The sequence below is a fragment of the Hemibagrus wyckioides genome, linkage group LG14 (assembly GCF_019097595.1).
Source record: "Hemibagrus wyckioides isolate EC202008001 linkage group LG14, SWU_Hwy_1.0, whole genome shotgun sequence".
In the NCBI taxonomy this organism is placed as follows: domain Eukaryota; kingdom Metazoa; phylum Chordata; class Actinopteri; order Siluriformes; family Bagridae; genus Hemibagrus; species Hemibagrus wyckioides.
Genome location: NC_080723.1, coordinates 20662839 through 20734927, shown reverse-complemented (window position 1 = coordinate 20734927; position 72089 = coordinate 20662839). Strand labels below are relative to the sequence as shown.

The following is a 72089-nucleotide window of genomic DNA, read 5'->3' as shown; positions in this document are numbered from 1 at the left end:
TGTTTAATCAACTGTTCTTGGCTTTTAATAGACTCAGGTTTGTCTTCTGCTCAGTTGGATTGATAACCAGCACCCACATTGGCCTTTTGTGGATGAGAGTCGACACACCGTCTCTAGCAGCATTTTTGATTCTGGCTGAGCTTGTTAAACTCTATATCTCCTCAGTGTTCTGAAATTTAACAGTGTTGAAGTTGATGCATTTTTAATTCTGGCTGAAGTTGTTACACTCTTGTTCAGTTTGTATAATGCTTTTAACATTGGACTAAATAGATTTAGAGAAATCTATAATTCTCTAGCAGCATTTTTAATTCTGGCTGAAGTTTTTACACTCTTGTGCTTATTAATTCACTTCAGTTCAAGTCAGTTTGTATCACACTGGACAATGTAGCTTAGAGAAATCTATAAAATTCCTTGAATTAGTACGTCACTGCCTGCACAGAAAGCTTCAGAATCTTAACAGGGGGCATCATATCATAGACAGCTAAAGATAAATGATTCAAATATTGAACAAGTCCAAACAGTAGGAAAAAATATAGAAACATTAGACAATCCATTCAGTATATTTTAACACTGAGCATGTGGCAATTACAGTAAGTGACCTTGCTTGTGACATTTGGTACAGGAATGCATGACGTGCGTATGTGTTTCAGTTGTAATTTTCAGAATAGGAACCCGGTCCAGAAAGGACACACAAAAAATAAAGGGCAGTGAACACATTTATGTGGGTTAACACAAACTCCTCAACTAGAATGACAGCTTTGGACAGTACATCAATCTTTCATTCAGACACACCACTAACATGTCGGGGAGGACAAGATTTAAATTCTTCTGATAAAATCCACTTTTTAAGTTGTTCAAAACTATTTGCCCCGTTTCCGGAGTACAATTTGTCAAGCAAAGTCCACACCCAAAAGCTCTTCCTGCTCAAGTAAGACCACTAGTGTGTCATAAAGTGCTTTAACCACATTCTTGAGCAATCTCAATAGGAAAGAAGCCCGCTATTAATAGCAGATCCTATTTTTCACACTTCTTAGGTGATCAGCCAAACACATATTCCCAAATTCACAAATAGCAGCCAGCTAATAATATAATCGCATCAAAGGAAATGAGCGCTCAATCCAGCTGTACATACATAGAAAGTAATTGGCACACCCAGTCTAGCTCTGAGCTGCACAGCTCCTCAATAACCTTCCCTGTGTCATCTATATAAAAGTGAAGAAATTAAATTAAATTTCTAAAAGACTTTTCTGTGAAAAACATTTGATTAAAAAAAATTAACTGGAAAATGGTTATGATTTGTCTTTTTTATTTATTATTGAACAGGGTCTCCAGACAGAGACACGGTGTGTGAACGTTGTCAGGAAGGATATTATGCAGATGGACATTCAGGAAATGCATCGTGTGTTCCACATTCAGAGTGCAAATCAGAGGAGAAGCTTCTGTTTCACGGCACCATTTATATGGATAACGTGTGTATTACCTGCAAGAGTATCGCACATGATGGTATGCTTTATTGAAAATCACAAGGTTTTAGTTTAATGAGGAGCAAAAGCAGCTGGAACTTTCATTACACTGTCATATCATAGAATTATAAAGAGTTTTGGAAAGGCTTCTTTACTTGGTAAATAAAAAGTAACCATTAAATAAACTGTAAGCATGGTCACATAGACCTTCACATGCTAGCCAACTGTACTCTTACTGCTGTTAGGTACCAGGATGAAATCCTTAGAGCCATTGTCAGACACACTAGTGCATTGGGCCCTGCAGTTCCTCCTGGTGCATGGCCTTGTGGCAGTGTGTAGGCAGTTTCTGGATGATTAAGGCATTGATGCCAATGACTGGCCCTCAGATTCTCACAAGGCCCAGACCTGAATCCAATTGAGAACCTCTTGGATGTAATGTACCTTATATGTCAGCTGTGGTAGCCCAGTGATTAAGGTGTTGGACTACTGAACGGAAGGTTGTGAGTTGGTATTTCAACACCACCAAGCTGCCCCTGCTAGGCTCTTGTGCAAGGACCTTATTCCTCAGTTTATAAATGTAAGATAAGGGTGTCTGCCAAATGCCATCTGCAGACAGTGTCCATGATATCCTGATCATCCCTGACCTGACCATCTCATTAAGAGCATGTCCAGATTTTGTTGTTAAATATATATAAACTTATATTGCTATAATTATATCATTAAATAATTCATGTATATTGATCATTTGTCTTGCAATTCATTTCCAACCAATTAGATTTGAGAATTAATAGCTGAGTACATTAGAGTAGTAATTCAATTTTATGCCCAATCATTGTCTGACAATGTAGGATTAAATAATTAGCACTAAACCATTTTCCTTATTCTTATACTGTGCCTGAATGGTTGGTTTCTTCATCCTAATAAATTGTACAAAAGCTTCGTTTTTATCTCTGAAATGGGACTGATGTTAAATAATTCTCTCTTTCACACTCACAGTGACTGCTCTCCCTGTTTCTGTTTTCAGATTGGGTAAAATTCGTCATCCAACCCTTTACTGCAATCTTCAAGCATCACAGTACATGGAAGTTACAACGCTTTATTGGGCACTTAATTTCAAAAGACAGTCGCATATTCCGGTTTATTGCAGATAAGAATTTCTGTTTCCAGCAGTTGGAAGAGTGGTTCAGTAAGGCTACAGAGCAGCAGGTCAACAACCTTCCCAAATTACTCCAGAAGGCTAGTATGAGTGACCTGGCCGAAAACATCAAGCAGAGAATTAAGAAGCTCCGGAATGAAGTCCGTCTGTGCAGAATGAATGTGCCCGCTCGCAAGTGATTCCTCCGTTCCTTCATCCTCATATTTTACTTCATTGCACTTATATTTAAGGATAAACTAACTAACTAACTAACCAACTAACTAACTAACTAACTAACTTAATTTAGAACAACCAAAGGTCATCCTACTGTAGTCTACACCTGCCTACAGTTATATAGATCACTTTTAGGCCCCAGTGTCAAGTCAGCAAGCACTTTATCAAAACACTTATTTACAAGGAAGTATTTTGCATTATATTGTTCTAAAACTTTGCCAAGAGAGTCGGTGTAGAGTGAGAAAAGGAGAGACCCAAGTACTGAGCCTTGTGGGACACCAGTAGAGAGTCTGCATGGAGCAGATGTCAATCCCTTCCATGTTACCTGATACGAGTAACCATCCAGGTAGGAAGCAAACCATTCCCATGCTGTTCAACAAATTGCAAGACTCCTGAGCATGGACAAGAGAGTCTTGTGGTTATTAGGAAAGTGGGCTCTGTAATGGGAGTGGAGCTGGGGTCTTTGGTTGAGGCATCTGAGAGGAGAACACTGAGGAATCGTCTCAGCATCCTTGAGTCCTACCAGAGCATGTTCAGTCATAGACCACCAAAGACAACCATAGAATGGCACAGGAGGATGTATTGGATGTATTGTCAAACCTTTCTGTATCTCATCCTACTGTTTAGCTTTTTTAAATATTTGAATCATTTGTTTCTTCTAATCTTGTTTCATTAGGTGTCTGTGTTATGATGCCTCCTGTTAAGACATTGAAGCTTTATCTGTAGGCAGTGACGTACTCATTCAAGGCATTGAATTTATAGATTTCTCTAAGCTACATTGTCCAGTGTGATACAAACTGAATTGAACTGAAGTGAATTAATAAGCACAAAAGTGTAACAACTTCAGCAAGAATTAAAAATGCTGTTAGAGAAGGGGTGTGCAATCTCATCCACAAATGGCCGTTAACTCCATATATCTCCTCCCCTTTCAGTAGGAAGCAAAGCAATGTACATTGAAAGTATTACTGTTATTATATGCAATATCCCAATTCACAATATTTACAATATGTATGTTAATAGAAAAATGTGCAGTATGGTCTTAATTATCAGTAATTTGTTTGTTAAATTATATTATATATTATTGTTGCAGCTTCCAAGTTGAATGCATCTGCCATGTGTTTTCTTTATTCTTTGTCCAATGTGTGTTAATAAATTTAAGTTTATATAACGCTTCTGTGTACAGTCTTGGTGCTAGTTGTGTGTGAACATCACACATCCATGAATTTTATTGGGATGAAATTTAAACAGGTTTATTGAGTTCATTCATTTTTATCAATTTTGTACAGATTCTATGAAGGCAAACTACACAGAAGTGGGTCACAAATGACACGTTGGAGACCCCTGTTCTAGAAGAATCTGTTCAAGTTTGTTGTGTACTTGGGAAACATGCTCTATTAACCAAGTAATTGAGTAATTAATTAAGTAAGTGTAATAGGTTCAATGAGTGTATGTTTCTGCCCTTACTAAGGAAAGCATCATTGCTAATTGATTAGAGAAGGAGTGGGAGGAGTTTTTATCCATTTAGACCAAGATTAAGAGGGAAAAGTTTTCAGTTTGTTGTTGTTCGTCGTGCGAGAAGGAAGGCACTCAGTTTGAGACAGAATGGAGAAAGAATTTTTTAGTTGCTGCATTTGTTGTCTATAATTTTATTCTGGATAAGAGCTTCATTGTTTCCCGCTGAAGTTGAGTGTGAGAAAGAAAATTGGTTCTGTTTCAGAGTTTCGGATTTGAGTTTGGACACAGGGTTTCATCCCAGGGTTGGCCCCAATGCAGTTTGCCAAAAGTCAACCAGACCAATTCCAGAAACAGACCGAAAGTTACAAAACTTTAGGGTGTCACCAGAAATCAGCCAGAACTGGTCCACAACAATGCCGGAATCCACCGATGTCAGCCAGAAAAGAGCCAAAATGCCATCACCTTTACCCTAGAACTCAGTGAAAACTTATCGAGAAGCTCCAGAAAACAGCCATAACTGGACCAGTATTATGACAGAATCCCCAAAACTGAACCAGAAATTACCCTTATATAATATTCATATATTGTGCAAGGTATAATAAAAGAATGAAACTAAGCAAATGTGTAGTACAAAAAAAATCTTAGCCAGATAGCAGAAAATAAAAACAATCTAAAAATGATAAGATAAACCAATAAAACAAGACCAACAAACAAACAGTCAAAAATAAACATAATGATAACAAAAATACAATAGAATCCAAGCATTAAATTCAATTGTTATATGCATTGTTCTTTTGCTACCACCCTCATGGTCACCAGCCAGATGAAACCACAGTTTAATACATTTTTTGACCTCCAGCTCAGTGGTCTATACACAAATGGGAATTTTTTTTACAGCCTCTAGAATAGGAGCACACCTCAGGGAGTCAGTCCTCTGACTGGAGATCGGTCTGTATGCTTCACTATAATTATCTATGGAAGACAGAATTCAAAAGTCAAATCAAACAAAAAGTTATTTACCATTTAACCTTTTAAACTGAGCATTTTATACAGTAAGGATTTATACATTCTTGCAGTGTACATAATTTTAATTTTATTTGCAGACCAAGACTCCTGGGGTTGCTGCAAACACTTAGTTGCCTTCTGAATTCCAACACCCTTGTATGGAGGCCATAAACACACACCATTCTTCACCCAGATTGCAGTTGTGAATGTCGTTTGTGAAAGACCCGATTTATTTTTAGCGAACGAGAAGAGATGAATCACGTCGGGGAGAGCTCAATCTTCATTGGCTCCTGCTCAGCTCAAGCGAGCTTGCCATCCACTGACCCTGGAAAAGAGTCCTGATTTGAGCCAAGTACTTGAGCCAAGTATCTACTGTATCCACTGTCTTGCTGAAAACTGCAGGTATACAACATCCTTCTGCAAGTCATACCAAAACAAATGACCCCAGCCAAATGGATAAGTGTTGAAATGTTAAAGTGATAGCCAGTGACTTTCAGCCATTTTCCATTGTTAAGGACTTTTCTGTTACAGTAATTATCTAAGTTAACAATAATTAAGGAATAAATGTTCAGGCTGACCTGTCCAGGGTGTACCCCTGCCTTTCGCTCTATGTGTGCTGGGATAGGCTCCAGCAGACCCCCGTGACCCTAATTAGGAATAAGCAGGTATAGACGATGGATGGATGGATGTTTAGGCTGTAGTTTGTATCCCCCTGCTGGCTGCTCTGAGAATAACGCTGTCATATTCATGTGACTGATCAGATGACTAACAAGGACATTAGCCTTACATGCTGCTGTTCTATTCCTGAGTAAGAAAGCAGTGAATCAATATACATCTGCATTCATCCTTGGCCTTTGGTAGCTTTGTCGGTATGTTTTATTGTTATTGTTCATACTAGATGTAATTCTCATTGGACCATATGAGAACCATTGATACTGTAAAGTGATCATCGTTATTTGCCTGATATTTCATTTTCATGTTATTGGATAAGTAAAAAAGTTAGATCTAGGTCAAGAGTGTCTATAGTATAGTGTGAGTGTCAATTTATATTGTTTGTTTTCTTCTCATTTCATAGTTTTACTCTGCCCTTATTAAAGTATGAAAAAGGACATTCCGTGTCTGTGAAATTAGTGAGGGAGAGTTTAACTTGCTGGAGAACAGGATAAGGACAAAGGATTTAAATCTTTTGTCCATGCCTTAAATCCCATGTATGTTCTCGCCAGTAGAAAGACCTTGTCCCAAATAATTGTCCCAAAATTAGTCCCAAATTGTTGTCCCAAACAGTTTATGTAACACAGACCATGCATTGTGGAAAGATAGGGTCAAAAAAGCTTCAGCTTCAGTTTGCCTGAAAACTGAATGCTGGACATAAGAATGACATGCTCAGTCACTTGTCACTTTATTGAAAACTTTAGGATGACATCCTACCTTCTTGGCTGTTTTGAGTTTGTCATACAAATTTTGCAGTGGACCCACCACACATGTCTTGCACACACAAGAAACCTGATGGTTAAACATGCGCTGAGGGTGGTGAAACCGACTGTGGACAAGGTCAAGGCTATTTGTAGAGTTTTTCCATGAAATTACGGTTTCCACAGAGAAGCTGAAGTCCATGCAATGCCCAAACAGTACAAGGTGGAACTCAACATTTTATATGTTGGAATGCATACTCGGTGTCAAAAGATGCCATCATTCCCATCCTGGCTGTCATCAATGCTCCTGTTGATACTCTAAGTCGCGAGGAATGCGAGACAGTGAAAGAGGTCTGCACCGGTCTGACACCCATTGAGAAGGTGCCTGTGGATATAAGTGTAGAAAGGTACTGTAGTGGAAGTCTTGAGAACCCCTCATCCAAATAGCTGAAGACCCCCTGAACTGGTGGGAGCCATTCGGGAGCTCTTCTGAAAGAACCGAGCCAAATGAGCCGAATCTTTGATCACTAGATTGCAGGCACAACCTCCACTTCTTCAGTGTCAAAAAAGCTGATGTGCATTATTTCTGTGATCGAAACACAAACATGGATAAACAACGTGTTTTAAAAGATAATATAAAGGCAAATACAGAAAATTAATTAGGACACATAGGTGTCATACTTATGTGTGTAAATTGTGTCTAAACCTAGCATAAAAAACCTAGCATAAAATCTCTACTTACAATTCTTTAAAACACACACACACACACACACACACACACACACACTTCATTTTAAATATAGAAGGGGAAAAGCTGAACCTTTACCTTACGCGGTGTCACGCCATCCACCATATTTGGGGAGCTGTGGATTTTTTAAATTTAATTTGTCTAATTATGTAATTTATCCAATTACCGACATTAAAATCGGCAATTATCAAATCAACAAAGACGTCAAAAAACATTACAGAGGAGACACAGCTCATTCAGTAACGGTTCTACGGGAGAGTGATTTTCTGAAAACCAACTAAACATCGCCATCTAGTGGTTACTAATGAAACGAACGTTCATTGATTCACAAAAAAGTTTATAGTGTAGTTTGCAAAATTAACAAAATTTATACGCTGTTAATGGCTAAATAAAAACAAAAACCTACTCTTCTTGCTGTGAAGCAGGTTTTATCCTCTGTTATGTCAACAATTTTAAGTGACCACTAGGTGGCAGCATTGTGGTACATAAGATGTACTATGTACCTACATACCATACTATATAGCCGTTTTATATACACCGCTCAGCCATAACATTATGAAGACCTGCCTAATATCATGTTGGTCCCCCATTTGCTGTCAAAACAGCCCTGATTGAGGAATGGACTCCATGAGATCCCTGAAGGTGTGCTGTGGTATCTGGCACCAAAATGTTAGCAGCAGTTTCTTTAAGTCCTCCAGCTTATGTGCCAATTGTTGGCTCTTTCGGCAGTGCACAGGGGTCAACATGGGCACCCTGACTGGTCTGTGGCTATGCAGCTTCATAACAAACTGTGATGCACTGTGTATTCTGACACCTTTCTATCAGAACCAGCATTAAGTTCTTCAGCTATTTGAGCAACAGTAACTCGTCTGTTGGATCGAACCACAAAGGCCAGCCTTCGCTCCCCACGTGCATCAGTGAGCCTTGGCCACCCGTGATCCTTGTCGTAAAGCCTTATGCTTGCTCATTTTTCCTGCTTTGAGCATCACATCACAACTTTGAGGACAAAATATTCACTTGCTGCCTAGTATATCCCACCAACTGACAGGTACCATAATGAGAAGATAATCAGTGTTATTCATTTCACCTGTCAAAACATCACCATACCAACAATTACACTCTTTTAATCAGTTTATACCGAGAGTCTATCATACAAGCCTCTGTTAAGTTGTTACTATAGGAACAATAATCTATTTGAACAAGTGCATTAATATCAGTGTGATTTGTCTTGATTTTTGCCTTGCTGCAACAAAACTCCAGTATAAAGGTGTAGCAGTGACTGTGAAACATTTGAGTGATGAATTTAATAACAGGGCCTGTGGGACAAACACAAACTTCCATTCATTCAGTGCACTGGAGTCAGTGCTGGAAAATGATGTGCCTTGTGACAAACTCACTTTCTCGCACTTTGCCTCACACTTTTCAGTGAGTGGTGCAGAGATGAGCCACTAATGACAGGCAAATAGATGGTCATTACACAGGCTGCTATTAAGAAAATACAAACACACACACACACACACATACATATATATATATATCTGAGGGTGGGCGTCACATCTGCTCAAAGACACACACACACCACATAGCATGTCGCTTTACAGGCACCAATTTTTCCAACCAATTTCCCTTTACACTGACCCACTAATCGCCTCGATTAAGTTCCTACATCTGCTTTCTCTCTCTCTCTCTCTCTCTCTCTCTGCTGGACCTTTTGTCCACCAGATAAGACTTGCTTTATGTCTGATGCTGGCTTCTTTAGTTTTGAGGTTAATGTAGCTAACAAGAAATGGAGGTCTGGTTCACCCAAAATCTTTATACAAAAATAAGTAAAACATCTTCCTCCAACCACAGTGATGTCACACAGACTACCTGTAGTTTAGGACACAATAGTATTTTATGTCTACATCTATAAACACGAACAACCATCTAGCCAAGCAACGGAAGGTAACAGGGTGGCTGTAACGGATAAGCTTAAAAATGTGATTTGATCATTTACACCCGGTTTTGGAATTAATAGTATTAGTGAAAAAGGTTTTTAGTTAAATGTTTATGTAACTTGTTCATTTGCACAATTTCTACTATTTGCACTTCTGTTAGATGCTAAACAGCATTTCGTTGATACCTACCTGTACTTTGCAATATCAATAAAGTTCTATCTATCTATCTATCTATCTATCTATCTATCTATCTATCTATCTATCTATCTATCTATCTATCTATCTATCTATCTATCTAACTGTTAGCTAGATTAGCTTCAAAACTGCAGCGCAAAACCAATGAAACAAACTTCAGACAGTACACAAGAGGCAAACACTTTAAAGTTTAGTTTAGTAAGTAACTTTCTAATATCAATGTGAAGCTAACAGTTAGCATGGTATTTCCTGAACATTCCACACAAATGTTCTCACAGGAATGTTTCAATAATGTTCTTGAGTACAATGAGAACTCAAAGGTAAAATAAAGGCATGATATTAAACTTTTTTTCTTTAGTTTTGAGCATTATGGGTTTTTTTTTCTGTTAGCTGTTTTTAACTTGAAGACACCCTGAACTCATATGTGTGTATTATTGTTGTCTTTTTTTTTGCTGAGCTAAATTAAAATTAATCAAATTACACTCTTTTAGTTCCAAATCTTCCCCTGTTAACACTGGAGTCCCGCAAGGTTCTGTCCTTGGACCTCTTCTTTTCATCATCTACCTTCTTCCTCTTGGCAATATCTTTCGAAAATACAGTATTCTATTCCACTGTTACGCGGATGACACCCAACTCTATTACTCCAGCAAACCTAATGCTACCCTCCCTCCTTGCTCTCTTCTTGACTGCTTTAATGAACTCAAATCCCGGTTCTCGTCCAACTTCCTCAAATTAAATAGTGAGAAAACTGAATTTCTTTTAATTGGTACTAAATCAACTTTATCTAAAATAAATAGCTTCTCCCTCTCTATTGACAATTCTATTGTTTCCCCTTCTACTCAGGTTAAGAGTTTGGGTGTCCTCCTGGACAGTACACTCTCATTTCAATCACATATTAATAACATCACTGGCTTCCGGTCAAGCTTTGCATAGACTTCAAGATTCTTCTTCTCACTTTTAAAGCTATTCACAATCTTGCCCCTTCTTACTTGTCTGATCTTCTCCATATTCATGTTCCATCTCTTTCTCTTAGATCTGCCTCTTCTCTTCATCTTTCTGTGCCTTCTGCTCGTCTCGCCACCATGGGGCAGAGGGCTTTCTGTTGCTCTGCTCCCCGGCTCTGGAACTCTTTACCTCCAGACATCCGTAACCTTGACTCTCTATCTTTAAATCTAGACTCAATTCTCACCTGTTTAAGCTTGCTTACTCTTCCTAAATCCTACTTGCCCTCTCACGCAGTCTCAGTCTTCTGTATTTGTTTTTTGTTATTGTTGCTTGTTTTTTTGTCGTATTGTTTCTATGTGCTGTTTTGTAACTTATTGTTCGGTGTCCTTGGGTGTTGAGAAAGGCGCCTATAAATAAAATGTATTATTATTAAAAGACAGTACACCCTTTTCTGCGTTACACAAATTCACATTTATCTATTTATCGGCACAGAAATACAGAAATACACATCTTATTCAAGAGATTTTTTTAAAAGGATACAACAACAACATGATTACATAACATTAATTTTCAAGTTAAGGTTTAATCCAGTGGCGTCATGCACCTTCTTTTTTCTAAGGGGGCACAGTGAGCACAATTGTAGGGATGCTGCACTGGCAGCCAACTTAACTGTGTTAGGCTTATGCATTAAAACCAGTGTAAAATCTCCAGAAAGTGACGAGGATGCAGCACGGATCTGCTAATAAAATCCACCTAACTCAACAGTTGTGCCCCCTCAGTTTGAATGGGCATGATGCCTCTGGTTTAAATAAGCATGGAATGCAGTGTTTAGTCCTTAGTTATTGCTTGCATTAAATTGACTGTATTAGCATTTGCAGGTAGTCTGTGAGTGTGTTTGTGTGTAGGACAAGAGTCCCTCTGTGTGCTTCAGGGACCGAGCTTCAGCCCCAGACACAGTGCTAGTTCATTCTTCTGGATCTTTCCATCCCTGTTGATGTCGCAGTGGCTAAGCAGAGCTTGTTTGAACCTGTCCAAGTCTGTGCCAGTCAGGTTGGGCTGAGGGATAGCCATGTGTGTGGTGGTGGTGGTTGGTGACGGGAGGGGCATGGAACAGTAAACATGAGTAATGTTAAAATAAACAGCATGTGAATTAACAAGAATAACCCCTTAAAGGATAAACATTAACTTTATACAATAGTTTTGCAAAGTACCAGAATAAATCTTTCAATGGATATACTTCAATATATGAAAAATGCAATATATCAAATTAAACTAAATTCATGGTATTCATGGTATTATTATTAAAATTACTTCTAAAGTACCATCCTCCCTTCAAACTTTAGCTCGTGCCTCAACCAAGAGTCTAACTCTAACTATGTGCCAAGGAGAAAATAAACTAGCTAACCAGCTTAAGCTAACCCCAGAGGGAAAGTGGATACAAGACAGAAATTTCCAGAATAACAACATTTACCTCAGGAATGAGGGTAAACAAATGAAGTCAAACTTAGTGACTCAGCTGTAAAGTCTTTAATAGAAACAGTGTGAAGGTAGAGGGACCAAAACTAAACCATCTGGAATATAACTTTGCTTTTGGGTATTTTAATAAATTACAAAAAAAAATTCATGAAATTGAAATGACATGAAATTGAAATGCTAACTCATTAATATTTGATGCAATGAAAAAAGACCTCTACCTTGACCAACTCCATCATGTCTTTAACAAATCCATCCACCTCTGGTCCTTCCAGGGCTCCTGTTTTACTCTATTGAGCAAACACAGTTAGTTATGAAACAGCATTAAAGATGAACCTCATATGAACGTTTCCTGTATTGTACACACAAACCTACCACATCATAGTGGGCAAAGATTTTCTCGAAATCTCTCGCTCTGTCCTTTTGACTGCAGGCCTGGACATTAACAAAACACCACACACTCGTTTATTTCAACAGAGAACACGAAACACATGAAAAAATAAAGCATGACTTTTCTGAATTAGATGCGAGTAGATTGCAACTAGATGTTTCTGCGAGTTCCCTTTTGAGGGAACTTGATGCTGCATCATGACTGACTTAATGGGAATGGTTCTATATAGAAGTTATGTTTGAAGCTCGGGAAGGTGTGCTCCGAATTGTATGCTGAAACATACAAGTTCGCGATGTTAACACTCAAGGTCATTGTGTCACTGATTTGTGACTATAATACTGAAGGCTGCTCTGGAATCATTGAACCCCAGGCATCTTGGCTCAGTTGAGGGAAGTGGCAGCCAGGAATCGAGATGCCATGCTTGCCTATATGATGTCCCTAGGCCTCAATGTGTGTGCTTTCTCCTGCTCTGAGAGCCACCTACTTGGGGATAGTTTGGGAGTCAGCCATTATGCGGGCACATCTGTCTCCCACTCATCTTATGTGACCCTGGTTTCTCACCTTGTGTCCCGCTTATAGGGCGTGTCATTGTCGCAAGACTCTTACTCTTACCCTCTCAGGTTGGGGAGCTGTCCTAAACAGCCACCCTGCCCATGGCATTTAGGAGGGCTCCTGTCTCTCATGGGACACAGATTGCCTGAAGATAGGGGCTGTATTTCTAGTGCTGAAACACTTTCTCCTGAAACACAAAGGGCGGTTTGTGTTTGTGCCCTCTGGTCAGGTTGGTGCACCAGATATGGCCCTAGTTAGAGACGATATTTCTCTCACTGAGAGTGATTTACCCTCCAGGGCACATGATCAGGAAGCAGATTTCCTGCTGAGGCAGGGGGCTGAGGCAAGGGGAATGGCATCTCCACCCATAGGCGGTGGAATGCAAATGGCAATTTTTGGCTGGGCAGAAGTGGCTATGTTCACCTCTGAGGAGTTGGCCCACTGTCCCCTGTGGCTTTCTCTTTTCCTTCTGGACGGTGCTCCTTGGGAGATTCCCATCAGGATGGCCCTCCTCTCTCAGGTGTAGATCTACCCAGAGATCTGGAACCTTTGGGTCTGGCCCCTGAGGGTGACCAGCTCCCAATCTCCATTATCCCAATGAAGGTTGTGGAGACTATGTTTGGTTCATTGTCCTGTTAGTACAATGCTGCAGACACGCCTCTTTGAGGGCCTATCACCCTTTACATTGAGGTATACATGGCAGCCATACGTGTTCTCTGGTCTCTCGCGTTCTACATAGGGGCCAGGTGGCTGAGGTTTTCCTGCAGACCACGTCTTCCCTCCTGGGACCTCTCAGTCAATGGGACCTTTGCTTTGTTCCCAGCTCATTGGTGCCCTTTCACGACCTCATGGACAGACATTTCCTGGCGTGTGGCGGCGTAATGTGACATAGATGCTTTTTTGTTGTCTTGCTGTCACGCTCCGCTTTCTCACATGACCTAACTGAGCCGATAAATTGATTTCACATAGAGCCTCAGACATAACTTCCACATAGAAGCATTCCCATAGCTTCAGCCATAACACAGCATCCCGTTCCCTTCTCAGGGAACTAGGTTACGTATGTAACCTGGTGTAGTTTTCTGAAGCTACTCACATCCATCTCAAACTTCAGCAGGAAGTTCTCCTTTAAGGACAGAATTCTGGAGAAGCAGATAAAGGAGTAGTTAATAATACACTCTTAACATACAATAGAAAAATATAATGAAATATCTTGTGATAAATTTCTAAATATACAGAAGTACAGACTGTTCATTTTAATAATACCTTGCCATATCATTTAAATCCAGGTGCCCATCTTGGTTTTTGTCAAACATTTTCATCTGGGAAAAAAAAAATAGGCATACAAATGTGCCAATATCATTCATGCTCTCATGTAGCTACTAGTAAGTAACTAAGCCTAGCCTAATAAATAACAAAAGCAACTATTAAAACTAACCTAATAAATCACCAGTAAATGTTGAAATTAATAAACTACACATCATACTTTTTATTCATTTGTAGTTAACCCATTGAAATTCAAGCTTGGAATTGTCCAGTAAGAGGAATGACTTCTTCCAGCTGTTTCCACACTGAATAGTTGCTCATACTGCACAATTTTAATACTGATATCCCCTAGGCATATTTGCACATGTATGTATGTATTGAGTTAAAACTTTATTAAAAAATATTACATTCTTTTTAATAACTGTTTAGTATTAGATGTAGATTATGTGTAGTGTTTCTGTTGTCTCTGTTGCTATTCAGAATGCGACCATACAATGGTGTTGGTGTACAGCTCCAGTTTGTCCGGTGTGATGCTCTTGTTGTGCTGCTCAAACAGATCTTCAAGGAAACTCTGGAGACGAGGCACAGAGAAGAACAGAGAAGAAGATGAGTTGTCAAGGACACACACACACATACACAAACACATATGTAAAAATGAAATATATAAGTTACATAAATCACAAATCTGAAACAAAAAACACAATCTGTTTAATCATGCTGTTTAATATATACTTTGATAAATCCATTGCTGTATGGAAAATTCCATTGGCTTCCATGGAGGAAACTGAATGCTGTTGTTAGACAAATGGAAACCATAAACACTGACCATAAGCTAGTTAATAAGGATAATGATTTAACTAGCAAGCACATAGACATAAATGGTGTACCAAATAACATAGTACGAATTTAAACTATGCACTATAGTGTCTAGTGTACGCTTTTTAGAAGGATAGTATTGTCTCATGCAATAATCAGATGTATAAACCATTTCCTGGTTGACTAAGCCAAATAAGTGGTTAAATCTAGCAGCTCTAATTAGTACATTAGAGTAAAAATTTCAAGGAGTTGTGCAACTTGCATAAAGAATCCAAATATTTTTTTAAGATACTTAACACGTGTTACTGGTGCTGAATATATATAGGAGCAGACTTCCACAGTAAGTATAAGGAGCTTCATAAAAGTATGTGGATATGAATTTATTTCATGTTCAAAAAACACAGTGTTCAAAATATCTGGTTATGGGTTACACAAATCTCAAAAATTCACATAACAGTAATGTAAATGTTTGTAAATTAGGACAAAAGTCAAGTCAATTTAGGCAGTCAACAAAGTACTCAAATATCTAGTTTTCTTAATGCTTAGCATAACCATTCTAGCGATTTAGGCAATGATAATGTTAATGATAATGACTATGCTAGCAACTAATAGTAGCCAAAGTTAGCTGCTTAATAGGAATTTAGCTATTTCAGTAGAACTACAGATAACTTATATACTACATATATATTTTGAAGATAAAGATAAGCAGTAATTTTTAACATACAGATAAAATGGCTAAAAATGTATTAAACACACAATACAATAAAAAAAGATTTAATATGATATGTGTATATACTTCAAATATATAAAATTCATATTCAAATACATTTGTAAGCTTGAATGGTACCTTGAGTTCCACAGCTGATATGAATCCACTGCTGTCAGCATCGTAGCGTCTCCAGATCTGCAGAGACATAAAACAGCTCAGGATTAAGATACGTCAATCTTGTACCAGTACAACTCGTAGACTACAACTGGGACATAGAGACTATGAGTTAGCATCTGATAAACTACGTGAAACTACATGAAATTCTAAACTATTATAAGCTTAAACTTATTGGGTTATTTTAATGTCAAATCAGGGGAAGTTTTATGCTAAATGTGGAATCTGTTTATCAACATTTTGGAAATATTAATATAACAGAATGGTTAGTTTAGCTATTCATTGCTTGCTAATACTGTGCTTAATGCTTTTTAATAAACTAGCTCCTTTTTCTCAGGTAAACACAAATTAAAATTCAGGATCTGAATTCATATTTTTATCACAATATCCTCAATCAACAAAGCCAAAATATGTCAAAATGACCATAATTATCAACATTAAGATTAGCTACGTACCTAGCAGTTTTACTTGCTAAAAGTTGACTGTTACCATGTCACATGCACTAATAGTTAACATGGCTAATGCAGAAAAACTTGCATAATTACAGGTTTCATACTTTATTTAACCTGTTATTTAACAAGTTATTCTTAAAAAAAATACAGTTATAAAGCAATGTTGGTTCTGGAGTCCACATAAAGCACATGATAAAAAAATAAAAATAATAAAATGGCTAAGGTAGGTGAAATTAAGGAAGCAGATTAGAAGGGGAAAAAAACAACCAGTCTGACCCTCATGAACTCCACACTGTTGTCCAGTGGTGTCTCTCTGCGAAACAACAACAGGAAGTTCTCCTCCTCTGGCAGGAAGATGTTGGCCACCTGTAGTCATGTGTTAAATAGAAATAGTCTGCAAACAGAGAATTCAATTCTTTCTGAAGTTTATTATCAGGGCTACAGTTCACCTGATGGATTTGCAGACGTCCGTTTGCACTCGCGTCTCTAAGTCGCTGCAGTCTGTCCTCAATCAGGTCATCCTTTACAAAAACAAATAAAACTCACTTATCCTTCTTCATGTTTTTCAAGGTCTCTGACATGTGGCTGAAACTAAAAACCTTTAGAAACCATGATAATTCCGTTTAGTTACTGAGGATATGGCTACAGTTAGATCAGTAGATTAGATAGATCAGTAATTAGGATGGAACTGTATTGAGGATCTCAGCTGTGAAGTGTGGACTTTCTGATGAACTGACCCCAAGTAGTAAGAATTGGTAATAGTTACTCCACCACTCTGACTCTGAGCACAGGTACTCCACAGGGTTGTGTTCTCAGCCCCCTCCTGTACTCCATGTTCCTTCATTGTCTTTTAGTTTACTGATGATACTTCCATCTTGGGCCTCATCACTAACGGAGATGAGACAGCCCACAGAGATGAGATGGTTGTGGACTTTAGGAGGGTGCAGGATGATAGCCATGCAACTTTACATATCAACAGGGACACTGTAGAAAGACTTAGGAGCAAGACTTAGGTGTAAGTGCTACCGGGCGATAGTCATTAAGGCATGTGGGTTTGGAATGTTTAGACACTCCATTGTGCCAGTGCCTAAACATTCCAAACCAACGTGCCTTAATGACTATCACCCGGTAGCACTTACACCCATAATCATGAAGTGCTTTGAGCGGTTAGTCCTAGCACATATTAAGACAAGCCTACCACCTTCACTGGACCCTCATCAGTTTGCCTACCGTGAGAATAGGAGCATCAAGGATGCTGTCTCTCTAACATTACACACTGTACTGTCTCACCTGGACAACAAGAACACCTATACAAGAATGCTGTTTGTTGATTTCAGCTCGGCATTCAACACAGTCATCCTCTCCAGGCTGATTAGGAAACTTGCTGATCTTGGTATCAACACCTTTCTATGCAGCTGGATACTGGATTTTCTGACCAACAGGCCACAGAATGTAAAATCCAATAACACTCTCTCCTCAACCATCATACTGAACACTGGCGTTCCACAAGGCTGTGTACTGAGCCCCTTCCTGTTTTCACTGTACACACATGACTGCAGCCCTGTGCATGGTTCTAATACCATAATAAAGTTTGCAGATGATACAACAGTGATTGGACTCATCAGTGACAACGATGAGACAAACTACAGGGAAGAGGTAAAGCACTTGGCCGAGTGGTGTGCAGACAATAACCTGCTCCTGAACACCAGTAAAACCAAGGAGCTCATTGTGGACTTTAGGAGGAGAAGGGGTAACACACACTCCCCTGTGTACATCAATGGGACGATGGTTGAAAGTGTTACCAGCTTCAAGTTCCTGGGGGTCCACATCTCTGAGGACTTAACTTGGTTCTCCAACACCTCCAGTCTGCTCAAGAAAGCATCCCAGCGTCTCTTCTTCCTGAGATTACTGAGGAAGAATCACCTCTCTACGGACATAATGAACAATTTCTACCGTTGTGCAGTAGAGAGCATCCTAACCTGTAACCTGTATTACAGTCTGGTATGGGAACTGCTCTGTCTCGGACCGTAAATCGATTCAAAGGGTGGTGAAAACCGCCCAACGCATCATTGGGACTCCACTCCCTGCCGTTGAGGACGTCTATAAGAAACAATGTCTGCGTAAGGCTCGCAGCATCGTGAAGGACTCCTCTCACCCTGCACATAAACTGTTTTCTCTCCTTCCCTCTGGAAAAAGGTTCAGATGCCTAAAAGCCAAAAGCAGCAGGCTAAGGAACAGTTTTTATCCCACAGTGGTTACCTTAGTGAACTCAGCTTCACTACCCTCCTTACAGGGACAGTAACTTCCCCCCACACACTGATAAACCCAGTAGTGATGTAATATATCTCTGTAAATACTCTCTGTACATTCGTTTGTATAGTCTGCACATAGATATGTATATTCATATAGGTATATAGGTGTGTGTGTATATGTATACTCCCTGCATATCCATCCAGCTGTAAAGTTATTCATATTTATTCATATGTATATTTCATACTATTGCATACACTGTAAATTCATCTATATATAATTTCTGTATATTTCTTATTCCGCACATTCATATATATCTGTAAATTTACAATTATTCTGTACATTAATTTATATATTCTATGCACAATATCCATCCTTGCTCACTTTATACTGTATATATATATATATATATATATATATATATATATATATATATATATATATATATATATATTTATATATATATATTTGTAAATCCAATTTATATATAGCTTTTATTTATATATATCTGTATATATGTTCATATTGCACTGCTAACTTACACTTCTGGTTAGATGCTAACTGCATTTCGTTGCCTTGTAACTATGTGCAATGACAAAGTTGAATCTAATCTAATCTAATCTAATCAAATTCCTTGGTATGCTCCTCTCTGATGACTTCCTGATGTCCTGGTCTCTGCACACCACATGAGTAATCAAAGCAGCTCTGCTTCGACTTCCTGGAGGCTCAACTTCTACAGATGCACCCTTGCGTGCGTTATAACCGGGTATCTGACTGTCTGGTATGGCAGCTGCTCAGAACTAGATTTAAAAACCCTCCAGAGAGTCATGAGAGCAGCTGAACTCACCATTGGAAATAAACTTCCAGCCTTACAGGACATGCTATGTCTGAGGAAGGCTCACAAAATCACAGTTGACCCCAGTCACCCAGTGCATTCTTCCATAAAGCAAACCGGAGAATTCAATCCACAACCAGCAGGCTGAAAAACAGTTCCTACCTGCAGGCTATCAGAATCCTAATAAAGACTTACTGCAAACCACAACTGCATAATGACTTTATACATAACATAATGTTGCATGCTGAGACTACACTATTATCAGTAATATTTTGCACCTTACTTGCACACCATCCGTTAACCTACAGGGACTGCACAATTGAAACTCAGTACTATTTGCACCTCACTTGCACACACTGTATATATGGCACACTTTTCACTTACAACGAGAACCTCCATATAACTACCTCAACACAGCATGCTATTATATAACTAGATTTGCGCATACTTTTTTAGATTTAGAGCATAAACAGCTAACTTTCTAAGTTTCTAACTTCATTAATCTAAACACGTGCAGAAATAACGGATTCTATGTACATGGACTGACTATTTGAGCAAGAAAATTATCCCTCAATTTTCTAACCAACCACTAATTAAAACCCTTCAAAGGGCAATAATCATAGGTTTTGATGCACTAAACATAGTAAGAGAGCTACAGTACATTTTAATGCATGGATTCAGAGAAAAGAGAGAGAGAGAGAGAGAGAGACGCACTGGTACAAGCGGTAAATATTATTCACGTTATTATAATTATACATTATTTAATCCTATTTAATCGACGTTTCCGACTGATTGAAGCTGTGTGCGTGTTTTTGTTTTGTTGTCATTGTTGTTGTTGTCGTTATTGTTTTCCTGCAAGAGTGGTGACGTATGCATTAGAAAGAGGCAGGAGATCCTCCGCCTTGACATCAGCCTTGAGGAGCGCCACGCGCGCACTGTAACTCAGCTATGGAAACACGCGAGGTAAGTGACCCCGCGCTCTCGAGCTTCACGTAGCGCTCGAGCTCGAGCACGGAGGCTTTCTTTAGCATAGTTTATTTCTGTTCTTTTTTTTTTCATTTAACTTATTTTCTGTGCGTTAACACACGCAATTCCTGGCCAGAGAGAGAACTAGAGCCGTGCTGTGACGGTTTTGTGTGTTTGTTGGGGTTGTTTTCGGTATGGAGACGAAGAAACGTTCAGGTTTGAAACTGTCATGTGAAGACAGACTTAGTGAGAGAGAGAGAGAGAGAGAGAGAGGTCTTAACCTGGTGAAATGTTCTGTGTGACATCTTTACACTCTATAATGTGAGGTATGTTACTTTCCTTTTCCACCTGAAAAGTTATTCCTCCTTCAAGAGCTCGTTTTGAAGCTGCTACTTTCACACCTAAAGATGGAGCCACATCAGTGACAAGGCTTCAAGCTACAAGTGTTTCAGGATGTGTGCTGTTTTTGAAATGATTTAGAATTGCTCTCTCTAAAGTGCATGTGTATGTAATATATATATTCAGTTGTCTTTGTTTTGGTGCCAAAATGACCCCAAGGTTTTTGACAGTGCATGACAGAATGCTAGATCCTTTTACTGACAGATAAAACCTAGGTAGTAAAGGAAAGGGTGTTGTTATGGCTCCTGTTTTGTTGAAGCGATTAATCAGTCTGGAATTTAGTGCATCAGCTTCCTAAGCTGACCTGCAGAATAATGGTGTGTGTGTGTGTGACAGGAATGTCTAAGTGTTTTGGAGCCATGTGGCTGAAGGAAAAACCTTTGCAAAACCACAGAAATTCCTTTTGGGTACTGAGGCTGAGATTTGTGTTAGGTTTATTACAGTAATATCCTGACATTATTTTGTGTGTGTGTGTGATTGTTTCTGCAGCTTATTCTCACAGTGTTGGTGCTCTACAGCAGCACAGTATCATTAATACTCGCTCAAAATGAGACCACGTATCTGCGAGAGCTTCCCACTGGCCAGAAACTGTTGTGTAACCGCTGCCCTCCAGGTTACCGTCTGCAGAAGCACTGCACTGCGACACATCAAACCATCTGCAAGCCCTGTGATGCAGGATTATACACCGAGGTCTGGAACTACATTTACGAGTGTCTACCATGCAGATGGTGTCGGCCAGATCAGGTGGAGGTACAGAAGTGCACGAATTCCACTAACCGTGTGTGTGGGTGCAAGGAAGGCTTTTATCTCGACTCGGACATCTGCCGGCCACATTCGGTGTGTCCAAGTGGATACAGAGTCAAAGAAAAAGGTAATTCTGTTAAATAGGTAATGAGAATATATCTCCTCAGTCTTCTGAAATTTAATTTTAAATTTAAATTCAATACCTTGAATGAATACATTGCTGCCTGCATATGAAGCTTCAGAATCTAAACAGGAGGCGTCGTGCCACAGACACCTAATGATACTTCACCAGAAGAAACAAATTATTCAAATATTGAAAAAGGCTAAACAGTAGGATGAGATATAGAAAGGATTGACACAATACATCGTCATGGTACAGGAATGCATGATGTGTGTGTGTATAAGTGTGAGTCATTACTTGCAAGTTTCAGAAGGGAAACCTGGTGGATATGGGAGTCCAGAAAGGATACACAAGAAAGAAAGGGCAGTGAACACATTCATGTGGGTTAACAGCTAGAATGACAGCTTTGGACAGAACATCAATCTCTTGCTTATTCAGAAACACCCCTAACTGGTCAGTTAAAAAATTTCAGGAAACATATGTAAAATTGTAACTTTTGCATTTTTTATGATTTGTCTTTTTTATTTATTATTGAACAGGAACTCCAGACAGAGACACGGTGTGTGAACACTGCCAGAAAGGATTTCATGCGGATGGACAGTTGGGAAATGCATTGTGTGTTCCATATTCCGAGTGCAAATCAGAGGAGAAGCTTTTGCTCCATGGCACCATTTATATGGATAACGTGTGTGTTACCTGCAACAGAATCACATGTGATGGTAGGCTTTATTGAATATCACAAGGTTTTAGTTTAATGAGGGGGAAAAACAGCTGGAACATTTCTTTAAACTTTCATTACACTGTCATATTTCCTGCTTGAGGAATCAACACCAAACCCAGCCACAAACCCAGTGGATGCACATGCCAGTGTGTCCTTAGTGCCGGTCCCAAGCACGGATAAATGGGGAGGGTTGTGTCAGGAAGGTGAGGGTGATAAAGGATGATAAACGAAAATGTTCTGACAAGCATGGAGAGTGTGTTGAGAAGGTGCATGGAGTATTTCGAAGAGCTGATGAATGAAGAAAATGAGAGAAAGAGAAGGCAGGATGATTTGGAAATAGTTCACCAGGAAGTCAAGGGGATTAGTAAGGGTGAAGTGAGGACAGCTATTAGGAAAATTGGAAAGGCAGTTGGCCAAGATAACATACCAGTGAAGGCATGAAGATGTTTAGGAGAAATGCTAGTGGAATTGTTAGCCAAGTTGTTGAGCAAAAATTTGGAAAGTGAGAGGATGTCGGAGGAGTGGAGAAGAAGTGTACTGGTACCGATTTTTAAGAATAAGGGAGATGTGCAGACCTGCACTAACTATAGGCATAAAGCTGATCAGTTACACCATGAAGATAATGGGAAAGAGTAGTGAAGGCTGGGCTAAGAGGAGAGGTTATGATCTCTGAGCATCAATATGGCTTTATGGCACTACAGATGCTACTGTATGTTTGCTTTGAGAATGTTAATGGAGAAGTATAGGTCGGAAGGAGTTACATTGGGTGATTGTGGATTTGGAGAAAGCGTACGACAGGGTGCTGAAAGTGGAGGTGTGGTATTGTATGAGGAAGTCAGGAGCGGCCAAGAAGTATGTTAGGGTGGTGCAGGATATGTATTAGGACAGTGTGACAGCAGTAGGAATGACCGACTGGTTCAAGGATTGCACCGAGGATCAGCTTTTAGCCCTTTCTTGTTTGCAATGCCCATGGACAGGTCAATGGATGAAGGAGCCCCCATAGACTTTGATAATCTATGACACTGTGATCTGTAGTGAAAGTAGAGAAGAGGTTGAGATGAGCCTGGAGAGGTGGAGGTCTGCATTAGAGAGGAGGGGAATGGAAGTCAGTAAGGACAAGATAGAGTACATGCAGGAGAATGAATGCGAGGGCAGTGGAATGGTGCAGTTGGAAGGAGTAGATGTGATAGAGGTGGATGAGTTTAAATACTTGTGGTCAACTGTTCAGGGTAATCGAGAGTGTGGTTGAGAAGTGAAGAAGGGAGTACAGGCAGGGTGGAACTGGTGAAGAGTGGCAGGAGTGATTTGTAACAGAAGGGTGTCTTCAAGAGTGAAACGGAAAATTTACAAGACTGTGGTGTGTCCAGCTATGTGGTATGGTTTGGAGACCATGGCGCTGACAAAAAGACAGAGAAATATGATCCGGTGTGACAACCCCTAAAGGGAGCATCCGAAAGAGAAATCAACGCTGAGTCATAGAATGAGAAACAGCTTGGAAAATAACGGTAATCATGGTCACACCTTCACATGCTAGCCAACTGTACACTCACTGCTGGTACCAGGATGAAATCCTCAGAGCCATTGTCAGACACACCGGCGCAGTGGGTTCTAGGTTCGTCCTGGTGCGTGGCCTCATGGCAGTGTGTAGGCAGTTTCTGGATGATGAAGGCATTGATACCATTGACTGGCCCTCACATTCCCATGTTCTCATGTGCCTATCCCAGACCTGAATATAGTTGTGAACTTGATTAGGACTATGTACCTTATATGTCCGCTGTGGTAGCTCAGAGATTAAGGTGTTGGACTACTGATCAAAAGATTGTGAGTTTAAATCCCAGCTCCACCAAGCTGCCCCTGATAGGCCCTCATGCAAGGCCCTTTAATCCTCAGTTGTATAAATGTTAAATGTAAGTCTGGATAAAGGTGTCTGTCAAATGCCAGCTGGCAAGTAGCTCACAGGGTCCAGGAGCATACTGATGCCCTGATCAGGTCTGGGAGGAGATTTGCCATCTCATCAGGAGCATGCCCAGATGTTGTTGTTAAATATGTATTAACTTATATTGATATAATTGTATCATTATATATAATTGGCATATATTGATTAATTGTCTTGCAAAAATTAATCAACATTTCTGACCAATTATGTTTGAGAATTCAGAGCTGAGTACATTGTAGTAGTGATTCAATTTCATGCACAATCATTGCCTGACAATGTTGGGTTAAATAATTAGCACTCAACCATTTCCATGATCCTTATACTGTGCCTATAATGGTTGGTTTCTTCGTCCTAATAAATTGTACAATTGGAGGTGCTTCGTGTTTAACTCTGAAATGGGTTTGATGTTAAGTTATTCTCTCTTTCACACTCACAGTGAGTGCTCTTCCTGTTTCTTTTTTCAGACTGGGTAAAATTCATCATCCAGCCCTTTACTGCAGTCTTCAAGAATCACAGTACATGCAAGTTATTCCACTTTATTGGGCGCTTAACAACTTCAAAGTGCGGTTGCGTATTCCGGTCTGTTGTAGATCAGGACTTCTGTTTCCAGCAGCTGGAGGAGTGGTTTAGTAAGGCTACAGAGCAGCAGGTCAGCAACCTTCCCAGATTGCTGCAGAAGGCCAGTATAAGGGACCTGGCCAAAAACATCAAGCAGAGAATTATGAAGATCAGAAATGAAGTCCGTCTGTGCAGAAACACTTTGCCTGCTCGCAAGTGATTCCTGAGTTCCTTCATCTTCATTTTTTTTCATTGCACTTATATTTATGGATAAAATAGTCAAGTGGCCTGACTGCGTTGTAGCTAACTCAATGAAGAACAACCAACGGTGCAAAGATCACATCATCCAATTGTATTCTACACCTGCCCATTTACAGTCATATAGGTCACTTTTGGGCCTCAGTGTCCCATTCACACAGCTCAAGTCAACAGGCACTTTACTGAAACACTGGGTACAATGAAGTACTGTATACCATATATCCCCCCTGAGCCTTATTAAGTAAGAGAAAACTTAAGTTTGACAGAAAACACATACAACAATATGTAATAGTAAAAAAAAACAAAAGGAAAAAACGCAGAGAATAAGGAAATGTTCCTTCCTGATCGGTCCTTTTTCAATGCATTGAGATACGCTATATTGCCAAAAGTATTCGCTCACCTGCCTTGACTCGCATATGAACTTAAGTGACATCCCATTCCTAATCCATAGGGTTCAATATGACATCGGTCCACCCTTTGCAGCTATGACAGCTTCAACTCTTCTGGGAAGGCTGTCCACAAGGTTTAGGAGTGTGTTTATGGGAATTTTTGACCATTCTTCCAGAAGCGCATTTGTGAGGTCACACACTGATGTTGGACGAGAAGGCCTGGCTCTCAGTCTCCGCTCTAATTCATCCCAAAGGTGTTCTATCGGGTTGAGGTCAGGACTCTGTGCAGGCCAGTCAAGTTCATCCACACCAGACTCTGTCATCCATGTCTTTATGGACCTTGCTTTGGTCACTGGTGCACAATCATGTTGGAAGAGGAAGGGGCCAGCTCCAAACTGTTCCCACAAAGTTGGGAGCATGGAATTGTCCAAAATGTCTTGGTATGCTGAAGCATTCAGAGTTCCTTTCACTGGAACTAAGGGGCCAAGCCCAGCTCCTGAAAAACAACCCCACACCATAATCCCCCTCCACCAAACTTTACACTTGGCACAATGCAGTCAGACAAGTACCGTTCTCCTGGCAACCGCCAAACCCAGACTCGTCCATCAGATTGCCAGATGGAGAAGCGCGATTCGTCACTCCAGAGAACGCGTCTCCACTGCTCTAGAGTCCAGTGGCGGTGTGCTTTACACCACTGCATCTGACGCTTTGCATTGCACTTGGTGATGTATGGCTTGGATGCAGCTGCTCGGCCATGGAAACCCATTCCATGAAGCTCTCTGCGCACTGTTCTTGAGCTAATCTGAAGGCCACATGAAGTTTGGAGGTCTGTAGCGATTGACTCTGCAGAAAGTTGGCGACCTCTTCGCACTATGCGCCTCAGCATCCGCTGACCCCGCTCCGTCAGTTTACGTGGCCTACCACTTCGTGGCTGAGTTGCTGTCGTTCCCAAACACTTCCACGTTCTTATAATACAGCTGACAGTTGACTGTGGAATATTTAGGAGTGAGGAAATTTCACGACTGGATTTGTTGCACAGGTGGCATCCTATCACAGTTCCACGCTGGAATTCACTGAGCTCCTGAGAGCGACCCATTCTTTCACAAATGTTTGTAAAAACAGTCTGCATGCCTAGGTGCTTGATTTTATACACCTGTGGCCATGGAAGTGATTGGAACACCTGATTCTGATTATTTGGATGGGTGAGCGAATACTTTTGGCAATATAGTGTACATAATGACAGATGTCTACCTTTGTATAAAAATATCTAGTTTTAATTGGAGTTAGGCAGTCAAACATTCTATTTTATTCATAGATTCAAGTTTTTCAGTCCACTGGGCCATTTATGGAGGGTGTGGCTTTATCCAATTAATTGTCATGGTTTTCTGTGCATTTAATAAGAGTAAATGTAAAATATATATATATATATATATATATATATATATATATATATATATATATATATATAAAAACATGAGAGTTTTTCATAGTCTCATCTTTAACCTCTTGCCAAAATGTGGATATTTTCAGAAAATTCCAGAATATGAGTGTGGTCTCCAACCAGTCATTCATAATATTTTCTGCTTGACCCAATGCTCTCCACACAAATGAAAAGGAAGGGTCCAGATTATTTGTTACACTGAGTATTTATAATCAGGATTAAAACACTAGACAGTATTAAGGAAAGGAAAAAAAAATCTCTGGTCATAACAATTTCTAGTCACAAACAATTTCTAGTCACGTATACAAAAGGTCAGAAACTTCTCCAAGTAAACTTTTTCATCACAGTATCTTAGAGTACCCTCTGCCTTGTAAGTTCACAAGTCATCTAATTTCTGTCTATTTTGTTTCAAGACAACTAGAGATTTTTTCTTTCCAGAGAGTTATGTTCACATTCCAGCCTTTTTATTGCCTTCTCTATATCCTTTCTCTATCTCTTGGTCCCTTTGATTTTTTATTCTGGATGTAAGTGCAATAATCTTTCCCGCTGTTATTACTTTGGCTGCATCCAACAACACAGAGAAGAAGAGAGATCTGTTATCATTTATTTTAATATAATCATTTTTTTCTCCCTCTATTTCTTTTTTGTGTGTTGTGTTGTTCAATATTGAGATATTTAATCTGCAGTAATTAAACAGTTTATGTTGTTCCAGGTTTGGTTTTAAAATAGAAGGGCAATGGTCTGAAAGAGTAATGGGCTCTATATTGCACTCCACTACTCTATGCAGTTCAGTTTTTGAAATGCCGAAAAAAAATCCAGCTTTTGGAACATAAATGAAGTATTTTTCTTTCCAAATGTCAGCCAACCCCATTTCTATTGGCAACCTGTCCTGTTCCAATGTACTGGTTTAAGACACAATTTGAAGTCTCCACCTATCACTAAAATCCCATCCACTTTATCTGCCACAAGTGAGGAGATTTTCTTAAAGAAATATAGACAATCTTCATTTTTATTTTCACATCATCTTTATCATGCCTGTAGATTTAAAAAAGTCATTCTAATATCTTAAACTTTTCTCACAACCACTACATATCTGCCATTTTTATCCTTAATCAATTTTTCATCTGTGAAATCCTATAATCCTATTCTCTTCACATTGTAACTAGCACAAGTAAAACTTTCCATGGTTAGTAATAAAATTAAATGGCTTCTTCAACCTCCACTTTGGGCTATTCACAACCCCGAAAACAATTAATGTATCTATTTCAGTATACAGTTAAAGCATTACTGCTACCAAGGAAAAGAGAAAAATTGAACGTTATCACATCCAGCTGTTCATACTTTAGTAGATTTTCCACAACAGTTATAAGTTCAAGAGTGAAAACTGGGAAAGGGCTATGACTCAGTCTGTCTGAGGAATAAGATAGGAGTGGTGGAGTTATGTAATTTGATTCTGATAATTGTGATGTGTGTACAATGATTTGTTTCTCTTCTACAGAAATTTGATGAAGCATTGAAAAATATCTGTTAAGTTACATTGAAGGCTGTGTAGTGTTTTAATGTTTTTATTTGTAATATATATTAAATGACACTTTAATCTAAGAACACTTCTTAGATTAGGTTTGATTAGAGTTTATCTGCTCTGGCATGAATTGGATTCTGGCTGAAATCCACAAATGCATTCTGATTTAGCAATTAAAGTTTTCACTTTCGTTTTCCTCAATGTGTTTCCCTATTTATATCCAGTCCGATTATAAATGATCATATTTAGTAGCCTACTGTTTCTCATCCCTGCATTACAGACAGACTCACAATCAGACACTGTGGGGAAGATGACAAGAGTTTATCTTTAAAACTGTTCTTGGATGTAACGAAAATTTCTTCTGCCCAAAAGACCAGCTACATATTTGTCCAGATAAATATTAATACACGTTAGCATGTGAAGCATTTTATATATCACTAAAAATATCCTGTTCATAAAAACAGGGCAAACATTTCTATCTTGCAAAACCTTGCTACTGAATTAAAAGCCACAACATATTAGTGAATGGATCTTGAATGCAGTCACCTTAAGATCCAGGTAAAATGACATTAGTAACTAAACAGAATGAAACATATGCTTCAACAAAATGACCTAGTATATTGTGTATAATATATACGCACTTTAGACCAATTCCTCTTAACAGCACACCAGCACAATGATGTGTGATACACTTATATCAGCACCACACATGTATGGTCCTGTTGGTAGAGCTCTGACTAACTCTGCCTAAATACCGTAAATAATTATTCCCCCGCTGCGATCTTCACAGTGGGTTTACTCAGACAATCCAAAATGAGTACGGATCAATAAGTTTGATGCAGATGTAAAAGATTACAAACTTATACAAGCACACCAAAAACAAGCACACAAGCCAAAAACTGTTGGCATAGAGTCATGCGATTTGATTGAATATAATTAAACACCACTAGTCAAAAGCAAAGCAACAGCAAACACATCAGCGTGAAAACTTCACTTTAAACAGAAATGTGTAACTAGTTCCCTAATTTCCTGGACCGTATTCTCTCCTGATCTATACTTAGTGATATTAAACATATAGAAACAAATAAGTGGCTTACTGTCATCCCTAATTTCTTCACAATGTGCCGGAAAAACTCGTCCACATGCTTTTCTTCAATGTAGCCGTGATCTGCCGTGATAAAAACACAGTTTTTTTTTTTAACATCAGTACTTTTCCTTATGGTTAGCTGACAAGGTTTAGAGACAAGGCTTACCGTTTGGATCGAACAAACCCCACACTTGCAGAAAAGCAGCAGCGCTGTCCATTGTGCTGACAGAGTGAGAGAAAGTGAACAGGTGAGCTCCAACAGGTGACTGGATGGGCTTACAGACTGCAAATGAGCAGACTCCCAGTAGTGGCCTTTATCAGCGGCTCTCGGTCCACCTCCGCTCTCAGAGGACGCGAGCGATTGCGCATCAATTATCTCACCCACGCATAATGAGGCTGATCCAAGACAACATGCAATCACTGGGGATGCCAGGATACAAGCACATGGGTATTACTGGGAAAAAGTTCAGGACAAAAGAGATGCAGCTGCAGAAAGAAACCTGACAGAGTGGGTTTAATAATAATTCAATTCGAATTTATTTATATAGCAATTTTCACAATGGACATTGTCTCAAAGCAGCTTTACAGAAATATTACAATTTAGAATATAATGACAAAGTTTAAAATTAAATTTGTATTTATTTCTAATGAGCAAGCCTCTAATGAGGCAATGGTGGCAAGGGAAAACTCACTAAGATGATATGAGGAAGAAACCTCAAGAGGAACCTGAGTCAAAAAGGCACATTGAGTTTTATTAAGGCAACATGCACAAAAAAAAAATAAAAGAAATATATTTACCAAAAAAAAAAGAAAGAAATATTTTTATATAAAATTTAAAATAGATATTTATAACTAAATAAGCTCTACTAAAGCTCCTGAGCAGCAAAGTAAGACGTATTCCTTCTCACATGTCAGTCACTGAAAAACATGCTTATCGTGGGCATATATCGTGGGTGTCCAAGGTCCCCTGGGGTAGACTCCAGACTCTGTCCTACCCTGTGTAGGATGTTAATATTTTAACTAATTCACCCCTCCCTGAACCGCCACCTTATTGTGGTGGAGGGGTTTGAGTACCCGAATGAGCCTAGGAGCCATGTTGTCAGGGGCCAAGTGCTCCTGGTAGGGTCTCCCAAGGGACTATGTCTCTCAGCTGACCTGGGAACGCCTTGGAATTCCGCCGGAAGAGCTGGAGGAAGTGGCTAGGAAGAGGGAAGTCTGGGCGTCCCTGCTTAGACTGTTGCCCCCGCGACCCGGCTACGGATAAGCTGGAGACAATGAATGAATGAATGAATTTTAACTGATTCATCTTCAGTAAGCAGTTTTATCTTGGCCACGGACATAGTGGTTCTGGAGTGTATCCTGGGAAAACTGAGACTTGAGATATTCAGGGAATATTCTGTGCATGTCCCATTTAGAAATGCTTTCACCAGCAATCCAGTACAAACAGTCCAGCTTAAATACTCCACACCTAGACAGCCTTTAAACCCCTTGTTCTAGGCTAAAATGAGAGATTTAGTTCCATACAAATAAACCTCACACAATCTGTGAACATTAGGTTCAGAGATTTTTGGTCCAGCATTTATAAAGTATTTCTAAGTAGTATAGAAGAAAATGACATTATAGAAGAAAATATATCTGAAAAGTGTATTGATATTATACAACCATATTAATATCACCGATATCACGTCATATCACAAGCACAAAAAAGGACAGACTGGAAATTTTGTCAGGGGAAAATATATATATTTTTAATTGGTACAAATATACAAATGATCATATTTATAGACAAACAGAAATAAAATGATGTCTAACCCTATATCAAAATATACTTATGTATTCCCTTTTTAAACATGTATGTATTACGTATATTCCATCACCACACAGAAATAAAATAAAATACACCATTATACAAAATGAAATCAATGAAACTTGAAGAAATATAGAAGCTGTAGATTAAATGGAAATGTTTATATCGTGAAATTCTTGAGTTTGAGGGTAAAACATACATTTATGTCTAGTTTCACTGTCTAGTCATGCTTGCATTGTTCGGTCTTCACTGTATGTCGTGTTGCACGTTGCTCTTTGTGAAAATTAAGAAATTGTGGTAACACATAATACCACTTTAACGGTTGTATTTAAGGTGCTTGTACTATTACTTGGGTTAGATTTAAACCTGTAATCTTCACCATGCACCATGCAGCGGTTTGTGGATTAAAAACCTAGCTTTTACTAATTTTCAGAACATGTTATAAATATACATTTATTTTTCCTGTTTCTCTCATTTATTTACTTATTTTTTGTAATCCCCTTACCCCTTTTTCTTCCCAATTTGTTCTTGATAATTCACACCAATGAGCCAACACCAGGACAGCATAACACACTTTAAGGAAAGTATGCAATCTGCCCACTTCAGCATACTTATGCTTAAAGACAGCCTTCATTGTTTAGCGCCGCTGTGATTGACAGGAGAAAGAGATTATGTCCCTCCTACCCAAAGAGCTCACTTGGCTCCTGGTCATTGTTGAAATTTAAACCTCATGCGAACGCTATGGTGAACTTATCTTCTCAACTTATCTGCACTTTTATACTTTTTCTCCACTGATTTGTTATAAGAAATCTGATGTATCATTAAAACCCAAACTATAGTTTTTATCATATAAGATGATAATATCATATATTACATTTAGGAATCACTGACAAGATATTCAAATGAGTTGTGGTTTAATTTTAACATCCACATGGCCGGCCATGTGACAAGCAGCAGGCTGATGATGAATAAATGAAATGCACCGAATGTGATGGAATACATCATATCATCTCTTTCACAATTGACTGTATGAGGAAGACAACATCAACAATGAAAAAGTAGAAGAAAAATGAAAAAATACTATAAAAATGTCCGCTACAGTCACTCAAGTGACAGTTATAAAAAGCCATGCTTATTATGCACAAGGAGATTTCAGCTTCTGGGAAAAGTTTGCGCATCTGTGTTGCTGCTGGTGGACGGCTCATAATTATAGCAGGCTGAGGAGCTTGTCTAATCCCGATGATTATCAGATCAATGACAACCAGCCTGCCACCACGCCTTTCTATCTTTAGTCACTTTGAAATAATGGTCAGTTGTTTATTTTTTGGTTTGGTGTTTAGTCTACAGTTATGTCCTGGGTGTTTTGGTGTTTAATATACAGTTATGTCCTGGTTGGTTTGGTGTATACTTTTGTCCTTTTTGTTTTGGTGTTTATTCTTTTCTGCTTCTTTTGGTGTTTATTTATAGCTATGTCCTTGTTGGATTGGTTTTGTGTGTGTTCTACATTTAGCTTCTGGTTGATATGGTGTACACCCTTGTCCTTTTCATTTTGATGTTTATTCTACAGTTATATCCTGGTTTGGTGTTTATTCTACAGTTATGTCTTGGTTGGTCTGGTGTTTATTTTAGGCTTTCAAAAATAAAGCTTTTGGTTTGGTGTTTAATCTACAGTTAGGTCTTGATTGGTTTGGTGTTTGTTGTACACTGTTGTCCTTTTTGTTTTGGTGTTTATTGTACAGTTATGTCCTGGCTGTTTTCTTGATTGCTTTACACTGTTGTATTTTTCTTTTGGTGTTTATTGTACATTTATGTCCTGATTGTTTTGGTGTTTGTTGTACAGTGTTCTCCTGGTTATTTTGGGCGTTTATTTTATATTTATGTCCTGATTGTTTTGGTGTCTTTTATACAGTTATGTCCTGGCTGTTTTGGTGTTTATTGTACAATTATCTCCTGGTTTTGGTGTTTATTGTACAGTCGTGTCTTGGTTGTTTTGGTGTTTATTGTACAGTCGTGTCTTGGTTGTTTTGGTGTTTATTGTACAATTATGTCCTGGTTGTTTTGGTGTTTGGTTTACACTGTTGTCCTTTTTGTTTTGGTGTTTATTCTACAGTTATCTCCTGGTTGTTTTGGTGTTTTTTGTACAGTCACGTCTTGGTTGTTTTGGTGTTTAATCTACAGTTATGCCTTGGTTGGTTTAGTGTTTGGTGTACACTGTTGTTCTTCTTGGTTTGGTGTTTAATATACAGTTATGTCCTGGTTGGTTTGGTGTTTGCTGCACACTTTTCCCTTTTTGGTTTGGTGTTTATTATATTTACACTCTTACACCGGTTAGTCTTATGATCATCTTAAATTGTAGTGATACTATGTTTGGCTTTTATTCAATACTTAGTATTGATAGCGTAGTCATAATTTATTTGGTGTTCATTCAGTACTGCAGTTCTGTGTGGTAACGGTTGTCTTGGTTGGATTTAAAAAAAAATGTTTCACTGTTGATTGTTTTGGTGTTTATTTTACATTTATATCCTGGTTGGTTTGGTGTTTGGTGTAAACTCGTTCTTTTAGGTTTGGTGTTTATTCATATTTTACAGTGTCACCCTGGTTTCAAAGTATCATCATACATTGGTATTTATTCAATACTACTGGTTTGGTTGGTTTGGTATTTATTATACATTTACATCCTTCTTTGTTTTTGTTTTAGTTGTAAACTTTTGCCCTTTTTGGGATATATTAATTTTATGATTTTTGGTCTAGTTAAGCTAGGAGCTAGGTTATGATTATATGATGTGTATTCTACAAATGGCATCCTGGCTGCTTTTACTGTGCATTTACTATTTAACTGTGATATTTCTGCAGCTGTGCTTCTGGGAAACAGACCCTTGTTGGCTTTGGCTTTTATTCCAGACTCTCGTCTGAACTGGATGAAATTTCCTCTTCTGTTGAGTCTGTGTGTTGAAGCTGTGTTTCAGAGCTGCTGGAGTTCAGAGGTTCGGAAGAGGAAATGGAGTCTGTAGGACTTAGAATATCAACTACAAACAGAACACACACACACACACACACACACCAGTTCAGTGCCATTAAAAATCAACTTACGTTATTACTTATCCAAAATAGGTCTAAACTATTTTAATAAATTGAAAGTTTATGTTCTCATTTAATTTAAAAAATACAAGTTACTTGAATGTTTTATTTACACTAGTGTTTTTCTTTGGTTTGGTGTTTGTTCTACATTGTTCAATTTGGTTTGGTGTTTATTGCATAGATATACAGATGTAAACACCACAGTGCATGGCTACCAGTGTGAGATTATGACAGAAATATCTCAGGATAATAAAGCTGAGAGTTGAATGTGATTGGTCAGACCTTCTGCAGGCAGAGACACGGTGCTCTGTCGATCGTCGTTCTCTTCAACAGCACTGCTGGAACCGGACGAGTGAAGTGAGGTGCAGCGTTGTCCCGCTGCCGCAGTGTGTGATGGTTGTGTGTATGATTCTGCCTCAAATACACTGCCCTCTGCTGCCGGCTCAAGCACTGAGACACAGCAACAACACTATCAGTGAGACTGTTCATAAATAAAAACATTTACACACAGCTTACACTAATGATATAAGCTAGAAATTGTGATTTTTTTTAAACATTCAGGAACACAGTAGCAGGGACTCCATATCAGAGACAAGATGAAATTCCCCTGTTATGTCCAGCATTGAATGTCTTTGTCATGTCTCACTCCACAGTGGTGGTTAAAATGAAGCTCATATGAAAGTAGACACTCAGGGGTTTAAGAATTTGTAGTTGTGTTTTTACCTAGCCTACTAGAGGCAATGTATTCATACAAAAGTTCAAACAAAACTAGAAATGATTGTTTTTTTCTACAAGAACGTTTATATCCTCAAAGTAAATGATGAATTCTGCTCCCATTTCTGCTCTCTGAGATGCCCCAAGTGCTTGTTCATAAGCTTTTCAATCTGAAGGTGTTTATCTTCAACCACTAAAATTCTGTGTAAGGTTATCCAAAACAACACACATCTTACACTGAGAGTCCTATAACTCATTTTATATCAGACTCACAGCCAGAAAATCATTTATTTCTTTATACTAAACGAAAATGTGTGATAAAATCAATTTGGAATGCCACTGTCTTTAGTATCAGTGCTTTGTAACAGTTAGATAAATGCCTTCAAGCTTTAAATTGCTTATCAACTTTAAGAGAAGAACCAGCTGTTTATAATGTATGTTACTGTATTATACATTGCTGTGGAATACGAGGAATAAAACACTTCATAGCGTGCTGCAACAGAAAAATAATCACCTTTGTGTTTTTTCTTTTCTAACATTGCTAGCAGTAGAATAAAGTATAATTCTTTTTGTCAGAAGTTACCTATAGGAGGTGAGTCAGGAGAGACACATATATGTTCCTCTTTCTCCATTTTAGACGAATCCTCCTTCTGGTGTTGAGTCGTCGTTGATTGTTTGGTACTGGACGTGGCGTCGAGGTGACCGGAGACATCGGCTAAGAGCCAGAAAGCAGATTAAATGATTAAAACTTAGTCACAGGAAGTAAAGTAGACTTAACTCGTGTTATCTCAAATCTTTTCATCAAAGAGTTCCGTCACTTCTACTGAAATCAGCTGTGTTCAAATTCATAAGTATTATGTGGTAAATGGTGGATCCTGGAGGTTACAACTTGTAGAAATTGTTAAATTACATAAACTGCAATTGTCTCTTTACTCAGAAGTGGATATCTACTAAGTCAAACACATGGCCACTCGCAGTTTATTGTAATAATTAATTAATTAATTAATTAATTAATCGTTTAATTTGTTTATTCTTATGTTAATTTTGGTTTGATTTTAATTAATTTATTATTTATGTATTTGCTTATTTATTTAATTTTAATCATTTTATTTATTTATTCTTATTTTAATTTTGATTTAATTTTTGCATAATTGCAATTCATAAATTGCAGATGTTAGGACAGGAATGTGATTAGAAAATGATAAGTCCAAATTGCCAATAGTTTTGGTAGGTATTGCCAATAAGTAGCTCAAGAACTCAAGTGGAATTAAGCACTAATTGAAGATCTACATCCTTAAAACTACTCTTCTAGTAGTTAAATTTGTATGGAAAACTTTGACTAAAATGAGCTATGAAACAATATCTTTTAGTATATCTTTTATTAGTTCTGAGCTCACTGGCAGATGTGCTGGAGCTGCTCAGTGGGCTGCGAGGAAGGTGCTCCTGGCTCGGGTGGAGCTCTGGGTGACTGCTCATGGTGGATTTGGGGTTGCTGGATGGTGAGGCTTTGAGACCGGTGTGTACGGCTGGAAGGGTATGTTTGGCTGCAGGGGTGTGGGCAGAAGCTGGAGCAGTCGGTTTTAGGAGATGAGAAGAAGGAGTTGGAAATTTCAAGACAGCTTCTAAATGGTGCTCTTTCTGCGCTGGTTTTTCTACAGCTGCACTGTCGCCATCAGCTGGTGAGGAAAAGAAACACAGAAACATATCAATTCAGCTAAAAGCCGAACGAGTATTAGTGCTGAGATGAATGTCTTATTAACACACTAACCGTGGTTGGATTCGACTTTGTTCGCAGGTGAGGGTTCACTTGCCTTTAGAATACATAAAAAGACAAACATACAATAAACAATAATTTGGAGACGATAACATGAGAAAATGAGTGGAACTTTATTTAAAATCCATATTACACAAAATAGTGTTTGTTTCACTCACTTTCTCTTTCATCTTCTCTTGTTTTGCCCGCAGCTGCGCCAGGAAGTCGTTCCCCATCACCTGCACCCCTCGGATTCGGCCCCCCTGCGGCCCCTCGCGCTTCTTACCCTCCTCCGCATGACCTTTACTCTCAGAGGTTGTGGCTGTATCTACAGGTTCACATGGATCAGCTTTCTCCTGCACCTGAGTCTTGACCGGTTCTGGAGCGTGATCGAGGATGGGGCTTTTCACTGCAGGCTTTGTGGATTCGACGTTATCATGTTCAGTGGTAGATGGGGTGGAGGAGTTTGTTGGTGCAGGAGTGGGTGAGTGTGGGCTGGTGGGCGGAGATTTCATGGAGGTGCGTGATTTAATGAGGTTGAAGAAGCCACTCATGCGAGATTCCCTCTTCTTTTCTCCTTCTGGACCTGCGTCTTTCATGGAGGAACGCCTGGGAGAGAAAGAGGATACTATTATATTATATATTATATACTATGATAAACTTTACTGAATTTTAGAAATTTAAATTAACAGCCAAAAACAGCACTTTAACTCCCCCTAGCGGCCAACAGGAGCAACAAGAAACACCTTATTTCAAGAAACACCTGTATGTCCTATTCAAAGACATGCACATATACTGTATGTCCTACTAGGAGACACATCCATATGTCCTACTCAAAGAGACACTCATGTGACCCACTCAAAGGCATTTCCATATGTCCTACTCAAAGACACACCCATATCTCCTACTTACTCAAGATGCACTCATATGTCCTGCTCAAAGACATGCCCCTGTATAGCCTACTCCAAGACATGACCATATGTACCAGTCAAAGACAAGTCCATATGTCCTACTCAATTACACACCTATATATACATAATTCCATATGTATCACTCAAAGACATTTCCATATGTTCCCCTTTAAAGACATTTCCATATGTCCCACGTAAAGGCACTTTCATATATTCTACTCAAAGACACTTCCATATGTCCCACTCAAAGACACTTTCATATGTCCCACTCAAAGACATCTATATGTCCTATTTAAAGACACAACTTTGTGTCCTACTCTGTGTCCACATGTCCGATTCTAAGATTCACCCATATATCCCACTTACACACAAACCTGTATGTCCCATTTAAAGGGAAACCAGTATGTCCAATTCAAATACCCTTCCATATATCCTACAGATTAAAGACATTTCCATATGTCCCACTCAAAGGCACACCCTGGTGTCCTACTCAAAGACATACCTATATCTCCCACTCAAAGACACACCCATATATCCTGCTCAAACACAGGCCTTCACAACAACACAACCATATGTCCAGCTCAAAGACATGCTCACTGGTCTTGCACTGGTTTCTTGTACAGTGAGCATTAATATGGTTAAGTTAGAAACATCTGATAAAGACAAAATGTTTTTGCCTCACTTGGTTTCAATCTTTGTGACTTTTTTTGCGAAGAAATCATCCAGTCCTTCATCCACTTTCCCAACAAACTCCGTCTGCTCCATATCCACTGCAGAATTCTAAACAAGTAGAAACCGGAAAAAGAACATGGCACTAGTAAAAAGGACCAAAAATAGAAGCAAACAGAATGTGTGTGTGTGTACAGGCTGCAACACTCACGGCTACTTTTCTTGGTTTTGTGTTGGTCTTCTTCCTGCGTGGGCGGAGTTTGGTCATGTGCTGCAATTTGGGACTCTCTGTTTCAGGCAGATCAATGAAACACACACTCTCAGGCCTCTCTAACTCTGCCTCCACAAGATCAGGGGGTGGTGGAAGGGGCGGGTCTTCCATATGGATGGGCACATGCTCCAGTGCTTTATCCAGATCAAACTCCAGCTCTGACGGAGAAACAAACGACAAAAATAAACAAAAACATAACTAAATGTAACAAATGCATGCAAATGAATGATTCACTTGATAGCTTAATCAAGCATGAATTTTCACTAAGAATCCATGAAATGGGTAACAGATGCAGGTGTAAATTGTGTACGATTCCACACCCTACCAAATGCCACGGAGATGGGACGCACCATCCGGAACAGGATGCTCTGCCTCTTGGAAGTTGGGGACAGCTGCTTAAAAAAAATAAATAAAAAATAAATCAAGAAACATATTAAAAGTAGCATCAAAAAACAGCTCAAAATTAAAAATACTTCTTGTTCTATATGGCCAAGTCCCATTCATGGGGTAGGAGAATGTTTGTGTACCAGAAGGTCAGATGAAGGTGGTGGCAGGTTCTCTGGTTCCAGCTGCCCTTCCTCCAGAACCTCAGTCTCCTCTGAATCGTGATGGATTAGTGGCTGACTACGCCTACTCAGATGCTCCGCCTACACACATACACAGAAAATACAAGTTTGGAGACGGTCTTTTGGATTTGTTTGCTATGCTGACTGTCTTTCTGGTATTTACGACCTGATCTACGTTTCCGTCTACGTTTCTCGTCTGCTGTACTGGATTACTTGCTAGTTCTTCTGTGGATTTACTAATAAATATCAGCATATGGATTCTAAACCTGCCTCCACATCACAGAATACTTCACATGATGTGAATCCAGCAGATATCACTCAACCACAGGCTATGGTTGCACATCAGGCCGAGGCACTAACGACCTACTGGGAGTAGCTAGCCATGCTACAGGCTGCTAAAGCCCATTTAGCCCAGCCATTGTGTGCTCAGCCAGCAGCTCAGGCACCACAGATGATGCTTCTGGAGAAATTAGACGCATCCACCAACCAGTGTAAGAGTTTCCTACGCCAGTGTGAGGCATTTTTCACTCACCAACCAGATGCTTACCAACGCGATGCTACATGCTTTTGTGCTAACCCTCTTCACCGGGAGAGCTCTGGATTGGGATACACCAAGTTTGGGACTCAGAAGAGCAGGTTAGAACTTCATACAGCCACTTCTCTAAGCTTGTGGGCAAGGTTTTTGAGTACCCCTCAGTAGGAAGGGACATCTCCGTGCATTTGCTCCAGCTTCGTCAGGGGACTGAATCCACTGCTGAGTATGCTGTTAGATTCTAAACCCCGGCTGCTAGAGGTGGATGGAACAGGGTGGGTCTTAAAGTTGTCTTTCAAGAGGAATTGAATCCTACACTTCAAGCGGAACTCGCATGCCGGGATCAGGAGGTATCTTTCTTGCAATATATCACACTGGCCATCCGCCTGGACAACTTGCTACGAGGACAAGCCCCTTAACTACTGCAATGTATAAATGTAAGTTGCTCTGGATAATCTCTGCCAAATGTTATAAAATGTAAATGATGAGGTTCTTTAATTTTAATTACAGATTACACGGCCTAGTTGAAATCACATTTATCTATCAATTTATCTATCAATCACATTTATTTATCTTACACGCCTATTTTTTTGTCCTTTTCAGCATGTTAAGCAGCTTTCTGTGAGTTTGGCTTTATGTCAAACAGCTGTGCCAAAATCTGAAGCACTTGTAAAGGGAAGTTTTCGTTTGGTTTAGTCGGAATCCAAAATCCGAATCCGAAAACCTTTAGACACCAGAATAAATCATAATGTGAATGCTTTGTTTCAAAAGCACACAAATACAATGAGTTTGGATTGTTGAGTGTTGAACTTACCAGTGTGTGCTGACAGCGAGAAAGATTCTCTAAGATCTCATCAACGATGCGGTCTGACAGGAAGGAGGCCATGCTGAGCTTTACCTCACTGAGACGGACAAACAGACGGACAGACAGACAGACAGACAGACAGATAGATAGACAGACAGACAGACAGACAGATTTTAATATTCACAATTATTCAAAAGCTCATCAGAACCAAAAAATTAGAACGTAGCATTAGAATTCACTCAGAATAAAAAAAATAAATCAGAATTTAGTAATCAGTTTCAGAATCAGGTGACTGAATTTAGATTTAAGAATTTAAGAGCAGTGTAAAAGTGTGTGTGTGTGTAACACCTGATCTTGTTGATGATGTCGACAGCAGACTGCTCGAGCAGAGTGTTGGTGATGAAGCTTCGAGGCACGCTCATCTTCCCCTCACTCACATGAATCAGAGTCGGCCTCAGGTCTGCTGTGTGCATCACGTGAGGACACACACTCTCCGCCGTGTCCAACATAGACACCAACAAACTCTACACACACACACACACAAGAGGTGATGGTACTGAAAATCACTAGCCCTCGGCCATCTGTGTGTGTGAATGTGTGTGTGTTTGTGTATGTTTGTGTGTTTAGTGCACCTGCAGCTGCTGGTTTATGACAGTGCTGACTTCTCCCGCCATCGACTGAAGCTTATCATGGATCGGAGCCACCCATGGGCTCTCAACCGCTCCTCCTCCTCCAGCTCCATCTTCACCTCCGTCTCTGCCTCCACGTTGTGATGAACGCAGCTGATACATACTGCCCAGCAGCTACACAGCGAGACACACAGCACAATGTGATAAAAAACTGTGTATAACACACACTCACCATCTTCTACACCTTAAGTAAGAGCTCTTTACCCGTCCTCCTCACCCCAATTCCCTCCAATCCTTCCTTCCCTTAACTGTTTTCCATCCAAGTAATAGTTCTTTACCTTATTAGCTCCTCCATCCCTTCTTTATTTCCTCTTCTTATTCGTTCCTTTCTTACTTAATTTCCCTTCCCTTCCCTTCCCTTCTATTGTTACTTCTTTCTTTCACTCTTTTTTCCCCATTCCTCCTTTTTCAAATTCTTTACTCTCCTCTTTTTTCGTCTACTTTTTCTCCTGTTCTTTCTTTCTTAGATTCATTCTCTCTCTACTACTTTCTATCATTACCTTTTTTTCAGTTTCTTTTTTGTCTCTTGTCTCACATTCTTTTCCTTTCTACTTTCTCCTTTCTTCTTCGTCCTTCCTTTTAATTTCTGCTTCCCTCTGTTCCCTTCTTTATTCTCTCCTTCCATTCTTCTGTTCTTTCTTCATCCCCTATATTTGTTCTTTCTTTCTTTCTTTCTTTCTTTCTTTCTTTCTTTCTTTCTTTCTTTCTCCTTGTGTGTGTGTGTCAATGTGTTTGAAACTCACTCTTTTCGAGTTTCGGGCGTCCTGGAGGAGTCTCTCTGCTGCTTTCATGTCCTCTTGAACCTTCTCTCTCTCACTGAAGCGAAGAGAGTTCAGGTGGTCCTGCACCTTCACACATAGCCTGTCAATCATCTGCGCACACACACACACACACTATTCAGATGACTGTTTGCCCTTATATAGTCAACAGGTCATACACAATAAGCCAATCACAGACAGTCATGTGTGCACACACACACACACACACACACACACACACACACTATAACCTGTTGTGTGGTGGATGTGACAATGCCTTGCTGTAGCCTGTAGGCTTGCTCTTGTAGGTATTTCCTCGTTTCATGGTTCCTCAAGAGATACTGCTCCATCTGAAACACACACATTCACACACACACACACACCCACACACACACTCAAACCTGTGTAACAATATCTATAAACACTGGCCATTTTCTCAGCAAGTATATACAGTGGTTTGTGCCTGTATTCAACCAGAAGTTAACACATTGCTCCCACCACTAGATGGTGTTGTTTTTTTGTGTAGATTGAAGATATATTTCTTTAATATTAGCCTGTAGGACACATACAGATGATACACATCCTAAATCAATAATTGCTTTTAGGTCATTAACTACATGACTGATTGACCTCTGACCTTCATCAGAGCATCCTCGGTTTTCTCAGGGTTGGACTTGAGAGCTTGTGCAGCGTCCATGATGGGCACCGGCATGAAGCGGATAGTGTAGTTCCTGCAGGAAACAAAACACTCCGAGATCACTATCTACTGTACCTACTACACACACACACACGTCAAAAAAACTCACTTCTCCAAAGCGGCCGCTACGTCCTGCAGACCCTGAGCGCTGATGTTATTCCTGTCCCAAATCACAGTCCTGAAACATTCATGTAACAATAACATTACATCAGGCTTTGCTCATTCTCTGTGTTTGTGTGAGTGTGTGTGTGTGTGTGTGTGTGACCTGAGTTTGGTGTTAATCTGGAGAGCTTTGGCTAGCATTTTAGCCCCCATGTCTCCCATCCCATTGCCACTGATGTCTAGTCGAGTCAGGGAGCTGTTTCCCCCCACAGCGTTCAACACCATGGACAAATCAGCCTTCAGCTTGGAATCAGCCAGGGAGAGAGAGCTGAGTGGCTACACACACAAACACACACACACACACAAAATCATCATAATCAGCTGGTCAGTTCCCTACACAGAACACATTTAAAACTGTTCCAAGACTTTATAATGTATATGACCTTTATCCTGTTCAGGTTCCTGAGATGTTTTTTTTGTATCATTATGGACTTTTCCATATTTAGATGCCTGTGATTAAATTAAAAAACAGCCAAAAGATATAATGGCTTTGGGTCAAAAAATAGTGCATGGTGTTTGGTCATGATCTTGACTCAAGCTCATATGAATTTGGACTCCATCCTGCTTTGGCTAGTCCTGATCTTGAGCTTGTCTGGGATGTGACTTAGTGGTCTAGACTACAGCCCTGGTACAAACCAGACAAAGTACTTGTTTCTTTCATGCTTTTGGAAATTGAATTTGTCACATACACAGTAATACACAGTAGGGCATGTCCTTGATATAAAAAAAGAGCCAATTAGCACTAAGGTAAAATAATAACAGTAAGACACAAATAATATACAATAGAACATACAGTACATATAGGGACAAAACTGCAATGGAAAAATCAATAAGAAAATAGAAAATGTAATATCTGAATATCTGAATACATATTTTTTTTTACATTTATTTATTTATCTATTTATTTATTTATTATCTGTAATACTAATGTGACCTAAACTGATGAATTTGTGAAACTGTGGAATTAAAGTCTACTTTCATTTAAACACTTACAGATTCCTCCTCCTGGATCATAAGAACCAAGCTGTTTAGCACCTGCCCCAGATTCCTGCACACACACACACACACACACCTTGATCATCAGACACATGTTGCACATCATATTGTATTTGTGTATTTACAATATAAGTCTTACATATATATATATATATATATATATATATATATATATATATATATATATATATACAATAATAATATAATATAATATAATAATAATATAATATATAATATAATATAATAATAATATAATAATATTATATAAGAGTTACAGAAACATGGAGGCGGAGCTTATGTTGAGTAACCAGTTAAAGGGTTGATGTTGTCCCATCATGTGCTCAGATTTACATAAAATCAAATCTTTGCAACCTAGTAAGAAAATCTTCCTAGCAAGTACAAGTTAATTAGCATGTAAAGCTAGCCCAGTGAGATTAGCCTATTATGGTGGAGGTGGTACACTGTCATGGCTTCAGCAGTGTGGGAGCGTTGGAAGAAGAGAGCTGTCAATTAGGCATGCTTATTAAAATATTAAACCATGCCCAATTAGTTCTCAGATGTTTCTGCTAACTGAGTTAATCACATATCTGCTATCTTTTTCTTTCAACTGTTATTAGACTTAGACATATTTTTAATATGATACAAAATATTTCCTGGGAATTTCCGCATTAAAGCAGAGCATTTTGGGGGAATCTGTGCAGCACAGATCCAACACATGATGTGCAACCCTGTGGCTCACACACTGCTAACGCCTCTTACTTGGATTTGATGTTGTTGAAGTTCTTGCCCAGAGACAGCTGTCTGATGGAGCGATTCTTCGCTAGCCACACCAGCAGAGTTGTCAGATCAGAGTCCAAACCTGCACACGGAGCATGAACTTTATACAACACACTTCTAATAGTCATGTCTGACAGAAAAGACACTCAAACACAGCAGAAAGGGAAGTGTGTGTGTGTTGTTTTCTGACCGTTGTCTGAAATATCCAGGACAGAAACATTGGGGATCTCAGCTATGCAGCCTTCCAGGATCTGAGATCCAGCTGACCGCAACTACACACACACACACACACACACACCCTTAGTCAAGAATAAATGACCTCAAACACAAGATTAATGTCTTCTATGTGTTTTTTAATAAAAACACAAAAAAATATTTTTACAATAATATTTTAGATTTAAAGTTTATTTCATTTTTTTTTCTTGCTCATGTCATGCCAGTTGCAGCAGCTGACCAATCAGCAGCTTTGATTAAAATCCTACTCAGGGATCCTAATACACACTGATTATAATCACACACAAATCCCTAAAACACACTCATTACAATTACACACTAATTCCTAATAAACACTCCTTATAACCACACACTAATCCCTAATACACACTCATTACAATTACACACTAATTCCTAATAAACACTCCAACCACACACTAATCCCTAATACACACTCATTATAATCACACACTAATCCCTAATACACACTCATTATAATCACACACTAATCCCTAATAAACACTCATTATAACCACACACTAATCCCTAATACACACTCATTATAATCAAACACTAATTCCTAAAACACACTCATTATAATCACACACTAATCCCTAACACACACTTATTGTAATCACACACAAACCCCTAAAACAAACTCATTATAATTACACACTAATTGTAATAGATGCTCATTATAACCACACACTAATCCCTAAAACACACTTATTATAATTATACATTAATCCCTAAAACATACTCATTATAACCACACACTAATCCCTAACACACACTTATTATAATCACACATTAATCCCTAAAACACAGCCATTATAACCACACACTAATCCCTAATACACACTCATTATAATCACACACAAACCCCTAAAACATACTCATTATAACCACACACTAATTGTAATAGATGCTCATTATAATCACACACTAATCCCTAATACACACTCATTATAATCCCACACAAACCCCTAAAACATACTCATTATAACCACACACTAATTGTAATAGATGCTCATTATAATCACACACTAATCCCTAAAACACAGTCATTATAATCACACACTAATCCCTAAAACACACTCATTACAATAATCCTAATACACCCTCATTATATATAATTCTAAACATTTCTAAAAAAAAATTATAGAATTCTTCTCTATGTCATTATCACATAGTGGAGACACCCTAGAGAAGCACACAGGAGCGCAGAATTACAAAATGAAGATAGTGTGAGAAGAATCAGGACATATTTGGTAGGTTTAAGGCATTCCAGCTGGCCTCAATAACTCCCTCAGCCGTCACGTGGGGAAACCTGAGGCTGAAATAACTTCCTCAATACAGACTCAGTTTGAAAAAAACAAATAGCGTGTCTCGAGAATGATGGTTCAGGTTACTCTGTGTGTGTGTGTGTGTGTTTGTGTGTGTGAGTGTGTGTGTGTGTGTGTGTGTGTGTCTACCTCACAACTGCTCAGATCCAAAGAGATATCTTTTAGGTTGGGATTACAGGCCAGACCTAGCAACAGAGCTCTGACACACACACACACACACACACACACACACAATAAATGAGACTTACAGTAGTCTCTGATGTGAAATAAGTCGTTATTCTGCAGGTTACAGATGATCAGGAACTCGACTCTTTTCCTTCCTAAAATTTCATAAAGAAGTTTCACATCTAAGCACGTACAGATCTTCAACTGCTGACTGCATGTGAAAGAAAATAAAAGTCATTTTGAAGAGAAGTAGAGACGTGTGACCAGTCCACATTTCTGGACAGAGGTTACAATGTTAAAGAGAAATTCAGTTCATTAATCAGAAAATCCCGTCAATTCTCTTCACAAACAAATCGAAACACAAAAAATTGTGAAATTAATCGTCATATAATATTGTCTTTAGTCAGCTGATTAGTTCATTTAATACTTTGTTCTTTCCTTCCTTTGTTTTTGACTTTTCTTCAAACCTTCCATCCTTTACTTCCTCTGTTCCTTGTTCTTTCCTCCAATCATTCATTCATTCATTCATTCAGTATGCTCCTTCCTTCTAGGCTCCTTCATATCATCCTCTCTTCACTTTTCCCTTTTTTGCATCCTTTTTTCCGTTCTTTTGTTCCTTTCTACCCCCCTTTCCTTCCTTTCCTTTCCTTCCTTTCCTCCTTTCTTCCTCCCTCCCTTCTTTCCTTCCTTCATTCCTTTTCTCCCTTCCTTGCTTTCCTTACTACCTTCATTCCTTCCTTCCTTGCTTCTCTTCCTAAGTTCCTTTCCTTTCCTTTCCTCCCTTCCTTTCTTCCTAAGTTCCTTTTCTTTTCTTCCTTCCTTGCTTCCCTTCCTAAGTTCCATTTCTTTCTTTCTTTCATTCTTTCTTTCTTTCTTTCTTTCTTTCTTTCTTTCTTTCTTTCTTTCTTTCTTTCTATCTTTCTTTCTTTCTTTCCTTCCTTCCTTCCTTCCTTTCTTGCTTCCCTTCCTAAGTTCTGTTCCTTTCCTTCCTTGCTTCCTCCGTTCTTTCCTTCCTTTCATTCTTAAGTCACGTGGTCCTTCCTTCATTCCTTCCTTCCTTCCTGTCACAGACTGACCACCTCATGAGCGTCTACTCGAAGATTCTATTGTCCTGTTTATCACACCATAATCTCTGAGTCTCAATATTTCATCCTGCCACACTTTTATCTGAAAGTGAAGATAATAAAGAAGAAGAGCTTTGAGTGACTCACTTCAGGGCTTCTGGAGGCAGTTTGGTGCCGGACAGGACGATGGTGTTGAGGGCCGAAGCCGTGCTGAAGAACTGCTTAAAAGAGGACGGCAGCTCCTTTCCTTTCCTGCAGGGGGTGCACAAGAGATCACGGCAAAGAAATAATGTACCGCTACATCGACATCGTTCAGGTTTTAACGCAGAAAGGAATGTGTGTGTTTCTATGTCTTCTTACTTAATATTCAAGACACTCTTGGACATGTTGAGGACAGAAAGATGCTTCGGAGAACCTCGGAGTAAAGACGAGCAGACCTGCAGAGCACAGACAGGAGGAATGGGCCATTTTTAATATAGTCATGAGTTTCATGTAGCAGTTTCAAGTCCATATAGAGACACTTGGCTTCTCTTTCGTTAAGTGGCTAGTGGTCAATGTGAAACATTTTTACATAAGAATACTTCAATTTGGAGCAAGTTTGACCATGCTGACCAGTGCAGGAGATCAATGAGATTTAACGGTTCACTGTTGGTCCAGTCATCTCTTTTTTGTTTGTGTTTTTCTCTTTTTGTACAAAAATATTTTTTCAGCAATAAGAACATGTACAGTAATGTCTTCTTGGTGCATCTCAGAGAGTGGCATAAATGGCTGATCTACTGTTTTACTGAGGAAGTGTGTGTCAGGTGTCTGTAAAGGTGTGTAAAAGTGCTGTGATCACCACTGACCAGGTCCAGAGCGCAGTCACAGTTGGACAGGTCCAGAGTGTGCAGGCTGTTCGGCTGACTCAGGAAGTTACACAGGTTCTAGGGAGACACACACGCACAAATCTGTGGCTTTTAAAACCTCAGTGTGTATATGTATATGTATGAGTTTTTGTGTGTGTGTATGTGCATACATGTGTTAATATGTGTGTGTGTGTATGTAAGTGTGTTTGTCAGTGTGTGTGAGCGTGTTATTGTGTGTGTATAAGTGTGTTTATAAATGTGTGTGTGTGTGTGTGTGCATACGGTCAGGTCGTCTCCCCTCAGCGTGTTTCCAGACAGGTCAAGGTGTGTGAGTGTGTTAAAGAAGGACGAGTTGGAACACAGAGACTGAGCCAGAATGTTCACACCTAAAACACACACACACACACACACAATTAACATGAACCAATGATGTCACTGTCAAAATAAGAGTATAAATTTGAACAACTGTGAGTGTGTGTGTGTGTGTGTGCACACCTTTAGCTGAGAGGGAGTTTTTTGAGAGGTTTAGATGTTTCAGCCCAGATGAAATTTTTCCCAGTGGAGAACTCAGAGATGCGACACCTAAAACACAAATTCATCATCATCATCATTAAAAATAACAATAATAATAAAAATAAAATCTTTATCATTGTTAGCACCGTCATCATTAGCATTTGTCATTGTCATTATCATCACGATCGTCATCACCATCATTGTCATTGTTAGTATAATCACTACTTTCATCTTCACCAGTATCACCAACATCACCATCTTCACCATCATCATCATCCTCATCACCACCATCACCATCTACATCATCACCATCATCATCATCACCACCATCATCATTACCATCATTATTTTCATCACCACCATCATCAGGATTATTTTCATCATCACCATCATCATCACTATCTTCATCACCATCATTATGATTATTTTCATCATCATCAGTATCTTCATCACCATCGTCATCAGTATCTCCATCACCATCATCATTATCTTCATCACCATCATTATGATTATTTTCATCATCATCATCATGATTACTTTCATCATCATTATTTTCATCATCATCCTCATCATTATCATCATCTTCATTATCTACATCACCATCACCATCATCATTATCTACATCACCACCATCTTCATGATTAATTTCATCATGATCATCATCTTCATCACCACCATAATCATTATCATCACCATCTTCATCATCATCAACTGGAAAAACCTGGATAATTTACGTCTAACTAGAATGTTTACAATCCTAATATTAATGATGTGTAAAAGTGATGTATTTATATTAATATATTAATAAAAATAAAAATAACAAATAATATATTTTAAATATATATATAAAAAGTATATGTTGTGAGTGTGACACCTTTGTCTTCCACGGAGTTGTTGGCCAGGTTGAGTGTGTGTAGAGCCGAGTGTGGGTTCTGGCTCAGAGCGCTGGCCAACTTCTGTGCAAAATCACTATAAAAATAAACAAACAAACAAATAAATGAATACTGTATATCTGAAGTACACATGCTGAATATATATATATAATATATATATATTAAAAAAGCCAAACTTACTGGATATTTCTAAATAGAAAATTAATATAGAACATATTATATAATTAGATAAAATATATTAACATTAAGCTCGTTAAACCTTTCTGTCTGATTTTAAATTAAATTTTTTTAAAAAAAATACAGCACATACTTGAGAAATGCAAACACAAGAACACTGAATATGAGTAAAATGAGTAAAAGTTTATATCTTAAATATATGAATTGTTTTTAATAGAGTGTACGGAATCAGCAAGAAATTTACATTTTTGTTTTTTTATTTACAGTAAATCTCAGCTCAGCTCACTTCCACAGTAAAAACTGCAATAAACATCATGGAAAAAAGAAAAACAAATCTTTTCGGTCTATATTTAAATACACTTTACACAGAAAAGAGCTTCCAAAATGTATTTCTACTTTAAAATTTTTTTTAAATAGCAAGTATCAGGAAATTGCGCAATCCTTTTAAATTGCATAACTATACTGAAATAAATACTACACTATATTAACTATACTGAACTTCAACAACAATAAATTCTGGGAGTTTTTAATAATTATGAAGCTGCAGGTCTGGTTATGGGACTGTGCAATAACTGCAGGTTATTGTGAAATAATAGAATTGTGCAGCAATAATGGGAGTGTGTAACAATTATAAGGTTGTGCAAGAGCTGTGGAGTGTAACATTACCAGGGATGTGCAATCACCACAGGGCTAAGCAATAGCGTCTTATCATATTTATTTTTATGGACATGGATGTGTGTGTGTGTGTATGTGTGTGTGTTTTGTTTGCTTACGCTTTGAGTCCTGTGTTTTCTAGAGCCAGCTCTTCTAATCTGCTAGAACGAGCTACAACTCTCAAGATCTGATCACATAAATCTGTAGACTGAAAACACACACACACATACACATACACACACACACAAAGTACAAAGTACAAAGTGCCAATTAGCGGAAAGAAGGAACAAATTTCGAGAAGGCAGACAGTGAGGACAGTGAGATGAGACGCACCAGTTTATAATCCTTGAGTGAGAGTTTAGTGAACCACTGGTTGTACTCCAGAACTGCCACGATGGCCAGCAGGTCCCTGACCGTGACACAAGAACAAAACACATCTTAAAAACACACAACCTTCATCGTCATCATCATCATCATCACCATTATAAACATCTTCTTCTTTATCATTACCACATTCATTACCACCCTACCTCTGAATGTTGCCTATATGCCACATCATAGGAATACATCATACACACACACACACACACACACACACACTTCTGGTACCTGGTCTCCAGGTGAATAAAGTCCTGTAGGTTGAGCTCTTGTGTGTCCTGGGTGAGGTAGATAGTGTCCACATCCTGGACACAGAGACAGGGATGAAAACCCGAAAAAGAAGGAAAAGAAAGAGGGAGAGGGAGAGAGAGAAAAGGAGAGAGAGAGAGAGAGAGAGAGAGGAAAATGTACATACCCACTGCACCTCTGCTCTGTAAGGCAGCCCCATTTGATCACACACACACCAGTACATACGAGAGAAAGCACCTGAGAGAGAGAGAGATTAGAATGTGTATATGTCAGTGTTTGTGTGTGTGTATGTGTGTGTGTGCGCGTGCATGTACCACAGGGTCCAGTATCGGTGGGAGGATTGTTTTCCCAGAGTGCCTGTAGACTGGTCGTCCTCTCAGCGGGCTTCAGTGATAATTTCTTCATGACCCTCCTAACACACACACACACACACGCACAAACATACATGGAGGAGTTAAGGCATATGAAGACAAGAGAGAGAGAGAGAGAGAGACCAACAGAGAGACAGATGGAGAAAGACAGAGTGACAGGAATACAGACAGGCAAGCAGGCAGACAGACAGTGAGAGACAGACAGACAGACAGGTGTACGTACAGTGGGTTGAGTCCGGGGCAGTGCTCCTGTATGCTGATTCCTATCTGAGCGATGACTTCATCAACCTCTTCGTTAGAGCTTAGCTTTACACACAGCTGTCCTTTATCATAGTCCACCACCAGCTACACACACACACACACACACATCAATATGCACAGCTAGTTGTACATCTACTGATTTCTCCTATTGGAGAACAAATGTGTATATAAAGCTAGTAATATATCAGTTGTAATATTGAGTTGACATTTATCTGGTCCCCATAAGGCACCTTTTTTACTTACAACACAATGCAGCTTTTATTATAAAACAAAAAGAGGCAAAAAGGAGGCGAGGGTACGAAGGTGAGGGGTTAAGTATACTGTAGGGCAGTCTGTCTAACTGTCTGCTGCCTCAGGACTGATTCTTTGGTCCCGGGGAATAGGGTCTTTGTCAATAGACACTATGGATATTCTTCTAAATTGTTACATGAAACACATTTACTGAGATGTCAGGTGTATTGTGGTATCTTTTTCTATCAATTTCTTAAAAGCAAATCCAAGCTCTGATTGACAGCAGCTGATTTGCACACATTCTTTAAAATAATTAATATTTATTATTATTATTATTATTAGCATCAAAATATGTTATATTCATATACATTTACAATTTATAATTTTTTAATATATTATTAAATTTATAGGTTTACAAATATTTTACAGATTTTTACATTATTAGATTTAGAATTATTTTTTAATTTAATTTTAAAGTGTATTTAATACAAATTGATACAAATAACTTATCAATGCTTTCAATAGTTTATTTACACAGCTCTGTTTTGTTTATGTCATAGAAATGTCTTTAAGTTTCATTAAATGACATTTTGTCATATTGCTAAGCACTAGGTTAAATATCATTTGTAAGTCTGGTGTCTTTAACAGTAGCTGAAGTGCTGAATAAACTCAAATAAACGTTGGAACTTTTCCAAACGATAGAGAATTCGATGCTGTCTTTCTGTATTTGTTACTGGACTTTTCACTCGCACATATCTGACACGTGACAGCAGAAAATAAGTCAGTTTTTCATTTTCCGACTCATTTTCCAAGCTGAAAGTGACTCGAAAGCCAGACCTGCTGTGTGTTTTTGATCTCGGCTGGCCCATGTCTGTGTTGCACAGCAGCTGTCTGTTAGATTATATGCGAGTGTGGGCTGGAGATCATACGGACTGAAGTTGAAACAGATGAAGAGAAACACACCTGGCCTGTTCTGCTGCTGCCCACCACTTGAATGTCGAAGAAATTGAAGCTTTGTTCTACCTGGGAAAAGAAACAAAGCAGAAAGTTAGATTAGAATTAGGGTGAAGGTGTTTTGTGATAACAAGATCTCAAGACATCTGGAAAACAGAAACAAAACAAAACAAAAAAAACCCTGAGCGCAACAATTTTTCACAAAGGGTCTGGGAACCCGTGAGTGGGAACACCTTCTGTTGGAAAGTTTGAATGAAGACAGAACGATTTTGCCATTAAAACAGTCTAATGAAACAAATTACAGACTTGCCTACGAGACTTAATAAAAGGTTAATGAATCTTTACTTCCCCCTTGCACCCAAAGTGGCATGTATTAATCAAAAGAGCATACGCACCCATCTTGAACAGCCTGGAAGAGACTACTAAACACTTCAATGCTGTAGAGTTATCCTTAATGGTGAAAGGTACATATCAGTGACTTCACTACACCTGGAAGAGTGAGCTAGGCAAACCTGGCAAGATCTGCAAGATGAACAGAAATGACCCAGCACTGCTGAGCAAATCTGCCTTGCATGAACTCACCATCACAAACACATTGCTAAGGATGGTGAACCAGAACAAAAGAAGCTGGATGTACCCCAGATCTGGACCATGACACATGTTCAACTACGTCATAATTAGCCACCCTGAAATCCTAATTACTGGGGCCATAAGGGAAGCAGAGTGCTTGTTCAGACCACAGCCTCATCTGCACCACATCAAAGGTACATATTGCTCAGCATCACTGGAAACATCCCAAGCCCAATCTATACAGCCTTAACCATGCCAAATTACAGCAGCAGCCACCCTAACCATGCCAAATTACAGCATTTCTAAAACAGCAACTTATCCAGAGCAACTTACATTTTATCTCATTTTATACAACTGATCAACTGCAGCTTGGTGGACCTTCAGTCCCCCACCTTCAGAAATTCCATCACACATTCCTGACTAGCAAAACAATAAACTGTCTGCTGGACAGTTAGTGACACTGTCCAGCACACTGGACTATATTGATATGGACAGAGACAGTAGCAAGACATGGACCAACTATGACTAGTTGACGAAATCAAATGAGGACCTATTTGTTAAAAAGAACCTTTCTTAGAACTTTGAATCATCTTCAAAAAACTAGGCTACACACTCAAGTTTAGCACCCTCATCCAGCTGTTCCATAATGGCATGACAGGCGGGGTCTTCTCTGAGGGAAAGCCACCTGAGAAATTCAGCATCTCCAACAGCATATAGCAAGGATGCATCCTCACCATGGTTCTCTTCAACCTGTCCTCCAAACAAGTGATCCTGTGTGCTGTCAAGGACCTAGACCTTAATATCCACATGATATGCCATCTGAATGGGTTTACTGTCAACAAGGTCTCCAAGTGATCTAAAATCTATTTTGGAATGACAGAAGTCTTTCTCCAGCCTGCAGGAAAAAGCAGCCCTGAATCACCACTAAAGAATTTTTGGAGGGGTTTAAATACCTGGCCTGGGATAGATCCCTTGACAAACAGATCTCAGCAGGGATCCAAAAGCCATACATCTGTAGATTCAGCAGCTCCAATGGCATAAATCAATGGTGCATCCTCACTATGATTCTTTTCAACCTATTCTCCAAACAAATGCTCCGGCATGCTGTCAAGGACCTGACCTACTATCAGGATGGGTTGCACAGCCGAAAACAAGATGCTTTGGAGGCCCATATTTGAAGCACTGTTTGCTATTGACTGTACCCTCACTGGGAGGACCACCAACATACTATTGACACCAAGGTCTTAGAGGGGGCATCAAAACACACTGACAGGCAGAAGTCCTCCTCCGGCCTGAAGGAAAGAGCAGGCCATGGATGGATCCCTTCACAAACAGATCCAAAAAGCCAGCATCCAGAAATTCAGTATCCAACAAGGTAAAGCAAGTGACCTCACCATGGTTCTCTTCAAACTGTATTCCAAAAGTGCTTCTCCCCTGACAAACAGATCACAGCAGGGATCCAGAAAGCTAGCCAGGTGCTTGGACAAGGGACACAGCACAAAGACATCCCACTCTAGAGAAAGATGAACGTTCATAATGCTCCAGACCTCCTCTAATTTAAATATAGCTGTGAAACATGGACTGAGGTATACCAAGCAGCTGGAACAGTTCCACCTCTGTTCTCTTCAGTCAGTCATGAGGATCCAGTGGCAGGACAGATTCTTTAACAGAACCAGCTCTGTGAGCATCAGCGTGAGGATCCTTTAGGTCTAGCTCCAATGGACTGGCCATGTAACCCACATAAACAAGTCCAGAATCCCTCTGATACATGGTGAGATTGTGCAAGGGGTTTTAAATAGGCAGAGCTCCAGGACTTCCTGTTGCACCCTGACCAGACATGTAGCAAACTACATCCTAACACAATACATGTGGTGTTTAATGCAAAAAGCTCAATAAATGTAAGAATCAACATGTGTGTGTGTGTGTGTGTGTGTGTGTGTGTGCGTGCATATTATTATATCTCGATTGTGACCAAATGCCTCTGCAAGGAAAGAAAGGTCCGCATAGTAAAATGTGTGTGTGTGTGTTTGTGTGTGCACGTGCATGTGTCAGTCTATGTCAGTCTATCCAGCTGTTTAAACCTGGCATTGGTTCTTTTCCCGCTGCAGGTTCATGGGAAAATTCTCTGAGCCAGCTACACACACACACACACACACACACTTTGCTAATGCTTATACTTAGACACTTAGACTAGTAGACCTTTCCTTTTCCAACTGTATCTGCTTTAAACATCATCTGGGCATTCGTTATTAGTGAGAAATGTACTAAAATAGAGCTCATGTATGACTAACACACACTGTCTCTCTCTCTCTCTCTCTCTCTTTCTCTCTCTCTCTCTTTCTCTCTCTCTCACACACACACGCACTTTAAAAATAGCTGACAAAAAAGCATAAGGAAAAAAAATGAGTGTGTGAGAGAGGGCAGGAGAGAAATAAAATGGGAGGTAAACAGGATAAAGCATGTCTCGGAATTCAAACACACACACACACACATGCACTCACCCTAGCAGGAACTCGAGCTGACAGCAGAAATGCCCGATGTGGAGCCAGAGCCTGGTAAGACAGGGAGAAATGGATAATAATCAGTCATTATATTATATACTGTGATATTCCACAAACAACAGATACAATATTAAACACTTACACAACAAGGACGAGCTGCTATGGGAAAATAAGCCATGAAGCGGTGAAGTGATGAAGCATAAGTGGTTTAACGTTACAGCATGTCCCAAAAATGTTTTATTACTCTCTCTTATACCTCAGCCACAACTGCACTTATTTCTTTTGACAATTTCCCCCAAAATGTGATGACTTTTACAAACCACTGCCACTGGAGACTTCTTACAGATCTCCCTTCAGATACGTCATACGGTAAAATCGACTCCCTGTTTAAGTTGTTACTATAGAAACTACTGTCTGAGCTGATGTTATAGAAAATTCATCAACATCTTCTGACCAATCAGAATCAAGAATTCAGCAGTGCTGTGGAATAAGTAAGGAAAACATCCACATTTTAAGGCATGGCATTGAGGCACAGACACAGTTCATGGAAAATTTGACTGAAAGGATAAAAATAACGGTTAGATTTTGTTAGTTTTTTTTCCAAACGGGTCGTTAGATCTAGGATCGTAGGAGCTAAATCATACACAGAGATGAAGTAGGGCGATAAGGTCATGTTCATCTGAATTATTATAAATAGGTATTAGAGAAAGAGAGAGAGAGAAAGGGAGAAGACAGAGAAAGAAACAGAGGGATGGAGTGAAGGAGAAGGGAGAGAGGGGGAAAGAGAGATGCAAAGAGATAGAGAAAGAGGAGACAGAGGGAGAGAGCAAGAAGGGGATAGAGAGCGAGAGAGAGAGACAGAGAGAGAGAGAGAGAGAGAGAAAGAGGAAACAGAGGGAGAGAGGGAGAAGGGGATAGAGAGGGGGTAGAAAGAGGGAAAAAGGGGGATAGAGAGTGAGAGAAAGGGAGATGGATAGAGAGAGGAAGAGAGAGAGAGGGATAGAGAGGAGAGAGAGAGAGAGAGAGAGAGAGAGAGAGAGAAGGAGCAAGAGGAATAAAGAGAGAGAGAAAGAGAGGAGTGAGAGACAGGGAAAGCGAAAGAGAGACAGATTGTGTATGTGAATTGTCTGCATCTGTGCTGCATCTCTGCTATTAACACAAACAAGCTTTGAATGAATCCCCTTCTGAGCCTGGTTCCTCTCAAGGTTTCTTCCTCATATCATCTCGGAGAGTTTTTCCTTGCCACCGTCACCTCAGGCTTCTCATAAGGGATAAAATTAAATAGGGGTAAAATAGTTTAATAATTTAATTTAATCATTTATTTTTATTTATTTATTTATTTATTTATTTATTTATTTATTTATTTATTTATTTATTTATTTATTTTTGTCTCCTTTCTCTGTTGCTGTTCTTTTGTAAAGCTGCTTTGAGACAATGTCTATTGTAAAAGGCGCTATACAAATAAACTGAATTGAATTGAATTGAATGTCTTCGCTGCTCAGTCATTTTTTTTGTATTAACCTCATCCTTCCTCATCCTTCTTGTCTTGAGTTCAGCCAGTGTTCTGTTTAGTTTCTCATTTCTCAGTTATCACTTCCAGTTCATCAAATGACAACTGTATAAAGTTCCACTCACTTCCCAACTCATGCATTTAGCTAAATAAGTTCATTAAGACATGTTTACGATCCCTTTCTCACTCTGCTTGCAACTATATCTGTCTGTTACCATGGATACAACAGGTTACAGGCGGCACAGTCATTTACAACGGCAACTACCTGTGCATTCATCCGTCAGGTCTGAACACACACCTTCCAGCCTATCAGAATCGAGTATTCAGACAGACCGTGATATGAATAACTATAACTAATCACAGAATGTCTGACTCACCACTCACCTCATCAAGTGCCATATCGTAACTTGCTAGACTTCTATCTTAAGACTAAGTGGGGAAAGATGGTTGAGCTAACTGATAGCTATTAGCATTGTGTATGTTGCCATGGTAACAAGTCCATAGAGATGAACAGCTGAGTTGTAAAATCCTTCAAGAGTACTTTAAGGGGTTTTATTCGTCCAGTTTCTTTATGCATTCTTAGCTCTGTACTGTTACAGTAAATAAAATATACATTATATGTCATTATCATAATTATTACTATTACTATTATTATTATAATTATTATAATTATTATTATAGCGTAATAAAGAGGCAGGCCATGATCATGGTGAACTGAGGACGCGGCATGCAGCAAGATATAACCAATCCTCATGCGGCTCAGCGTAATAACAACATTAATAATGAGCAGCAGGTTAAAAAACAAACCGCCGTGAGGTTATTTAAGCATCTTGTTGGCCGGCTCTGTGGAAACTTCTTCTCAGAGTGTGAAAATAAAAAAGTTCAGAGATGCTTCAGCTGGTTGAACACACAGACACACCTCATATCAAATTATGATCTTTACGACACTGACTCGCCCTTGTGTTCGTGTTCAATATTGAATGTTGTCTTTGTCATGTCTCACTCCACAGGGGTGGTTAATATGAAAGCTCATATGAAAGTAGACACTCAGGATTTTAAGAATTTGTCGAGGTTTAAGTATTTCTGTTCTTCCCTAGCCTACTAGGGGTGAAATATTCATAGAAAGGTTCCAAAAAAAACCCCCCAAAAACATTCACACAGAAATGTTTGTATCTTCAAAGTAAATGTTGATCTCAAATCCATTTCTGCTCTCTGAGATGCCCCATGTTCATAAGCAGCTAAAATGTGATCTTCAACCAGTAAAATTCTGTGTGAGATTATCCAACTGAGGGAAAAACACACGTCTAAAACACACTGAAATCCAACATGACTCATTTTATATCAGACTAACCGCCAGAACATCATTTACTTGCTTATACTGAACTGAGTCGATTTCCATTCCACTGGCAGACCGAAACACCAGTGCACTGGGATAAGGGTTAAGTTAGGAAATGAAATCTGCAAATGTTGACCGTTCAAACTAGCTGCGTGTTTATAGTTGATATGTATTTTAAGTGCAGAAATGAACAAAGAAAAATAACCACAACAGAAAACTAAAGAAAGCTTAACCAGATATGTATCAGCCATGTTTGAGATGAGATGCCCCAGTCGCTTGTTCTTCTACAAAGCAGCTCTTCAGCCAGTAAAATTCTGTGTAAGGTTATCCAACAGAGGGAAAAAGACACACTGAAAGGGTCCTGACTCGTTTTATATCAGACTCACAGTCAGAAAATCCTTCATTTATTTAAAGTGAATGAAAAGTCTCTTTCCATCCCTTCGCCAGTGTACTGCTAAAAAGAGTGACTCTAAGAAGCACGCACTTTCATTTTACTTCATAAACAGTGCTGCTCTAAAGTTTGTGAACAGTGTTTTATTCTTTCTGCATCAGTTTGACTTGAAATGAGATCGGATCTTCGTCTAAGCCCTAAAACTTGATTAATGTTGGATAATTTTGCTCAATGAATTTGATTTAATCAGGTTATTTCTATCTAGGTTTTGAGGGTCACTATATAAAGCAAGCAAATCTTTATTCCTGTAACATGCTCAAGAGTCACTGACACTTTCAGAAACAGTAACAGTTTTGTTATTACGTGGTCATAAATCTGCATGTTGCTGCACGTGTGCTGTGAGTACAGGCCAGAAGCAGACTGTGTGACACGGGGAAAGATGGTGGGAGGGAGAGAGAGAGAGAGAGAGAGAGAGAGAGAGAGAGAGAGAGAGACAGACAGACAGACCGACAAAGAGACAGAGAGCGAGAGAGAGAGAGAGAGAGAGAGAGAGACAGACAGTCAGACAGACAGACAGACAGACACAGAGAGGGAGAGATGGGGAGAGTGAGACAATGAGACAGAAAGATGGTGTGACAATAAAAAAGAATCAATGAAACAGACACAGAGTGAGACCGTGAGAAATTAAGACAGGCAAAGAGGGACGCACAGAGAGTGTGACAGAGAGAGTGAGTGAGAGAGAGAGAGAGAGAGACTCAAGTTACAGTACTGAGATTTCCTGAATACTAATCACACTCCTCTTAGAACTTCCTTTCTTCTGTGTGTGTGTGTGTCTCATTCTCTCTAAGATTGTCTCTCTCTCTCTCTCTCTCTCAGACTATGTGTGTGTGTGTTTTTGTGTGAGCCTCTCTCTTTCTCTCAGACACTGTGAGTGTGTGTTTCTATCTCTCTTAGACTATATGTGCACATGTGTGTGTGTGTGTCTTTCTCTCTAAGAGAGTGTGTGTGTGTGTGCATGCATGTGTAAATAATAGCTGCCAGCAGGGTCAGTCCCTCACAGCTCCTCACAGTGACGCAGAGTCCAAAGGTGTAGTTAGGGGTATAAGGTGCACCTCACACCACACCTCTACAGGTGTGAGTTTCAGCTCCTTACAGGATTATTGTAGGTCCTGTTCCACTGGGCGGGGCTGCAGTGTGGGAGTTAGTGTCCTGACTGTGCTGCAGAATTGCATTAGAGCTGCTGGATGTAGTGCAATGTGTGTGTGTGTGTGTGTGAGCGCACTTGAGACAAGACAGTGCTCGAGTTTCAGTGTCCCACAACATTCCACTCACATTTCCATCCTGATCCTGTTTGAGTGTTCGGAGAGAAATGTTTAGTCTCAATCAAACAAAGCACACACATTAGCGTACACACACACACACACACACACAATGTAGCCATTCTACTTCTCTCCAATAATGAATAACACGCACACCAACAACTGTTTCCCAACACTAACAGCCGTAGAGGAAGTGATCACGGCTGCTGTCGGGCATCTCTTACTGAATCCTGTGCAAAGGCTTGGAATGCAGAGGGAGACAGTGTGTGTGTGTGAGAGTGTGTGTGTGTGTGTGTGTGAGTTTCATTCTGCATACCTTGAAGCATGTTGCTTGCGTCAGGTCAGGACATGAAAAGCAGCGAGCTCAGGGGTACAGAAAACACGCAGATTCCTTAAAAACACTCAAACTGTGTGCGATTTTATTCATATCTAATAACTCCAATGACACAATGGTGTCACACCAACACACAACTGACCACTGAGACACAGCAATTCTCTTTCTTTTTCTATTAAGACTTTAGAGCTACATCATTAAAAATGATTAATAATATTAATAACATTAGTGATTATAATGTGGGCGGTTTTTAAATCCCAGAGCTGAACCTATTTCTGAGCCTTTAACGTTGTTCTTTTAAGTAAAGCTGATAGTCATGCAAAACCCACAAGACCATGTGAGGAACCTGAAAAAAAACCCCAAAACTGTGATCTTGCATTTTTAGCACAGATTCATAACATAGCCTCGGGCACAGAAATCCGATTACAGCAGCGTGTAACCACACCCTCTGGTCTCACACACACACACACACACACGCACACACACACATACACACACACACACACACACACATACACACACACACACACAATGAAGAGGGTGTGTTTCTGAGCACCTGTCAGCTCCATGAGCTTTGAACTGATGTCACTGAGGCATGACTCTACTACAGTTACTGAGATTACAACACTGCTGGAGCTGATTACGACCAGAGCAACGGCTCATGCTTTCCTTTAGCATCTGGCTCACACACCACCATCCAGAGACTCTAATGAACTCCTTACAGCCACAGCTCCTTACAGGACACAGCCACAGCTCAATCGCGATTAAACCACATCTCAGGCAAGTTCACCACTAGAACTTACTAGAACTTGGATCTCTTTTAGCTCAGAAATAAAACGCTGGATAGAAAGTAATAGATAATGGATGGATGGACGGACGGACGGACAGATGGATTAATTTGGGTTATTTTTGTCCCACAAGCTGTCCATGTCATAACTGTCTCTCTGGATATAAACACCATCATCCTCCTTTAATGAGACCACACTGTTGATTATTTTCCTATAACTGCATTTTATTATTTTTGCATCTTTGTTTCAGTGTTTTATCAGAATGCACTATGTATTACTCTCCAACATCATCTCTTGCATCTGATCTGATTGGATATCAACATATAAATGTCATAGAAAATACACTAATAGGTGCTAAATATGCCTGTAACCCCACCTCTGTGGCGAACCTTAACCTTCATAACCTTCTTTATATTTGTACAAATGGACACGAATTTGCAAATGGGACAGTAATACTCATCCTGCATCATCCTGCTAGAGCGTTTCCTTGTTGCTTACTTACTAGCCAATCACAGTGCAGGACTTGTTTTAGATAAGGTATATCAGTGGGGGAAATTTTTAAATAACTCTCCTTATCAGAAATCAGAGTAGTTGAGGCTTGACTGTGGAATGCAGTGCAGTTTGTGTGATATATATACTAAGAGTGAGTGGAACAGAGACAATTTTACAGTACATGTTTATGAATATAACCAAAATGCTTAACCCTGAGTCATCTATTTCTATAAAAGAATTATCTAGCATCTAAAACTTGCACTTAAGCCAATCTTCAGGTTCTTATTTCACCTATTATTAAGGGGCCAAGCACCAAGATGCATGTAATCACCTTGCTGAAATTGTATTTTATTATTATTATTATTATTATTATTAATAATAATAATATACTTTGGCATGAGAATCTGTAGACTAGACCTTTACATGAATTTTGTAGAGGGATAGAATTCTACACAGCAATTTTTGTCCACACACTTCAAGCACTAACACCAACAATAGGTCAATTTTTTTCAGAAGTGAACAAGAACACCGTAAACAGATACCATAATGTCCATTTCCTCCACTACTTCTACTACATTTGTCTTCCGTGTGAATTCTCTAGGGGCACTATAATTCAGAATTCAGTTGAACTGCTTATAACTTTTGAACAATTTATCATCGCATTCTTCTTTAAGTGGAATATGCAGAATGTTCCGGCTGTAAATAAATGTGTGATTTGCTGAAACAGGAAGTCGGCCATATTTACTTGGATTGAAAATTCCTTTTTTGTTTCTTGCCCAAAGATTTGGTACAATCATTTGGATCACAGCGTGACAGCAGAGGGTGGGGTTGATTGGGGGCTTGGGGTCTGTGGGTGTGGTCAAACACGATCGCTTGAATGGGGGACGGAGTCAGGAGAATGAGTGGTAATGGTGAGGCTGCACCTGTGAGGGACGCTCTTAATGAGTACTCTCTTTTTCAGTGAGCGGCACTGAGGAGATAAAGAAGAGCCGCAAAGGAGAGATGAAAAATACGGGGTGTGTGTGTGTGTGTGTGTGTGTGTTTTTAGTAAACAAAGCTGAAAAGCAAGTTTCCTGTTCCATTATTCCCCTGGTAACACAGGATGTGTCACAGACAGCATTGAGATCATTTAGATTTAAAGGACAATTCGTCTATAACACCAAATTTGGCACATACTGATTGTTCAGAACATTGACCTGATATTAACAAATAAGCTTCAAGTTCATTTGCAACCGAAAACGTAAGGCAAGTGCAACAAGCTATCAGTAACAGCTTGAAGTTCTGCCTTCAAACTGCAGCTTGGGGCAAAATCACTGACAGTGGAAATGGCTCTGTTACACTGTCGAAAGTGCTTGGACCCCTGAATCGTTGCTTGCAGAGACTGTATGTTGTTGTTGTTCTTTCGGCTGCTCCCTGTTTGGGGTTGCCACAGCAGATCATTTGGTCCGCATGTTTCAATTTGGCACAGGTTTTATGCCGGATGTCCTTCCTGACGCAACCCTCCCATTTAATCCAGGCTTGGGACCGGCACTGAGATTTAACTCTTCAGTGGCTGGGTCAGCTCCCTGCCCGGGAAACGAACCACGGGATCCTACCGCTGGACCATCAGGAGGCTACTTGCAGAGACTGTATATATCTTAATTTATTATTGATTATACATGATTGTGTCAGTTAATATTATACAGTTTGTCAGTAATAATGGTGTAATAATTTCCCATGGGAATAAAATCACACTTCTGCACACATTTCACTCACCAGGATTCGGGTGTCCTGTTTGTCACCTTTGCCCTCCAGGTGCACCTTCTTTCTCAGGCTCAGTTTGAGCTGTCGGCCCACGGCATCCTGCACGCTCTCTACAAAAACACCCGAGACAGAGAGACAGAAAGACTTTATTCACCATGTGCTCCAGTCTCCTGTATATTCACGGTCGATCCCGCAGAGTGGCTTCGAATACAAATTTCACACCACGAGATTACACGAAGTCAAGGTCTGACTCGACTCCATTTCTGCAGGCTGTGGGTTTATGACCTTTCGTCTAACTCTTTCACTTCCTGAAGGTCTCGCCTTTCATTTGTCTCGTCTCTTTCTGTCTTTGACTCTGCACTAAAGTCAGATGGGAAATGGGTTGGTGACATCATCGCTGGAATTTTACTCTGGATTTCTGGATCACGTGAAAATATTTTCCAAAGAAAGAAAGAGTGTGTGTGTGTGTGTGTGTGTGTGTGTAGGGGTAGGTGTTATAATGTCACAGAGACACTATGAAAGGGAGGCAGATAAACACAGCGAGTGAGGTCATCTTGAAAGAAAGACAAAAAAAACTGGAGTATATATCCAAAATATAAATTTATTTTATTGTCTTTTGATAAAGATATTTTGATAAAGATAAAAGGTTGAAATTTGCTTCAAAGGCAAACAGTGATAAGTAAATCAAGCCCAAGTAAAAGAAATTAATATCCAATGATAATATTTTTTTACCACTTTTTTTTCTGGTCACTATATACACTCACTGCCCACTTTAATAGAAACACCTGAACATCACCTGGTCTTTTAACTCTTACTCACCAGTTTGGTTCATATCTACTTGAAGGTAGATATAGCTGTGGTAGATAGGAATGTGCATACTGAAATGCTTTTATGGTCATCCTGATTGTAAATGGTGTTTGACTGTCAGCCTCAAATTATGGAGTATACAAATAAAAAACATAAGAATTTAATTGTAAAGCACTTTTTATGCAAATAAAGCTAAAACTTGAAACTTGTGCCATTTTGTACTGTTAATGACTTCATGACTGGTGGAGCAGATCGCTGTGTATTCTAGCTATACTGTCAGTGATGTTATTTATACTTAGGAAGCTGATAAGACCGACATAATAAGTGAGATGTGATAAGCAGTTGATGTTTAGGACAATGTGAGGGGGGGGGGCAGAGAGGGAAAGAGAGGGACAGCGAGGGGGGGGTGCAGAGAGAGAGAGGGGGGGGAGAGAGAGAGAGAGAGAGAGAGAGGGGGAGAGAGAGAGAGAGAGAGAGTGAGAGAGAGAGCGAGAGGGACAGAGAGAGAGAGAGAGAGAGAGAGAGAGAGAGAGAGGTTATAACAAATCCCAATAGTGAGTAATCAGAAAGGAAGTGAAAGAGGAAGAAAAAAAGGGGGAGAGGTTATTAGAGGTTGCTATCAGACCTGAGTTCAGTAATAAGAACTCTAACAAAAGCAGCACTGAAACTTCACTGCAGTGTGAATGCACTGATACTGTAACGTACAGTACACACCGAGGGCAGTGTGTCAAAACACTAACACTCATGCAGGCAAAACAGTGTATATAACACGTGTGTATTCTGTCTGAACAGGGAGGATCTACAGCATGTATATGTTTGCCTGTACAGCTGATAAAGAACTTTTGTCTGAAATATCCTACTTCTCCACAGTACCATGATGAAGACTTTCTGAGATGGTTGCCCTTCCGGCAGGTTCTCCTATCTCTGAAGCTTTGCTTAACTGACCATAGGGTGGTTGGTCACTTTCCTAGAGAGAAAGATTTAACTCTAGGAAGAGTCCTGGTTGTTCCAGACTTTTTCCATTCACAATTATGGATTGATGAACACTTTAGAAATGATCTTATACTGTTTCTCTGATCTATGATCGTGGAGGTCTATTGTGAGTTTCTTGGATTTCCTGGCTTGCTTTTAATCATGACACACACACACACACACACACAAACAAACAAAGGCGTGTGCCTTCCTAAATCATGGTAAATCAACTGAATTTGCCCCAGGTGAACTCCAGTCAAGTTTTAGAGACAAAGCAAATCCTCCATTTTGAGTGCCTTTAAATTAGAGATTTCATTTTTCAAAAATTCTAAAAAACTTGAATCTTCGCTCAGAGTTGGTCATATTGTGTGTGTGGTTGGGGGTTGGGGTATGGGGGGTTTGAAAGGATTTGGGGAATCAATTCCTACCTCCTCCATGTGTGTGTGGAGTTTGCATGCTCTCCCAGGTCTTGGGGGTTTCCTCCAGATATTCCGGTTTTCTCTCCAGTCCAACCTGCATTGCAGGCTGATTAGCATCTCTAAATTGTCTGCAGTGTGTGAGAGTGTGCTTGATTGTACCCTGCGATAGACTGGCATCAGGATGTACTCTGCCATGTGTGCCTAGTTTCCTGGGATACAGTCCAGGTTCCCCATCAATTAGTATGATAAGTGGTGTAGAGAAAGGATGTATGGATGGATGGATGCTAACCACTAAGGCACCATAACCCCAAAAGACCAACACCAACACACAATATGACAGAGCAAGAACATTTTTAAAACAAAAATCTCCAGTTAAAGGCACTCAAAATGGAGCTTTTGATCATCTTGAGGTGTCTCCAGAACCTGACTGAAGTCCACCTGGGGCAAATTCAGTTGATTAACCATGATTTAGAAAGGAACACGCCTCTTTGTGTGTGTGTGTGTGTGTGATGATGATTTCCATGGGTGAATAGATATTGTGTGTATATTAACCAAAAGGTTTAATGTAATAAAGTTTAATTTTAAAATAAATCTACATCCCAAAAAAAAGCATACAAAACCTGAAAAGGTCTGAACACTTTCCTAACCTTAAATCTGGATTTCTACAAAACTGTATTTTGAATGTCTTAAGTTTTAAAAAGCTTACAAACCAATAAAATATTTTAGTTCATATTTGATTGACAGGTGACGTGTATTCCTTTAAAATTCTACTGATTCTAACTTATACTATCCACTGATCTTTGTACACTATGTACATTAGAATAATTCATGATACAGTAGTTAATTATCCCCTGCCTTTCACGATCCATAGTATGGTTGACATTCGTATAGAATTTTTCATAAAAAAATTAAAATTCGAAGCACACTAGAAGCTTTCAGCCTGGACTGGGACGTGTTTAGACAGGTTGCTCTGTGCTCTGTGAGTTGAGCAATGATAACAAGCCTGTAATGATTCTTGCACCAGCTAGAACATTATACATTATGTGTGGAATTATAACTACATGTAGAGAAATTCTACAGACATATCCATCAATAAGCAGTGTTTTATTTACTGTATATATGTGTATCATCTGTACAGGATCTTTTAAGACCATGGCTCACAAAATGGGGTCCAGGGACCTCTAGAGGTCTCCGTCACAGTGCTGGAAATCAGGTCCTATTAACTATAAATAACTTTAGGTATCGAAACAAGTATACTACAGGTATACTAGTTAGTTAGTAATTAGAACAGCAGTAATAGTCACTAGATACAGTTAAAGAGGTTCCTGGTTCCTGTTCTACACAGACATGAATACAAAATATACACAAAATAGCTATAAACGCCCATCTAGGCGTATGATTAATGGACAGAAAACAGTATAAGTCTTCCTGTTCTTTTATAATCACAGAGCCTCTGAGAGAATGGCTGAGGAAAACTTGTAAATAATAATAATAATAATAATAATAATAATAATAATAATAATAATAATAATAATAATAGCATTATAAACAACAAACACTATCAGAATTAATAACAACAGCAATAATAGCATTATAAACAAGAACTAAACAACAACAATAATATTATTAATAATAATAAAAGCATTATAAACAACAATACACACTACTTCAGAATTAATAACAACAATAATAGCATTATAAACAGCAACAACAGCAACAATAATAATAGCATAATAAACAACTACTAAACAACAACAACAACAACAATAATAGCATAATAAACAATAACTAATCAACAACAACAATAATCATAATGCCTTTGTTTTGTTGTTTGTTGTTGTTGTTATTAATTACTATTAACTTATTCATATCTAATGAGTCTAATTCCATTCCATTCAGTCTCACCTGTGAGCACAGGTACAAATCGCCATTTTTGTTTGTTTGTTTGTTTATTTATTTATTTATTAGTAATAATAATTGTCTTACCGAGCACTTCCTTTGAGATGTCCTCCTCTGAGACCATCTTCAATCAACAAAAGCCCACAGTCCAGCAACGGGGAAAAAATAAAAAAATAAAAAAGTATAGTCCGAATTGAAACTGAACCGAAATGTGTGTGAAAAGTTCCGGAGCGTGTGTGAACCTGTCCAGGAGTCTAATCTCACTTTACTCCCCCTTAGGTAAATCCTGCACTTCTGTCCTGCTGCTCTGATGAGTCCAGGCTGCTTTTCTCCCACATTTATTTTTATTTTTCTTGTTGTTATAAATTTCTTCCCATGGTAGCCTCCTTTATTTTTCGCAGAGAAAAAATTTCAAAACAAACGCAACTAAAGCGGAGTTTGGACTCCGGAGGGGTGGAGACAAGGTTTTTGGTCCTTTAGGAATGCACTCACACAGCACAAGCCACGCCCACATTCTGCAAGTGGGATCCGATCAAAACACGCCCACGTGTGAAGCGACGCCCCCGGTTCAGCGATTCTGGCTAGAAACAAAGGAAATCGCTATGGAAAGCCAAAAGGTTCGTGCCATGTTGAAATTTAAAGGAGGTTTTATGCTGTTTGTTTTATGGAAACGGTGCAAAGATAATTAGGTGGAAAAACATGACTTGAAGAGTTTAATGCATACTGTTTTGGGATTTATTCAACCTATTTAATAGACATCAAAAAATCAGTATTGGTATGGTAGTTTTATGATAGTTAATTCCTTTCTGTTTATTAATATAAGAATGAAACATAACACAAATCTTTATTTATTTATTTATTTTCTCCCCAAATTAGTCACCTGCTAATTTCCACCCACCAGCAATTCTCCCTTAACCACAGAGTCAGTTTTTCGTAGTCCAAGCCAGGATTGGATTTTTTCTGATTTTTTCAGATGTTGGATTATAAGCACTGTGGGCAACAAAGGTTTATGAATCTTCCACGTTTATTTTCATCAAGATAATCTTTACAAATAAACATGGAACCTAAATACAGTCAGTGAAAAAAAAAAGTTATAGGTTTTAAACAAACTACAGCAGACACAATGACATGACCTCAACATCACCACCACTTCTGACAGCTTTGTCAATATTTATTTTATTTATTTCCTGATAATAATCTTTTATTTATTTATTTCCTGTTAAGGATCCACTGTGCTCGTTTTGTGGCTAAATCTGAATGAATAAAAAGTGTGAAGAAGTGTTTTATTAGTATGAACACAATAATGCTGTAGTAGTAGATTTTTGGCATGGTGACATTTCATGTTTCTGGCAACCTCTGAGGTCCTATTTAGCCACATCACAACAAATCAGGCGTGAGGTATTACTGATGTGTTTTATGTCGTAGAATAAAATGTGGAAATATCTTGAGCTCAGGTTAAACAAAGGCCTGATTTCAGACATTTAACCAAAAGTGGATTAATAAAACCATAAGTCGTTCCTGCAGCACTCTATTTCAATCTTCAGATCATGCTGCGCAAAACATACTCAGGGGAAATCTGCCCTCTTACACATATATGAACTCACAAACACCCATAAACTTAAAAGTAGGCCTTCTGATGTGTTATCTGATGCATTCATCTTCCTACTTTTTTAAAGACTGTATTAATTCATCTGCATAAGCATACAGTTTGACTGTGGAAGTGAAACCAGTAACTTAAATCTTGCTGGGTTGCAGCTCCATGTATGAACATACACTACATTAAATCCCTCCTCATCATGATCTTGTGATTACTCGATTCCTTAAAAGTGTAAATGGCTTTATTTAATACACACACTTCCAGTTTCTCTACTTCTGTACTTCTGTGGTGAGACTCAGACACTGAGGCTTTTGTATGTTGTAGATGTTACTCTTTCCACCTGAAAGTTGAGTATTTATCAATAACAGAACATCAGAAATACTTTATTCTGCATTTTTGAGTGTGCAGACGTCCTGAAAGCTGATATAAACTGTCAATCAATCAATCAATCAATCAATCAATCAATCCTATTAGCAAACTTTTTGTTGCATCTCTTTTTATGCTATTAGCTACCCTGTTATTATTTATTTGCTATAAATCAATTCATCTTCATTAAGCACTATATCGTGTGTGTGTATGTGTGTGAGAGAGAGAGAGAGAGAGAGAGAGAAGCCTTGATTCTGACCCATGTTCTGTGTGTAAGGAGTTTGGGTAATGTACATGTTTTTGGACTGTGGGAGTTAACCGGAGTAAACCCACACAGGCATGGGGAGAACATGCAAACTCCACACAGAAGGTCCCCTACCTGTTTGAACCCAGGACCTTCTTGCTGTGAAAAATGTTTTTTTCACTTACACCGATCAGCCATAACATTATGAGCACTGACAGGTGAAGTGAATAAGACTGATGATCTCCTCATCATGGCACCTGTTAGTGGGTGGGATATATTAGGCAGCAAGTGAACATTTTATCCTCAGAGTTGATGTGTTAGAAGCAGGAAAAATGAACAAGTGTAAGGATTTGAGCGAGTTTGATGAAGGGATGAATTGTGATGGCTAGACCACTGGATCAGAGCATCTCCAAAACTGCAGCTGTTGTGGGGTGTTCCCGGTCTGCAGTGGTCAGTATCTATCAAAAGTGGTCCAAGGAAGGAACAGTGGTGAACCGGCGACAGGGTCATGGGCGGCCAAGACTTATTGATGGACATGGGGAGCGAAGGCTGGCCCTTATGATCTGATCTACTGTTGCTCAAAAGTTAATGCTGGTTCTCATAGAAAGGTGTCAGAACACACAGTGCAGGACGGGTCAGGACTGTTTTGGCAGCAAAAAGGGATCAACACAATATTAGGCAGCTTATGTTATGCCTGGTCGGCGTATGGCATTCCACAAAAAACATGCACAAGCCATATACATTTTAATATATTTGGATTAAAAAAAAAAAAAAATCGTATGACATTGCAAATATAAGTAATTAGAAAACATTTTCAAATAATAAATGCATGAAAGATAAAAAAAAACAAAACAAAAAAACAACAACAGGTGTTTCCCAAATTTATTTATTTTTTTTTCTGCTACAAATCCTCAGATATAGGGCTTGAGCAGTTTGAGAGCTCCCTCTAGTGTTCATAAATAGGTACTACAGTAATCTGCAGGATCAACACGCCTTACACTGGACTGAAATGAGGATTAAACCGCGGCTGATAAACAGGGCAGCGTTATATAAGCGATTCACCCGGTGTGTCGGTTAATCTGAAGAACAACCTGGATATATTCAGACTATAAATTAGAAACTGTTTAAAGGACGCGTAAATAAACCGGATTATTTGTGCAGTGTAACGGTAAGCAGACTGAGATATCTAATAAACCATATATATTATTGTGATGTGATGTCATGTGATGTGATGTGACTGGGCAGTCAGGGTATTAGTTACTACATCATTAATTACATATTAGACTAATATCTAAATGTATTGTCTGAAAATATATGCTTAAATCGTATTGAGCATGCTTAAACATGAATTTATGGTGCATGTAAACAGTGAGGTGTATAATATCTCTTTATTGGAGGCACTACAGATAATATCAGGTTGTTTGTGGTTAAATGTGTAGTATATAACAGATTATAAATCATTTGTATTAAGTATTAATCCTGGTTAGCATAATAGCATATCTGGCCTAAGTTAGTTTATTAAGGTTTGGTGTCTTGTCATTCTATATTTATATGATATATCTAGCATGATGATTAAAGCATGATTTTTAATGGATACAGTATGATCAGGTGTAAGATGATTCAGGATTTCCACGAATTCAGGCCTGATCTTTGTTTATGTCAAGAGGAAAAGCATGCAGTCTTCCACATGAGGGCAGTGTAAACAAAGATAAAAAC

General features: G+C 39.1%; 4 protein-coding genes across 6 annotated transcripts in view; 2 read left to right on the top strand and 2 right to left on the bottom strand.

The window, feature by feature from the left end:
- Positions 1 to 11233: 11233 nt before the first annotated feature.
- On the bottom strand, positions 11234 to 29804 carry LOC131365237 (secretagogin-like). Its single transcript, XM_058408926.1, has 11 exons — positions 29753 to 29804; positions 29597 to 29667; positions 16809 to 16880; positions 16636 to 16725; positions 15872 to 15928; positions 14702 to 14779; positions 14209 to 14264; positions 14039 to 14084; positions 12378 to 12437; positions 12224 to 12292; positions 11234 to 11585 (listed from the first exon to the last, which is right to left on the bottom strand). The coding sequence occupies exons 1-11, from the start codon at positions 29802 to 29804 to the stop codon at positions 11457 to 11459; spliced, it is 780 nt and encodes a 259-aa protein (XP_058264909.1). The 3' UTR covers positions 11234 to 11456.
- Positions 20303 to 26956, top strand: LOC131365236 (tumor necrosis factor receptor superfamily member 11B-like). 2 transcript variants are annotated; one of them, XM_058408923.1, is made up of 4 exons: positions 20303 to 20407; positions 21299 to 21680; positions 22214 to 22393; positions 24796 to 26956. In XM_058408923.1, the coding sequence occupies exons 1-4, from the start codon at positions 20393 to 20395 to the stop codon at positions 25107 to 25109; spliced, it is 891 nt and encodes a 296-aa protein (XP_058264906.1). In that variant the 5' UTR covers positions 20303 to 20392; the 3' UTR covers positions 25110 to 26956. The 2 variants fall into 2 exon arrangements, with proteins under 2 accessions (XP_058264906.1, XP_058264907.1); XM_058408924.1 differs by having other exon boundaries at positions 24768 to 25107.
- Positions 29805 to 31334: 1530 nt separating the features above from the next.
- LOC131364798 (F-actin-uncapping protein LRRC16A) lies at positions 31335 to 68660 on the bottom strand. Of its 2 annotated transcripts, none has more exons than XM_058408164.1 (38): positions 68254 to 68660; positions 64082 to 64179; positions 56157 to 56207; positions 53095 to 53154; positions 51863 to 51984; positions 51583 to 51680; positions 51435 to 51505; positions 51251 to 51324; positions 50975 to 51050; positions 50761 to 50849; positions 49792 to 49886; positions 48900 to 48986; positions 48687 to 48790; positions 48405 to 48482; positions 47920 to 47996; positions 47707 to 47811; positions 46460 to 46529; positions 44962 to 45043; positions 44754 to 44853; positions 43992 to 44046; positions 43102 to 43274; positions 42946 to 43014; positions 42777 to 42870; positions 42391 to 42489; positions 42125 to 42253; positions 41325 to 41495; positions 41041 to 41216; positions 40702 to 40789; positions 39317 to 39436; positions 39115 to 39184; positions 38730 to 38947; positions 38532 to 38629; positions 37118 to 37547; positions 36954 to 36996; positions 36583 to 36861; positions 35769 to 35900; positions 34754 to 34921; positions 31335 to 34419 (listed from the first exon to the last, which is right to left on the bottom strand). In XM_058408164.1, the coding sequence occupies exons 1-38, from the start codon at positions 68288 to 68290 to the stop codon at positions 34286 to 34288; spliced, it is 4320 nt and encodes a 1439-aa protein (XP_058264147.1). In that variant the 5' UTR covers positions 68291 to 68660; the 3' UTR covers positions 31335 to 34285. The 2 variants fall into 2 exon arrangements, with proteins under 2 accessions (XP_058264147.1, XP_058264148.1); XM_058408165.1 differs by having other exon boundaries at positions 39115 to 39181; positions 68254 to 68659.
- A 2705-nt stretch (positions 68661 to 71365) lies between these two features.
- proza (protein Z, vitamin K-dependent plasma glycoprotein a) overlaps positions 71366 to 72089 on the top strand; it is an 8734-nt gene continuing 8010 nt past the window's right edge. Inside the window, exon 1 of the mRNA XM_058407341.1 lies at positions 71366 to 71541. The gene's annotated coding sequence lies outside the window, so the exon portion shown is untranslated. The remainder of the gene's footprint in view (positions 71542 to 72089) is intronic.

Coding starts and splice junctions, on each gene's coding strand:
- LOC131365236 (XM_058408923.1), top strand. Junction 21,681..22,213: donor ATACAGAGTCAAAGAAAAAG/GTAATTCTGTTA, acceptor ATTATTGAACAG/GAACTCCAGACAGAGACACG. Junction 22,394..24,795: donor CAACAGAATCACATGTGATG/GTAGGCTTTATT, acceptor TTCTTTTTTCAG/ACTGGGTAAAATTCATCATC.
- LOC131365237 (XM_058408926.1), bottom strand. CDS start 29,804: ATGGACAGCGCTGCTGCTTTTCTGCAAGTGTGGGGTTTGTTCGATCCA. Junction 16,726..16,808: donor GACGTCTGCAAATCCATCAG/GTGAACTGTAGC, acceptor ACATGACTACAG/GTGGCCAACATCTTCCTGCC. Junction 12,293..12,377: donor TCTTTGCCCACTATGATGTG/GTAGGTTTGTGT, acceptor TTTGCTCAATAG/AGTAAAACAGGAGCCCTGGA.
- LOC131364798 (XM_058408164.1), bottom strand. CDS start 68,290: ATGGTCTCAGAGGAGGACATCTCAAAGGAAGTGCTCG. Junction 38,630..38,729: donor CAAAACCAAGAAAAGTAGCC/GTGAGTGTTGCA, acceptor CTACTTGTTTAG/AATTCTGCAGTGGATATGGA. Junction 37,548..38,531: donor GTCACAAAGATTGAAACCAA/GTGAGGCAAAAA, acceptor TTTCTCTCCCAG/GCGTTCCTCCATGAAAGACG.